A 72,089-nucleotide genomic window follows, 5' to 3' on the forward strand; every position below is an offset into this window, starting at 1 on the left:
GCAGTTTCAACAGAAAAATCCTCTCGATATAACCACCTTTTTTTGATCTCCACCTCTCGAATAATAATCTGCAAAAGATTGAAAATATCTCCTGGTTCCACTTCATTCAGGTTTTTAGAGAATTTTAAATCCCAAGCTCCTTCCTAAAAAATTATATCCTTGATAAAAACATTTTTCTTTCCAAAAATCTTAAAACACTAGGGAATGAATGTTGCAGAGAATGGTTTCTTGTCTAAACATCCTTCCAGAATTGGATACTAGGTATACTATCCACAACCAATTTTGTGTTTGTTTTAACTAAGTTTTTAGAGTTCAGAATGCTATCCCACAAACTAAATTTGACAACATAAGAAGAAATATTAAGCAAGAAGATATCACCGTCACTTATAAATATTCGTTGTATAAATTGCCACTAAATAACATTCTTCTTGGTGTCATATCCCCAAATCCATTAGAGTCTCGTCTCGTGATGAATTGTTAACTGATAGTACCACATGTATTCTTTTGGAAAATAACACTAAACCAAGCAACTCAATTTGTTTTTTTAATTTGCAGCAATGTGAACTCTACGGAAACTTGTAATGATTTTTTTTTAATTCTTTAGCAACTGAAATAAACACCGAAACATATCAAGGTAGTAAATGGGAAGACTAACTGATACACTTTCTTATAATAAGTAGCCTTCCCATCTTAGACAGACAAGTCCTCTTCCAAGTTGACAATTATTGGTCTCTAAATTATAGCTTCACAAACATATTTGCATTTTGTTGAGCCTAAAGAAATATTTGATTATTATTTGAGCTAAATCACAACAAAAATAAGCAGCATAAGACACTCCTTTATGCATATATCCAGTTCCCATTGTAGCACGTTTTCTGTAATTTAATTTTTAACCCGAGACTAATTCAAAGCCAATAATAATTAATCACTTGGTATCCATTATCATCCAAGGGAACAATTAGATCATTGAAAAATTGATAAAACCATAAGAAACTTCCTTCTTAAGCATCAAAGAGAGGACCTCGTCAACTAAAATGGATAGAAAGGGGGAAATAAGATTTCTTTGCACAAATAAGACCTCTTGTTTGTATCACGGGTACATATATGATAGGGACCCTATATGATACTACTTATCGGTGATATCGAATTAAACCGACCTATCATGAGGATTTCTGTCTAATTAAGGTATCATCATCATTTATCATATATTAGATGTTTAAATATACTTTTGAGTACACAAAATTATTCTATAAAGGTGACTGGACCTTTGGATCTGAAAAATATTATAACTAAAATAAATTAGATTTGACTAAGCATATTTCATTGTCTCTACTATTCATAGAAGTAATGTGAAAAGATATTAAATTCGAGTCAACTTTTTCAAAATTTGAATAACTAGTAGACAATTGACTTTGCTCTTTTACTTAATCAAAGTTCTAAAACATCATTTTTTTAAATACAAAATACAAATAAATCATGTTAGAGTATTACTCAGTTAAACCCACCAAGCGTTGATATATCAATATTGGTTGTCAAGTTTAGTTTCAAAACTCGTTATCGGCAGATACAGGTTGATACGTCACATATACGGTTTGTATCAGCATATACGTACCGGGTATCCGAGTATACAAATAAATTGAGGATCTTGGATCAATGTCAACAGATACATATACAATATAGCATATGCGACAAACCATATTTTTGATAGTTTATCTATCTAGTAAGTCATGCTTCTTTTACATGCTTGAGGGATTCGATAATTTTTATAGATTTTGGAGCCATTCTTGATAATCTTGCGAACAAAGTAGTATACTACTTCCGTCCCATAAAAAGTAGGTCTCTTAGTTTTTCTTTTTTTCCTGAAAATAAAAAAAGTACATCACAGGTCCCTCGGTGGCTTAAAACCTTGCAAAATTGATAATCTTGCGAACAAAGTACATCACGGGTTCAAGCTTATAGCTCAGTGGTTTTCCATCAACTCCAGTAAGGAGGAAGTGAGGGGTTCAATCCCCATCGTACATGTTTATATTAGTGTATATAGTTGTACAGTTGGGTTTGGCAGGTCAGAGATGGCAGTGGGGCCAATTTGAATGGCTTGGTTCGGGTAGGGGACTGGGTCCGGCTTTCGCATATCAAAAAATAAATATTCACAGGTCCCTCCACCTTCTCAATTTTGTTTCAAATTAGATTTGTTCTTGTTTAATTTTTCTTTTGTTGTTTCATCTTTCAGCTTATATGAATTATGAAGTCAAAGAGATGATACAACTACTTCTTTACAAGGCTAGTTCGGGGCCTACGCATATTTTATTCTCAACTACAAGAAGGATAAGAAGTGTCTAATTGTGAGAAAACTACCGATTTAACCTCCATTACATTTTAATGCTACCAATTTACCCTCATTAAATCTCAATACTAAAACCTAATTCACAACTTCATTTCATTTTCATTCCATCAACCAGTTTTTTTTTCCAATTTTCAAACAAGAACATCGTAGATTATCGACGATCCAAAAAAATTGAACTTTTTTTCTTCTTCTATATAATGTCATAACCAACAAGATTCAAACATCACAGTGGAGGTACTTACTCTAGTGAGAGTAATCCAGGAATTGTTCAAACGATTTGAAATAAACCGTAGAAGAAAATGATTGTGGAAGACGATCAAACTCTACAAGCAGAATAAATGGCTCGAATCAGGTACTTTCCATCAACCTGATTCCCTAAATTAGGTTTCAACAACATGCAATCACACAAAAATTAAAAAATTTGAAATCAAAGTTTTCTAGGTGTTCCAGAATGGATCTATGCTAATGTATTCGTAAACCGATTTCTTTAGGAATCTATCTTTATTCATACCCACAAAGACCAGTTGTCATTGATGTGTTTTCTGGTCGAAGAAAAGTCAACCGGAATCTGTTGAAGTTAATGCCCAGATAGACCGATTCCCGTGTAGAAGAGATGACTGTACTTCTGTATGTTGTTTTTGGTAGAATCGGATTATGTGAATGTATACATAAAACGAATATATGACGTTTGATTTCATAACTGTAAGACCATAATCGGTTTATGTAACTGTCGACATAAACCGATTCTTGGTGGGAAAAATGACAATTTTTCGGTATGTTTTTTAGCTTAGAATCAGATTGCATGAGCAGTTGCATGAACCTATTATTTTTGTGCAATGTTAGGAATTGGTCTTTGTGTGTGTGTCGTGCAAAACGATTCTATACTTGGAATTTATAGATACACTTTAATATGATTGTTGTTTATCATTTATCCCCATACTCTCTGGGGACAATAAGGGAAAGTAAAAGCAGGCCGAAAAGAACATGAAGAAAACATGATATCGCTTCTCCTCGGATTTTGTAACCTCGTCAAAAGGGAGGTAAGAAATTGGATGCTAAACACCATAGGGGATCGGCGAGTAAATCCAAAGGGATCCACATCAATGAAGCACCTCAAGTGGAGCTTCCACCACAAGAAGAAAATAATACACCTAGCGAAGAAGAAAGTAACGAAGAACAAACTAGTGGCAAGGAAGTTGATGAAGCATTAGGAAGGGGAGTAGAAGTTCAACAACAAAGTAAAAAATATGGTTCGGAGTAAAAGAAAAGTGGACCACATGCTCGATCCAGGGAAGAAGTTCCCTTGTGACCATATCATAGTAAATATCTTAATCGTATGCTATGTCTCAGACTTTAATTTAAGATAAAACCTTTTATTACCCGTTTAGTGTTTTGGTTATTATCTACTCCCTCCGTTCCTTTAATAGGATGGTTTCTATAAATAAATGTTTCAAAAAAATAGGGCTGGTTTCCTAATTGGGAAAGTCACTTTAATTTTTTGGGACCACTTTTATCGTAACTTCTTTTGATGACAAATGTCATGTGGACCATTTCACTTTACTTCTTTTGTTGACAAGTGTCATGGGGACCATTTCACTCCACTTCTTTTATTGACAAGTGTCATGAGGACCACTTTCAATGATTAGTTCTCTTAATTTTCTTAAATTTTTCTAAAAACAAAACCAGCCTATTAAAAAGGAACGGAGGGATTATCAGTTTTGTTTTCTTAGGACCACGCCGATGACGTGCGTCCTCTTAAGCTAGAAACGCCAGCGAGTATGATGGCCTTACGGCCACTGGAAGGACTAGAAATGGTAGGATAAGTAGAGGAAATAATCGGGCTAGTCGATGTTGTGGGGTCGTTGGTTGCGGTCGAAAATTCAGTTGTTGGATAAGAACGTCTTAATGAACTATATTTCAATGTTTTAGAAGAGAGACAAAGAGTTCTATTATGAACGCACCCCAAAAATCTAAGATGGAGAGACTTAGTATTTAGATTCGACTACATCAAGATATGTGAAAGTTCCGTAAAATTAGAAGAATGTTATCAACAATTATCCCAAAGCTTCTCGTCGGGAGAAAGTGAGTAATTCAAGATGTTTATCCCTTTCTAACCTTTTATATTTTGCGTACTAAAATGTAACTTGTTTAATTTCAGGTCGAATGATTAAATAGTCACATGAGGAAATATAGAGCGTTGAGCAAACATGCCCATAAGTTTACTAACGACGTATTGAGGTGCAAAATTCAAGAATACGCGTACTAAATTGTCCTATGCAATGCGCTAATTTTCTAAATATGTAATGTGCCGATTTCCAAAAATTATAAATGGACATTTATTTTATGAAAGTATGGCTTAATTGGTCTACATGTACATTTACATTTTCCATTTCCTAAAATCGGTCTTTGTAGTAAGTTATATGAACTGGTTCGTGGTGTTCTTTGAGAATTAAAACGTCAACCCAGAATCGGTCGACGAGTGCATTAACATCCACCGATTCTGGGTTGATTTCTTAAAAGAAAAGAAGATCAAATTCTCTTCATGTTTTGATGATGAATTAATATTAATTGATTTCTTTGACAACATAACATGATTAAACATCTCTTGATCACTCGAAATAACACTAATTAATCGAGCGTAAATTAGCCTTTAAGAAAAATAGTTGGTCAAAGAATTTTCCATTTTTCTTCAAAATGTCTTATTTTGTGTTTTAGTGATATGCCGCAAATAATTTTTGTAGGCCCCAAACTAGCCAAGCTTCTGTATGTGCAAGTGTTTTTCCTATCGTGTTATTGAGGATTGATCCCTGTTGGGGGCACTCGAATTTCAGGCAATTCTGTATGGGGGAAACTGCAAACTGCTTTAATGACATTGAATTTCCTGAATGCCTTGCTTTGTGAAAACACCAACTCAATAATACGAAGTGTACCACTTTAAAAGTAACTTGTTATAGGGGCGGCATGGTTTATTAGAGGGACGGCCGTGTAATAGTAATGTCCCTCTAGTTGGTTAAGGGATGTCCTATAAGGGGTGTAAATTAACTAGATTACCCTCCCCATTTTTTAACCTAAATCAAAGCTAAATTGAAAATTTGTTTTCTTTCTTCTTCTCTTCTCATCCTCCCATGAACCGTAACCTCCATTAAACTCAAAATTTCATCGTTTTCGATTAATCGACGACTCGAAAATTAATCAAGTGTAGTGTAATGACTTATATGAGGTATGTTTTGAAAACCCAGTTACGATTTGGTTTATTTTGTTCGATTTAAGTTTAATTTCTATCGAAAATTAGAGTTTTAGATGAAAATTGAAATTGAAATTTCTGGGTTTATGTGAGTTACGGTTGATTTTAACTCAATTATGAACTGTAATTGGATATTTTGATGTTGTTACGGTTGGTAATAGTTCAATTACCAACCGTATGTTCTTATATCTGAGAATTTTCTTCAGTTGCGGTTGGTAACCATTTTAGTTTACGAACCGTAACTCAGTTACGGTTGGTATCAAGCATTACCAACCGTAACTGGTTTTACGATTGGGTTTTCTTCAAATTTAACCAGTTACTTGGTAGTCCATCTTTTACGAACCGTAACTTCGATTTACGGTTGGTTATGAGCACAATTCCAACCGTAATTAGCTCTGAAAATGTAAAAAAAATTGAATTTTTTACGTACTTTAGATAACTTTGAGCAACAAAAAGCTAGTTGGGACTAATTTAGAAGTATACACGGTCATTTTCAGGTCCTGGTTGTTCATTTTGTTGGTTAATTTCTTCAATTGATTGAGATTGACCTTCTCCTCTAAACTTTTTTTTTAGCTCTAAAAATCTGATTTTGGTTTTGATTTTGAGTTAATATAAGTGAAATTAATCATTAACACTAAACTTGATTATCATCACTAAACTAGGTTATCAATTATGAGGGTTAATATGTCATTTCCAGTATTTTTTTTATAAGGGACACCTTAAACGATCATGTAATGACCTTTTTTGTCCTATTAGAATGCCGACCCTCTAATAAACCATGCCGCCCCTGTAACGGGTTACCTTTAAAATCAACTTTGTAATGGAGATGTGTGAATTTTGCACACTTAGTTGTCGGCGCCATGACAAATTTTAAAATTCATTAAACTAAAGAGCTGTTACCTCGTGAAAGTCCAGGAAGAAGTTTGGTAAGTTGCAGATATCAGGCTACCCTGTAAAAACTATGCCCGGTACCTTCCCCGTTAATTGTGCCATCAAGGGCGATATAAAATTAACTGGCCACAGCAATAAACATTACCGAACTTGGCAAAAAGAGTGGCCTCTTCAACTCATCTTTTACTTTACAACAACTGAGAACAAAGAAAGGCAGTTCAGCCAAAACCTAATTAACTGTTTGTTACGTGCTCTCTCCCTCAAATGTGGTCTCTAATAAACTTGTCTAGTTCTGGACATAAAAAACGAAAATCGCTTTCAAGAACAAAATTGCATTTATTTGCCATTATAAGAATAACAACTCTGGCTATTGAGAATACAAACACAGTGACTCCGGAACTAACTATCAAGAATTGACTAAAATACTACCATTGAACAGAAAGTAGTAAGTGTAGCGAGCCAGACCTGTACAACAAACAAATGAAGCAATTAGTTGATTGTGCAGCTTCATTTACGACTAGATTTCCACTTTTTGACCGGAAATAAAGTAACTTTGGTGCCAGCTTCCGTTGGTCGTAATCTGGAAATGGCAGCAGCTCGGTTCTGGTTACTGTTCTCCTTCTCCTCTACAAATGGTTTCACCTCAAACGAACCTCTAGTAAACCCTCTGGCAACCTGATGTTGGAATTCCAACCATTAGTATTATAGTTTTCATGGTTTTGTGATGTCTATAGAATTTTAGGCGCAATTGATTCTAATTGTAACTTACCTTTAAAAGGAGCCATACTTTCAGAGAACTACTCAACAATGCAAGTCTTGTTCTTTTTCCTGATGTTAAGTAGTTACACATGTAACGATCCACCATCAGAACAAATCTTGGCCAAGACTTCGGGTTTTCTAGGCTTGCCTTCACATTTGATGATGCCTATGACAAATAATATATCCAGTTATTATGATTCAAGAGAGAAACGTAGCAGAAGCTAAAGCTAAATGTCTTTTCTTTTCTTTTTTTGGAAAGTTTTAGAAGAGTAGAGGAAAAGAAGAAAAATACCAGACTAGCCTTCACCAAGTGACTATAATGAGAGAGAAAATCCTGATGCATTCAAAGATTTTAAGATTAAGAACAGAGTACTTACGAGTAGCCGACAAATTTCATGTTCAATCTTTGAAAAGGAAGTCTCCAGTGCCTCAACCCGCCCAGTACCATGGCAGCAAATGCATGGCTCACTAATCATAAACGTTACACTAGGGCGAACCTGTCCAGCATTTAAAAACATATAAAAATAGAGGAACTGCAAGGGTGGACAAAAAATAACACCGGCTGCTTCTACCACATACCCCAGCTAACACGATTACAAACACGTAGGAAAGTAAGAATGAGTAATGTACAGGTACATTCACAAGAAAGATTCTGACTTAGGCTTTAATGATGAAATATGACCAAGAAACAGCATACCCTCTTTCTCGTTATTTCCATCAGTCCATGCCTAGACAACTCTGAGACTTTCACAATTGACCGGTCTCTCTCAACGGCTTTTTTTATTTCTTCATAGACCATCCTCTTATTTGCTGGAAACATATAAGCCAAATAAAAACAAATTAACAATCGACAACTAACACAAACATTGACAAGACGATACACGCTGTAGATTAATATTCTTGATACACCTTTTTTCTCAAAATACTACCAAAAGAAAACTGGAATGGGTACAGAAATTACAGCAGTGGATGAGAGGAAAAGACTTTAGAAAGTATGAGTTAGTCATTTGAAACCATAGGTAAACTGGGTTTTAAAAAAAAGGAGCACCTGGGCTGCCAGTAACCAGATACACACCAATTAGTGATACTGACGAATTAGTGATTCAGTCCATCATCAGGTAAAATTCAGCAGATGTGTGCATTACTTACAGTCATCAACCATATCAATGAAATCCACCACGATAATGCCACCTATATCCCTGAGGCGCAGCTCCCTTGCTATCTGAACAGCAGTTGTTTTGTCAGTGAATTTCATTATTGGGAATTTCCAATATGCTACATGAGGTTTACATGAAAATATCCACAATGGCCATTACTTTCTCTGCAGATATCTGATAATATAGCACAAGTTCACATTGACATATTAGCTCAAACTGCTATGGTGAAGAGGGTTTCACTTCTACGTACTTGCTTTGCGGCTGCAAGGTTGACATCAAGAATAGCTCTTTCTTGTGAACTCTCTTGACCAAGCATTCCGTGTCCTCCATTCACATCGATGGAGACTAAAGCCTCTGTTTGTTCAATTACTAAAGAGCCGCCAGTAACGAGTGGGACTCTGCAACACAAGAAACAACCAGCATAGGGAGCAACATAAGTCATTGAACAACACTTAAGAATTTTATATACAGTATTTTCAGTCAAGAGTTAATGTTCCTGCAATCTATGAAAAATATGTACAGTTTTAATCTTTTTGTCTTTCCGTTTCTACCAGATATCAAGGTTTGAGTCGCGTAATCACTAACATTTTCGGAATAACTGAGATTATCCTGAACATGTTTATGATATTAATCAAGGTAGATAACCAAAGTCCAAAAGTCATTAGGATTACGACCAATTCGTTTTTATTCCTTACTTCCTTTTCAGCAACTTTTATCTGCTCACCTTTTACTAAGCATGTTATCAATCTCTTCTTCAATGCCATATTCATCAAAGATCGGAATTCTTTTGTTGTATAACTCCACTCTATCACAAAGATCGGGTGCAATATCCTGAAGGTAGCTGGTAACCTGACAGATGATGTACCAAACTAACGTCAAAGATATCGAGATGAGATGATAAAATTTATGACTTCAGAAATAGTTACCTTAAAAGGTTAATAAGAACAAAAGTCAGACATATATATAACATCACGGGGATACCTCATGATATGTCCTAGGAGAATCAACCACCATGTTGTCAACCTGAACATAGATTGCAGGATAAGCATAGGAAACAAAGCCAAAAGGGAAGGCGAAACAATGCAAAGTAGCAAAGATGTGTTACAGGATATAAATTTGGATGTGTTCACCTTCTCATTAAAATAGTCCTGTGCAACAGAAAGAGTTTGGCCCATTGCTCTATGCAAAATTACAGGAACTGCCCCTTCAACGCCTTCATCTGCAGCAAGAGCTGCAGATTTTGCATGCTCCATTATATCTTTCCAGGTTGATAGCAGGCCTTCCAAGTCCTTCTGCAATTCCTCCAACGAATGACCAGCAGCAACGGTTCTTACTGTAAGACCAAAACCTGGAGGTTGTAAAGTCTTTGCAATGACTCTTAATCGTGTACGCTCAACTCCTGAAACTTTCTTTGAGACACCGATTCTTTCACACCGAGTAATCAGTATCTGCAAGAAAATTAATAGTAATGAAGAGACAGAGGAACTCAAATAAGGACACCATGACTACATTTGTAACCGAATACGAGAAACCACTACAAGACATAATATCCCTTACCCAGAATCTGCTCCTTAAATTTGGATAAGCAGTAAGAGCTGGACCCTTTGTTCCTAATCCTTCTTTTACAACTTGCACAATCACTTTAGTTCCTTTACGAACACGGTTCCATTTGTCCACAGTATGGTGTGCACCTCCAGAATCTTTTATATCATGGAGCGTATGCTCTGAATGCTGAGAAGCATGGGAGCCTCTGAGTACAGGAAGAACTCCATTAGTATTTTCACTTTCGCCTTCTGGACCGGGACCATTTCCATCAAAGTCGTCCTCAAAATCAGCATCACCATCAGCGTCACCATCATCATAGTCAACTATACTACCATTGACATTGGCATCAAAGTCATCTTCAGTTTCATGTTCCTCAAAATCTTCATGACTAAATTGATCTGGATCATCCTTAAACTCAATACCTTCTATATCATCAATGACTTCAACACCATGTGAGCTACTACTGAAGATATCTGGATGCTGCTTATGCTTGTGGATTGCAGCACCATTAACTTCTTTTTCCTTACCTTTACGGCGAAATGGAGGAAATATGAACGGTTCCCTATTCTGTTTAATATCCATAAGAGATGGTCTAGAAATTCCAATATTTACAAATGCGCCACCCATATGGGGAACAAGTCTTGTGACTACGCCAAGATACACACTATCACAATGGACATTATTCTTAACAGGTTCCAGCAATAACTCAACCAACTTTCCTTCTTCCATGACAGCTATTCTTTGCATGGTACATATGGAAGAGTTAATCAGTATAACAGTGGAAACAGAATCCTCAAAATTAGTTAATTTACTCGTATCCTCTGGAATTTCTGCACCCTGGTAACTCTTATTAGGAAGCTCCTGTTGTTTTAAAACTTCTTCAGGGGACTGTATTTTAGAAGAAGAGTCTATCTCATCTTTAAAGCTAAGTGCAGATTGGAGTAGCCAGGGTTCCTCAACAGGCTGATCTCTTTCAAACAAAGATCCTCCAGAAGCTATATTGTTATTACTGAGAATAGTTAAATCATTCCTCCCGGTGGAGTAAGGCTCGTCCTCAACAAATTCAATGGGTGATAATGATGAGTCTCTAACTATTTTCTGACTCCTTAAATTCCGATGCTTACCTGTCAAAACACTGCAATCATTTAAGTAACCACAGAGAAGACCAAGTTTAATAATAATCAGGCTACCTTTTCAGAACTGTTACCTTCATTTGGACTGGGTATAACTTGATCTGCAGTAAGATTCGTCTCTTCTATCCATGATCCCCAAGAATGAACTTGAACCTTTTCAATTTGAACTTCCATCCACAAGTCTCGCACCACAACTTTCCTGTTTTGCGTGCTTGGTAGAGGTATGGAAACAGAAAATTCAGGTCCTGGTCTCCAAGTTAGATCAGAGGAAGGCCATCTATCTCCTCTTATGAAATAATTATATTTGAAATTAGCCCCACATGGTACCTGGCAATGAGTGACCATTTAAAGAACATGTAAATATGACTATTCTGATTTCACATGAAGAGTATTCTGCAAGCATAACATGTGTAACTAGATTAGACTTATGAGCTGACTAGCGCATTCCAACTGTTTCCATGTACGAAGGGACACAATGTTTCATATTTTTTGTGTGTCCCAGGGACACTGTAATGCCCAGTGTTTGTGGGAAATGCCCAGATTCAATCGCTAAGATCTTTACGCCTATCAGTTGAGAGCTCATAGTTTCATGTACCATATGTTAACTTTTTTGTATTTCGTAACCAACTCAGCCAGTACACATATTACACTGACACTTAATGATTACAGTCGAAGCCCATTACCTTTACTTCTGTCTTCCACAAGTTGGGGCCCTCAGAAGACGGTACCATGCGAATAGCCATCACAGGTTCCCAGCAGCCTAAAGTAATAGAATCCCCGGTGACGTACAAAATCTGGCCATCTGCTAAATCGGCTTCTACAGTCCAAAGCACCTCGCAAAACTCTTGTGAGGATGTATCTGTAGCGCACAAGAAAATCACTCTTCTAAATCTGTCAGCCTAATCTAAAGTGACCGCAATCTTAAGAGAACGCTGAATGTACAGTAAGTATTGAAAGCCAAATTCTTCAAGAGCTTCTAGCAGGTATTGAAAGCCTTGAGGAGACAAGTATTGACTCAAGTGTTTCTGTAACTATCACCAATTTCCAGTAATGATGTTAACTAGCATGTACCACAGGTTTCATTTCACTGTATTGAATTAAAAGTTTTTGCAAACAATGGATAAGAAAAAGCTCTAGGAAACAACATTGCCAACTCTTCTAAACATACTGAGCAACCATCTCTTATGCGGTTCCGAATGTCACACAGTATTTTAAGAAATTCAGTAATTCAATGTCAAAATTTTGTTACCTTTCCTTGCAGATACTGTAGGAGATGATTTCAGAAGAAAATTATGAACACCAAGTTGAACATTGATCTTAAATGCACTCCGTAATGGTACCGGTTGAAATATATACCTATGCCAACCCAAAAAAAATGTCAAGTAGAACTCGCTTCAGCGAAAGAAATACCCAAAACAAAAATTTCTAATGGAATTCAAAATTCAGCTAACAAGAATTCTTGAACAAATTCTACTACTTACGGTAACAGGGCCCTTTCAGAGGCGAGTAAAGAAGAACGAAATCCCCTACTTGAGCCCAGCAGGAAAGGTCTAGCTCGAGCTTCGCAGACCTCCATCACCAACACTATAGAAACTTCAAAATCCAGAAGAAGCCATTAGAGCTGGGGTTTTTAAGCTTTCCAGGGTTAAGAAAGTGTAAATTAATAAGATAATTAAAGATTGTTCGGTCATTTGAGGAAGAAGAGAGTGTGCGGAAGACTGAACCAGACTGTGAGAGGAACTGGATAATAGATAGCGAGAGAGCGGGGAAAGAAAGGGAAGAAGATAGATATAACCAGATCCGTATTGACTCGCGATCTGGTCGTGTAAAAGCGATCTAGGTAGATGCCCTTAGCATTCTACCCTGACGTGCCAGACCAGACGGGCCTCAAGACCATGTCTGCCCAGGTCCATTCCGGCGGACGCGCACTGTCAAAATGGCAAATGCATCGTGGTGGGCATTCTAAGCTGCTGAAATAATATAGGCCGGTCAACCCTTAACATCCTCGATCATGATCCGCATCCAACGTACCAACTCCAACCTATGCCCTCAATACAGTTTTAGTTCTCAAACGTTCAATTACATTTTACTTCATTGAAATATATAGACTGCTCGGATATGGGTGTGTTCTCTTTGACTTAAATCTTCTTCCTTAGGTGACTATTACATGGAATTCATGAATTGGAGATTGTATATTATCTAGGCTCAATGCAAGTATATAATTCAAGGGTAGAGTATCTTGAAGTCAGAGAACTGATTGTTATAGTGATGTAAACAGATCGTTAAAATTTATTTTGTCCCTAATATAGCAAGACTTTTTTAGTATCCGCACAATTTTTAAGGAAAATAGGAGAGATATTAATGTTTTTGTTATGAAATAAAGATGGAGACAGAAGTATAGAGAACAAGAAGGGAGAAATCTTATTAATTTGTGGAGAATTATAAGGATTTATGTATCAATTTACAGGGATAGAAGACTTGGTGTCCAAGAAATGGAAAACCTAATATTAGACACAGAGGCATCTTAATAAATAAACTAAGGTTTATAACACTTGTCATGATGACCACCAACTAAAGTGTTACCAATATACGAGGAGAACTTAAAAGGGAAAAACATGAAAATGATAGTGTTGGACACGCCTATATTGCCTCGTCAAAACCTCGCAAAGGAAAACCTAGTGGAAAAACCTCGATGGAGGAAAAAGAGTACAATGTGATAAATCAAGTACGTACACGATGCACCTTTGATGGTAGCACTATTCCTGATGAGTTAAATCTCGGCATACAAATCTTTGAGTCGAGACTTTCAATTTCGATGAAAGAGTTTCTTTAATGCAGGAGATTGCCATGATTTTGTGTAGAAATCTGCTAGGTGATGAAGTCTTATTTTGTGTTATGCAAGTAGTATTGTCTTCTAGTAATAGTGTTCTCGAGTCTTCATGCTTCTTTAGACATATTAATGACTTGTGTCATGGATTTCTAACTTCTCGGAGATGATTTTCCAAAGTAGTTAATGTAGTTTCTTCAAAAAAGTGCCAAGATACGGACACATTACCATATGTGAATTAAAACCGTATTTGTGATTAGACCTTAGTGGTTAAGAAGGAAATCCAAATCCCTAGGTGATGATTATGTTGATTTAGTCTAATCAAATGTGGGCATCCACAAAATAACCGTAATAATACAACTTACTTTTTGATGATCATCATGTTGAATAAATTGCCTCACATGATCGATGTCTAGAAAGCAAAGATACCGAACTCAATTTCCAGTAGGTTGTTTAACCATGCATAGGATTCACTTACATAAATTCAATCAAACCCGAAAATAACATCAATTTTTGGTGATTACAATTTCATTAGACGAATGAAAGTTATAAACCAACTTTTCGGCTACTTTTCTTTCTCAGTAAAGAAAACATAGAAGAAAGGAAAATGGACTTAGTCAGATAAGTTAGTCACCCACAAAAAAATATAATGAGAAAATTATATCAAACACATAATATAATTGAAAAAAATATACAAACTATTAATATTTACTTTACAAGGAGGAGTTATTAGAGAATTGCTCGGTCGAACTCACAAGTGTCAAAACTATATCTTGATTTCTAGTCTACAATTAGTTAAGTCTCGGTCTAGGATAGTGGAGTTGAGAAACGAGCCAGTCATCATCTACGTTATATTCATCATTCTATCTTTGAAGGAGAAGATCAACCGAAGTTTTCGGAGAACTTCATCGACAAAAGGTAAGTGAAGACTGAACCACCTATTTCTCAAGTTATATTCACCATTATATCTTTGAGACGATTGTCGCATAACTAATTAGACTAGCTTGCATAGACATGAATTTCCAGTCGAGAACTAATTATTTAGTTTACGAATTTCTCGAAATATAATGACTAAGCTTAATGAACATTTGTTTATACTTGATCAAATTCGGTGGAGAAAAATTTATTGTTCGGAACCAAATCACGATTCAAGTTTATCATACGAAAATAGCCTGAAACAGTGATATGTGTCATTGGCATTATTCAGGAATGTTGCGAGTTTATTTAGAGAAATATAAAACTATTATATTTGGAATACAAGATAGTGTTATCAGTCTTACAAACTGAGAAAACTGTTACATGTCTGAAGCCGTATTACATGTATTCGTACACGTAGCGGAGAAACTGTTAGAGCACTGCTCGGTCGAACTCACAAGCGTTGTTATCTCAAGCTTGTTTTTCAAGTTTAGTTGCCAAAACTATAAGTCTTGATTTCTAGTCTACTTATATCCAAGTCTCTGATTGGGATAGAATGTGTAGTTGAGCTTTAGACTTCACAGTGTTCATCGATTGAATACGAAGAACTACTAAAGGTAACTTGTGAAACTTCATCAAAAAAAGGTATGTGGAGACTTGAACTCATCTATCACTCAAAAGTCTATCTACTCTATCTCCTATTTGAGAAAAAAAGTCGTATTGCTATGTAGACTTCAATTATACACATTTGATATTTCGAGCTGAGTTTATCTCGCTTACCTATTTCTCGAAATATATGTTGGTAAGCTTTCACTTTAACCAAGTTCATCTTTTATACTTGACGAAAGTCAAAAAATGATAATGTGAAAACCTCCTTGTAACATCTTACATGATTTGTGTGAGACATTCATTTGATGTACACTCGGAATGTTTCGTATTGATCATTCGATCACTTGAAAATTGCTTTGAAGCTAATAGTTGTCTGAGACATATATTGTCGTCTTCTAAGAATGTTTCAATGATTGAAATGAGAGTTTAGAACAAATTAACCATGATTGGATATATCACAGTATGCATACTTGTATGCTAATTGTTGCAAGTTATTCCAAGTCCGGGAACCATGGTATGCGTACCCGTACGCTTACTGGCGTAAGTTTAAGTTCTGGAATTCAACTAAGTTTGGTAGTATGTGTACTCGTCCGCGAACTGGCGAATCCAAACTTAGTCCGGCCACTTAGGTATGCGTACCCGTTCGCATACTTGAGTAGGTTATGTTCTAAAATCGGTTTGTTCATGAACTAATACATTTATATATTAAGGAATGCAATCTTTTGCAAACCGTGGCTATAATTTTCATGATATTAATCGAGTTAATCAAAATCGATTTTGCTTCAATTGTGTCTTATATACTTCTATGAGAATATAAACAACTGAACAACTCTCTAACTAGTTTCATTTGAGTCATTTGAACTAGTTGACATAAAGATGAATAAGGTTGATATGAAATTATTCATATGGCTAACCTCGGTTAACGATTGTTGAACCAACTAAGTGTACCCGTTTAGGTACGTTTACTCTTATCAAAATGTTGGTGCATTTCATTTGTGTATGACAAGCTAAGTTTGATCTAACGGTGGAAAGATATTAGCTTGAATCTGATCACGTTTTCATCTAACGTTGAATATTCAATGCTTTGTTACCAAGGTAGCATTGATTGCAAACCCTGATTTGAAGACTATATAAGGGAAAACTCTAGCAACTAGGAAACCTAATCCCCACACAACTTGTGTAATACTAGTCGTGACTAGAGTCGATTCTCCTTCAACCTTAGGTTTTTCTAAAACTCAGTAGGTTAACGACTTAAAGACTTCATTGGGATTGTGAAGCCATACCCAACTATTTTCTCTGTAGTTGCATGTTCTGATCTTGCTGTTTTCTATTGTGATTGAGTATTATCTTCTTTAAGATTTGCTCGAGATATATTCTCCGATAGGAAAGATTGAAAATTAGTCACAAACATCTTCGTCTCATCGTTTGTGATTCCACAATATCTTGTTTCGTTAATCGATTAAGATTATTGTGAGGTGATTGATAATACTAGGCTGTTCTTCGGGAATATAAGTGCGGTTTATCAATTGGTTCATGTTCACCTTGATTTATCAAAAGACGGAACAAAACTCATACGTATATCTGTGGGAGACAAATGTATCTATTCAATAGACTTTTCTGTGTGATACAAATTTGTTTATCAAGTCTTCAACTTTGGGTCGTAACAACTCTTAGTTGTGGGTGAGATCAGCTAAGGGAATCAAGTGCGCAGAATCCGGTGTGGTTCTAGAGGCGTAAGGAACGAAACTTTACCTTGATTAGTGTGAGATTAATTAGGGCTCAACTACATTCCAGTCCGAAGTTAACTTGTAGTAGGCTAGTGTGTGTAGCGGCTTAATACAGTGTGGTGTTCAATCTGGATTAGATCCCGGTGTTTTTCTGCATTTGCGGTTTCCTCGTTAACAAAACTTCTGGGGTCTGTGTTATTTATTTTCCGCAATATATTTGTTTATATAATTGAAATATCACAGGTTGTGCGTAGTTCAATCAATTAGATAACCCAACCTTTGGTTGTTGATATAAATTGATTGACACTTGAACATTGGTCTTTGGTACCGTTCAAGTTATTTCACATAATAATCAGGCTCGCGGATTTCTATTTGTTTGATTTGCTGATTATATTGTAAAACAAAGATACAACTCTTGGATATATTTCCATTGATTGAGTCTGAGTGTCTAGTTGATTCTCTTGGAATTATATTGGAGTTTTTCCATACATATTGCTAAGCGAAATATTGGGTGTGGTTGTTGAAACCCCGCTTTTCAATTGGTATCAGAGCAGGCAAACACGTTTAAGACCTCATAAGTCTGTGTTTGTAGCGATATGACTCTATGGATAGTAAAGTCTCTATAAACGCTTCACCAGAATTCAACTCTGATCATATAGAACGTTCTGAAGAGTTAGTTATTTCCTATAAGAAGTTGGATGAACAAATCCGGATCAATTCTAATATTGTTGCAGAAATTGCAAAGTATAAGGATTTGAAGTATGTTAAAGTATCTTCAATGGATTTGAATAACCCATTTAATTCTTCCTTGAAAAATTGTCGGAAGTCAGGGGATAAGCGAGATTTAGGCTTTGTGAAACCTGATGTGGTTCAGAACTTCTCAGATGAGTTTAAAGATGTTGGTCTATGTATGTTCTATGATTATCACAATCATTTTCAACATACATGTACATCTTTCAAGAAAAGTTAAAAGATTGCGAGTAATCTTTATAAGAAATCCAAACAACTGTTTACTTCTCTAAAAAGGTGTACAAATCTAACAAGAAATCCCAAACGGGATATTATTGTTAGTATGGAAGCTTTTTCTCTAAAATCAACATCATCCTTTTAATGGTTTCTTGATAGTGGATGTAGCCGACATATGACTGGAGATCTTTCGTGGTTTGTGAATTCAAGCGACTTTGAAGGAGCTCCTGTAAAATTCGGAGATGGGAGTTGTTGCTACATAAGTAAGAATGGGACGATCAAACTACATGGCGTTCCTGAAATCCATGATGTAGTATACGTTAAAGGTATGACTGGAAACATTCTTTCTATTAATCAAATTTGTGACAAAGGTGATCGAATTTTTATAGTGGTAAATAGAGTTGTCGTTCACTCGGACTTTGTTGAGATTGATTTAGGATTGAATATACAAAATACTAAAAACAAAGGAAAATATACAAAATAAGGTCACAGGATGAAGAGATACTAGGACGCAGGATTTAACTACTTTTCATATTCTTGTGGTTCAATCATTAAATCTAAACAATATATCTCAAACAAAAGAAGTTGTGACTCTAATTCTTTGCCAAAAATAGATTTCATAAAACATTAGTTGTAAGTTCTGAGCATGACGCATCGAAAGTAATTAAAACCAAGCATGCGACATCAAACAAAATAACAAATAATTAGTAGAAATCATGACGCAATTAAATCTATGCAAAAAGTCATATAAAGAATTAATTCATCTACCACAATCATGAAAAGTTGCTTCCTCCGTTGTCCCAGGAATGGGTTATAGCTCCGCATGGTTAAAACACACTCAACGGAATTTTTCATTGCTCGAGAATATGTGCTTGCCCTGTTTAGTCGAGATTATGTGAAATCTTCTCGTTCAATCGAATTTAAAGCTCTTACCAATCCTGTTATGGTTAAACAGGTTGATATGAGTCCAATCCCGTGTAAACCTCCAGCTAAACTCGTCTTAATTCTTGCCAGAATTCACGCAGAATACGTTATTCCCTTGTTAAGCCAAGCTCGATGAACTTGACCTATTTGATTGGTTCTGTTGGACTTACTAACCCTGTTCAGTCTTAATAAGACCAAACCAAACAAAATCCGTGATTGAATCTCCTCCGAACTGTCCCAAAACTCGAATCAAAAGTTACACAGGTGACTGCTTAAGTTTCCCGCCATATTTGATAATTCAAAAGGTGGAAGATGGAGTGACCCGATCCAAAACAGGGGTGCCCTGGGGTGTCCCTTATCCAAAACGAGTGTGCCTTTAGTACTTTTTCGGGGGGGGGGGGTTCCCCAATCAACTTTTCGAACCGAATTTTCCAAAAATATTTACTGATAGACACATTTTTGTGTCTGAACTGTCCTCAGTGTCTCTACTGCTAGTGCTTGATTTTGTATTTATTATGGTGTTTTTATGTTTGTATAGGTGTTTTTGGAGAAATATACTTGTGTGGAAAAAGTTGCTCAAAAAGTGCTATTTGGACCCCCGGAGGACATTTTCTATACGGACCCCAGATTTGGCTAAGGGGCACCCAAGGTTATGCGTAGCCCAAATTCATCCTCAACACCCAATTTTGTCCACGACACTCGTCTTCATCCTTTGAATTCTGAAAAAGGCGGGAAAACATGGTTTTCACCTGAAAAAATTTCGTTCGAAATTGGAAGGTATTGTAGAGAGACTCAATAGCTCAGATTGATGGGGGGGACTTGATGAGTGCTAAAAAGTGCATATTTCTATATATTTTTCTTGGCATTTAACTCATCTTTTGTGCATTAATTCTACATTTTATCCCATATTCTGTATTTTCTTTGTTTTCAAGAATAAATATTTTTATTAACTAATTTTGCATTTTTAGGTAATAAATAAAGTTTGGATGAATAGCGGAGCGAAAAGAGCAGAAAAGTAGTGAAAAGCCGGGAGGAATTACACAAGGAAGCCGCGAAGAATGTTGTGCACAAGACCAAAAGGCTAGAAGTGGGCTTGAAGAGGAAGAATTGTTCTTAAAGAAGATATGGGCTTGGCATACCCAAGGACCAAAACCCTCACCCAAATCCATTTCATATATCCATACCCGTTTCCTTTTCTAGCCGTCAGATTTGATCATCTCAGCATCATATGGTCGCAGCATCGCCAGTACATCAAAGTCTGAAGCTCCTGTCTAACACTACAACACCTAACTCCATCTTGAGCCGTCAGTTTCGTTGTATCACGTATCCGACGGTCGATACCAGCCTCTTCACTTGTAGCCGTTAGATTTATCTATCATTTCCGCATCCCACGGCTCAGCTTCGCTGGACATCGAATTGGCTACACCCTCTTCACACTGTAACAACCTACACCTATACCCATCGCCAAACACTCCCCTCCTTCTTTCCATCGAACCCATCTTCTTCCTCCCACTCCCTATGCAACTACTCCACTGTCACCACCTTATCCATCATCACCACCATTCCCTGACACCACCAAACCACTCTACTCCACCCTAAAAGCGAAACCCATCATTTCCCCCATCTTTCTAGCCGCCTACTTCATCAATCTCGCACCTTTCCTATCTCTGAAACCCTAGGTTAGAGATTGATGAATTAGGTGAAGCTAAAGAAGAAATTGAGGTGTGGGAATGAAGCAGTGAAGTCAGAGGAAGATTGGGTCGACGTTGTGGGTAAGATTTGACCCATCAAATTAGGTGAAATCGAAACCCTAAATTCACTGTTTTGGGATTTTTTTTTTGGATAAACCCTAATTTTGTAAATTAGGTATTTTTGAGAATTGGGTGTAACTATAAATAGAGTTGTGATGTGTGTGAAAGGGGGTATGCCTGGACTAGCCAGTGTGTCACCCAAGAGCACTGGAATAGCCAGTGTCTCAAGGGTTGTAGTTCAATGCTCTGTTTATGTTCAATATTTGAATTCATGTTTCAATTATCTTGTATGATGTATGTTTGTGTTAGCATGTTAGTCATGAGCTAAGTCTCACTAGCTGAGGCTCAGATGAAGCTTTAGTGGACTGTTAGGTAGTGGAATGTTAGGTTAGAAGCCTTAGTTCACTGAATTGATTGAGCAATGGGAGAAATCAGTGCTCACTAGTTCTTGTGATTGATTGTACTGTCAAAAGACAGTCAATACTAGGAGCACATCAGTTGAGCAAGCTGATTATCTTGCTATTCCTTTTTTGTATGCTTAGGATCTTAAGTTGGCCTTAACTGTCACTTAGTTCCATTAGGGATTCAACCTAGAACTACATTATTTGGCTCGGTCACAAGGGTGAATTCAAAGCCGTAGCTTAGCCCACAATTTGTTTTTACAGTCACTTGCAACTCTAATTCTGTTATTCTTATTGCTCAGTTGAGTTTTCCTTGCTGTTTTATTTAGCTTTTGCACTTCACATCTTGCTGTGCACTGAAATCAGTGCACTGCCTTCCCTGCCCTTGGCTCATAGCCTTGGTTAGATGTTTTACCATCTCTGTTTCACTGTCACTGCAGCCTTGTGACCTTGCATTTAGTTTTGCATCAATTATCAGCATAGTGTAACTTCATTGCACACTCCCAAGTCCCTGTGGAATGACCCTGTTCTTGCACACAAGCTACAACTGACCCTGTGCACTTGCAGGTATCACTGTAGGCATCCATTTATTGTCTTATTTTCACATCTTTAAATGCCTACCAGGACTCTATTAAGGTTAACAGGCAGGGTATGGTTGATTTCGTCAGTTGAAATTGAAAAGATAACTCGCAAGAAGAAGACAGAGCAATACGTACACCGTAAGAGATATTCACGTGATTACAACAAGTTTTACGTGTGCTGCTCGTGTTTGGATATCACTTGGTCTCTGAAGAAGCGTGGAGATGTCAAATAAGGAAATTTCAGAGGCAGCAGACGTGTAGGAGAAGGATTTTTGGAAAGCAAATATTCCGAGAATATTACCCTTCACTGCCGAATAAAGAGAGATTAATGTGAGTTATTACAGAGATTTTTCTTCGCCTGTTGAGTATAAATATCACCCTGGGATAGCAGAGAAGGGTTACGAAGAGTTTGGGAAGGACTGGAACATCACAGAGGTGAAACACGATCACCAGAGAAACCTGCTGCTGCTGCCATTGAAGAACACGAAGAACATAGACCCACAGAAGCAATCGTTTTTGCTACAGTATTTGCGACTGCTCAGCGACAGTCTTAGAGCTACAGTAACAGTGACACATCCTCTGTATCGTTCTTTGGTTTGCAACAATTATAAGCGTTACAAACCCGGTTTTGAATTATTTCTCCCTTTTCATCATTTGTAAACACCATTTGAGCAATGAAATCAACTTTTGAGCGTGTTTCCAACATGATAATGAGCTAAATCTCCCACAACCAAGGCAATGAGGAAGCTATTTACGCATGAATACTTGGTAACTATTTTATTTTCTCTAATTTATAATTTATAATTCACTCAATCACAGCTTTTGCAGAGTTTTAAATTGTTTGCATAATTTTCTTACTTAGTTGTGATTCAATCTGATAGGTTATACTTTGTTTAGTCAATTGATAATCTATGCTTAGGGAATACAATTGATATTTGAGAATCTGCCTGATTATTTGTGAATTAAGAAATAAGGGACTTAAAAGATAATTAGAGTTTTGGATTATTTGCCATAATTTATTCATGTGTGATAGTGGAATCAGTGTCTTGGTTATTCCTAATAATCTTGAATTAAGGTTTGTCTGTTTTTAAATTTCATTAAATCTAAAATCTTTTGCTTTCACAAGTCTCAACGAACCTATTACTACTACAACAACTTGAAATCACACCAATTTTTGGCGCCGCCGACGCGGACTTGTGTTTAGGCTAGAGTTTTTAGTTTTTTATTTGTTTTTTCATTTTTATTTTGTTTGTTCTTCTTTACGTTTTTGGGTTTTTGTCTTTTCCTTACAGATTTTGGAGTTTGGAGCGAAAGAAAAATTTGCCAAAGTTTTTGGTGAAAACCTAAAGATTTGGAGTAAAAGCAAAGCGAAGGGAGCGAAAGAAAAGAAAAATAAAAATTAACTAAAAAAAAAGAGATAGAGAGACAAAAAAAATTTAGAATTTTTTTTTTTAGATTATCTTTTTCTTTTGCACTTTATTTTTGGACTTGGACTTGGACTGTGGACTTTGGGACTTTATTTTAAAAAAAAAACCTACAGAAGGGTGGTTTAAATATAAGCTGTTTGCAGAGAAGGACGACGATTACGATATCGCCTCGACCCCTCGGGTTCGTACATGACATAAGAGTCGTGGACCGAGTCGACTTCAGCGGTTCATCCCCCTTCTGGTACGGGAGGTAAGTTTGTTGAAACACTCGCGAATCCCCTGTCAGCGAGTTACTGTATTCCTTCGTTTGCATATATGCTGAGGATTTGAAAACGGCTGCTTTAATTTCCTAGTAAAGGACAAGGACTGGCCATACAAGATAAGGGTTCAGATTTCATCACCGTTCCCTTCTTTCCCACCTTAGGAAAACGAAACCAAACACGAACCTAAGCCTAAAATTTGACTAGAACGAGACCTATAGGGTAACGAGCTTAATAGGAAAGTCATTCGAAAAATATTGGTTACTCTTTTAAGCATGCTTCAAAGTTCATGATGGTTTCTGTGAGTTGAATACGCCACCTTGTAACGCCGGTGAGACCTTGGGTATCAAAGCTCCATTGAGCTTCCCTCGTCTCGATTCAACTTACTTAAACTCGGATTGATTCCAGAGGGGTTTTCTTAAATTGTAACGAATTCCCTTTCGAAGGATTAAAAGTTGGTCTAAAAACAATCTAAGTGGAGCCATCATGCTTTTTTTTTGCTAGAAATCAGTAGGTTTGTTGTGGTGGATTCATCCTTGTTTGTGTTTGCATAGAACTTCCCTTCCTTTTAGGATTTTTTTTTTGTTTTTCTAGTGTATGCCCAAGGTTATTAAAGAGCGGGCTTGGAAAAGAAACACTCTAGGTCGATTGATTAGTGAAAAACCTAGTAGTTATTCTTGTGGAAGCGGGGATCTCGAAGACTCTTCTTTTGAGAGCCCTGTTTTTGGAAACTTCAGTTTTGAGAATCTGTCTCTTCGTGAGGAAAATACCCCTAGTACTTCAGCTGTGCCAGCAATGGCAACTTTTAAAGATTACATGTCCCCAACTAGGTCCCCCCGAGCTTCGTGCATTAAATTGCCAGCTACTACGGCTAATTTCGAGATAAAACCTAGTACTCTTCAGATGATCCCTATATTCTTAGGGAAAGATGATGAGAACCCTTATTTTCATATTAGGGACTTTGAGGAAATTTGTGGGACAATTAGAATAAAAGACCTTACTGATGAAGTCTTGAAACTTAAAATGTTTCCCTTTTCCTTGAGAGATAAAGCAAGACCTGGCTGAACAACCTACCTTCTGAATCCATTGAAACATGGCAGGAACTTATTACTGCTTTCTATATGAAATTCTACCCTAAGCATAAAACTGCATCTGTTAGGCAGAAAATTAGTGCTAGTGTGCAACAAGAGGGAGAGTCTTTTTATAGGTTTTTAGAGAGATTCAATGATCTCCTATCCCAGTGTCCTCACCATGGATTTTATAAGATGAAACTCGTAGAGATTATTTATGATAGTTTAGACTATTCAACCAAAGCCATGGTTGAGTCTATGTGCGCTGGTGAGTTCACTAGTAAAAGTGTTGATGATGCTTTTACCTTCTTAGGAGCTGTCGCTGAAAAATCCCAACAGTGGGAGTCTTGTGTTGAACCCCCCAAAAGACTCTTGGTCAATAGAAGTAGCACCAATGTGGTAGATACAAGCTTCGGGTCTGATACTAAGTTTGCTGCTTTGTCTAGAAGGTTATAAGCTTTGGAATTGAATCATCCTAAACATAGGTCTCTTGTTGAACCCGACGATAGTTTTAGAGCCTCTCAAGTGTCTAGTTGTGGAGTAGAACCCAATAACTCGTTTTGGAAGGTCAGGTTAGTGAAGAGCAATCCCATGCTATCTATAACAATGCTAGGTTTGAGAACCGTCAGAAGTTTGACCCATACTCACAGACTTACAACCCTGGTTGGAGAAACCATCCTAATTTTTCTTAGTCTAAGGGTCAGACTCAAGGACAGTCTAGTAATTCTCAGCCTCCCCCAGGTTTTGGTTATGCTAAGAACTCTTCAGGTCAACCCCAGTTTCAGAATGAGAAAAAGATCTCCACCTTAGAAGAAACCCTTACTATGTGAACAAAGAACCATGAGATGTTATCAAAGAACCACTATGGTTTTCAAGAAAAAACCAGGCAGAATTTTAAGAATAATTCCCAGTCTCTTGCTAACTTAGAACTTCAAGTCGGCCAAATAGCTTAGTTTTTTAGTGAAAGAGAAGATGAAAGGTTCCCTAGTCAAACTGATCCTTACCATAAAGGAGATAAATTGTACAATCATGTGAATTCCATAACAACCCTTAGGAGTGGAAAGAAAGTTGACAATAAGGTTGCCATGCCTGATAGTGAAAATGTTGTAGTTCACCCTTATGAGCCAGAAAATGAGGAGACTGATAGAGTCTCCAAAGAGACCAGTGAGGGTCCTGCTGAGCCCGGCTTTGTTCCCAGAGCCCCGTTCCCCCAGCTGCTAGTTCCAACTAAGAGGGAGTCCAAATTTAATGATATATTGGAGGTTTTTAAGCAGGTTACTATCAACCTCCCATTGTTAGATGCGATTAAGCAGATTCCCGCTTATGCCAAGTTTCTTAAGGATATGTGTACGCGAAAGCGAAAACTTAGTGTCCAGAAGAAAGCCTTCCTAGCTAGTCATGTAAGTTCTATTATTCAGAATACCACTATTCCTAAGTATAAAGACCCAGGGTCCCCTACTATTTCTTGCACAATAGGTAAATACCGTGTCGAGAAAGCTTTGATTGACTTAGGAGCCAGTGTGAACTTACTGCCATACCATGTGTACCTTAAGCTAGGACTTGGTGAGATGAAACCTACCCAGATGACACTTCAGTTAGCTGATAGGTCTGTTAAAATTCCTCGTGGTGTGATCGAGGACGTTCTTATTGAGGTCGACAAGTTTATTTATCCAGTGATTTTGTTATCCTAGATACCCAACCTGTCCCTGACCCATAGAACCAAATACCAGTGATTTTAGGTCGCCCGTTTTTAGCTACATCAAAAGCGATCATTAACTGTCGAAATGGTATTATGAATTTGTCTTTTGGTAATATGACTATTGAGCTGAACATTTTTAATATTAGTAAGCTACCCTCTGAACTAGATAACTCGAGCGTAGAAGAGGTGAACATGATAGGAACATTAGTCGAGGAGTCATTACCGAACACTTTGTTAGAAGATCCATTAGAGAAATGCCTAGCCCACTTTGGGATTGATTTTGATGATGACGATGTGATTAATGAGGTGAATGCTTTGTTAGATTCAACCCCTTTGATAGACACTAGTAATGGATAGAAACCTAAGTTCGAACCTCTACCCGTTGCTGAGTCTACCCTAGTTCCTTCGTTAGAAAAGCCTCCTAAGTTGGACCTTAAACCATTACCAGATTCCCTGAAGTATGTGTTTTTTAGGCCCATCTGAAACTTTACCTATGATTATAGCATCCGACTTGGATAGTGATCAGGAAAGTAGGCTAGTGACCGTTCTTCAGAATAACAAGGAAGCTTTAGGGTGGACCATAACAAACATTAAGGGTATAAGTCCTACTGATTGTATGCATCAGATCTATTTAGAGAGTGACACCAAACCTTATAGGGAAATGCAACGTCGACTGAACCCTAATATGAAAGAAGTAGTTCGAACCGAGGTTCTTAAGCTGTTAGATGCATGCATTATCTACCCCATTTCAGACAGTAAGTGGGTCATCCCCGTTCAGGTTGTTCCCAAAAAATCCGGTATTACTGTAGTCCAGAATGATAACAATGAGTTAATCCCAACCACTAGTGGAAAATGAGGTTCCTAGGACCCACATCAGAGACCCTCAAAGACGGTAGTTGGACCGTTGAACAAACATAGCGGTCTCTGATGTGATAAAAACACGGAAAAAAATCCGAGAGTATTATTAGCGGTCGCCGAATAATTACTATTTTGTCCTAGATCTGCTGCGGATCCCGCGACCATTGATTATCTGTGATAGTTTTTTATTATTCGATAGAGCATATAAATACGTCTTTCTCTCTCCCATTTGTAATCTCCCTTTCTCTTTCTTCTTCTGCTCCCAGTCTTCATCTCTAACCTAAAATCTCATGGAAATGGAGATATCAGAACCCAAGATGTTATTTCAACAAAGTGAATAAACCCTTCTCTTGATTTTTCTTCTGAAATCCCTCAACTCACTAGTCTAATCGTAGATCTCAAATCTGCTGGGAACAGATTCAATCCATGTTTGTTTTTTTTCAATTTTTGGGGGTTTATCAAAATCTCTACCTAGATCTAATTAAATAATCATCTCATGAATGATTACTGCTAAAGCTGTTTGTTTTATGGTGTTCTTGGGTTTCCGAATCTGAAAGTATGAGTTTGGAATTCCCGATCTAATGGAGGGATTGTAACTGTACAAATCCAATAATCTGGTAAGTAAGTTTGATATGTTCATCTATGTACTTTAAATACGTTTTATGTGATTTGAATCTTTTGAAGCTTTAGTGCCGGTTCCCGTCTTTGTTTCTAAAATTTCCTAATGGATCCTATTAGTTTCTCAGAAATGATCGAAGAAAAGAAATTGATTTGTTAACTGGGTGTTTATTTTGTTGGAATTAGGCGTGGGTTTTGGTTTGTTTGAAGGATTCGGATGTTTGGGTATCCATCTGCAGCTGAAACTAAACTACTCTAAGAGTTTCTCTTAGATTTGACTGAATATGCTTTTCTCTGCTGACAATTGGATTCCATTTCAAGTTAGTTTTCTGACATTCCATATCTCTATTCAAAATCGCTTGTAACCTGTTAGACAAATCTACTCTATGAGTTTCTCTCAGATTTGGTTAATTCCATATTGATGAACTATTTATGTTTATGTTTCAGATGGAGTCTGGATTCTTAACGAGGTTGTTTGAAAGAGGGTAAGAAGATGAATTGGAGAATTTTATGAAGTAATAATTGCTATCTTGAGTCATTATTTAGCTAATTTATGTGGGGGTTTTCCTGCTTGGTTCATAATTTTAACCTGAATTTTAGTTCCCCACCAGAAGATTTACAGACTCAATGTACAGAATTCGTGAATTGCGGACTATACGAGTAATTTTGTGATCTGATAACTACTAATCATATTGAATTTTAGATGCATAAAGTTTTTTTTAATGTATATTCAGAATATTAATAACTACTAATTAGATTGATGTGTATTGCTTATTTTGGGTTATAGTACTTTTTATGTTAAATAGCTTCTTTTTGGGGTGTTCCTTTGGTATTTTTGTAGATCCCGTTGTCTTAGGTTTGACAGTTATCTTAAGGTTGAATCGAGGTCGATCCAGTAGTCTCTGGAAAATGAATAGTTAGTGCTCAGTTTTAAAATATATTCTTTTGTTACCTGTTTTTAACAGTAGCTCGCTAACAGCATAAGGAGCCTAACTATCGACTGACTAACACTTGGGGTTTGCTATATTCAGAAAGAGGATTACCGACCATTGATATGGCTTTGCTTAGAGTCCACTGGACAGGACAGGAGTAACTCAAACATTAGAATATGGTGTTTTGCTAAAGCAAGCTTTTGGCTTCATGACGAAATTGTTGTGTGAAACTTCTTCTGTAGTTGCATTTGATCCATCCCTGGATACAGGGCTCATCCCAGATTGTTGCATTTTTTTTTGTCTATAGGAACTCTAGGTGTTGGCGTGTTGCTGTTGTTTAGGAGTTATGCTACATTCTTGTTATTGGAAATCACTGAAATGGTGAAGTACCTCAAGCTTCCAGGGAAGTTTGCACGCCTTGGGGGAAAGCTGTTCAAGCCTCAAGGTATATTCAGAATTTTAGATGTTTAAAGTTTTTTTAATATACACCTGGATTCTCATACCATGAATTTTTACTGAATTTTCCAATTATTTATCGTTAGCATAAATTGTTGATTACAATTTGTGTAATTGTACCAGTGCGAATTCTTATTTGGAAGTGCTTTAACTACTTAAAATTCTGTAGGTATAACCTGATTGCATTGGTTTACAAGGACCTGCACTAGAACTAACCCTCAAATGTGTCACTCATTTGTTTTTGTTATTTTGTTTTATGCGAATGTAGAATCATGTGTAAGTTCATTCCATTTGTGTAAAGACAGATTGAATTTCTTATGTTTTCTTATACATGACCTAAAACGTAGATTCTCTTATGAGACATTGGATTTGAAATGGTTCAAAAATTAATGGATATCTAAGAAGCATTTTTGACCGATCGTTATATCTAAATACGGCTGAAGTGTTATTTATGTTCGTTTGAGGAAATTTATTTTCAAGTTGGTGCATGGTTACTAAGCTGATGTTGGTCAATTTGTTTTTTATTATGCACAGAGATGTGCAGTTTAGGAGAACGGCATGTCTAATATCGGAGGGTATATCGTATTATTAATTAGCAGCAATTGTATGGCGAAGACTACCATGTCGAGTTCCCATTTTGAAGCTCTGGCCAAATAACATGTCTCTTATTCCTTCTATGCTGTCACAACTCTCAATTCTGAAAACTGTGTAAGTTTCACAACTGGTAACCTGAGTAGTTTGAGAATCAACTGGTGCATGTATTTGAGCTTATGCCTACAATCTGTTTGATCAAGTGGTAAAATGAGAATCTCATTTAATGCCTGTATTGATTGGTCCGCTTTTGCTTATCTTGATTTGTAGTTAATTGAAGGCTTAAAATAGCGACACCTGCATATATATTCTCCATGTTCTTGTTGACGATAATATCCGGTACTCGTAAGGGTGTTCTTATGTCTTTATCTTTCATGCAGTGATGCCACTGGTTCAAAGACGGATCAAGGGCCCTATGTGGTTGCAATTTCTCATTGGTGTAAGTGGATTTAAAAAAAATAAAAAAAATTAGTGTATTTGACGTTAGCTCGTCCATGTTTGCAAATGTTCTCCGGCATATTGAGTCTGCTGCTTTCCTTAGCTGTATACTTGAAGTTAACAAAAAACTCTTTTCATGCCCATTTCTCCAAGTAAAGCCAAAGGAAATTATAAATACCAGAGACTTAGGAAAATGATCTTCTCCTGACCGGTCTAATGAATGTTTACAATAGTGTATGGGTTATGTCCAAAGTCCTTTGTAGTTTAACCAAGGAAATGAGTAGGAATATACTTCAGTGATAAAAATATTTAAATAAAATGTGTAGGAATATTCTGATCATCATCTTAGTTGCTTGATCATCATTCCAAAGTATTTAGAAAGTTCTGATTGTTTTTAAGCTTGTGAACTTCGTAACTGGTTTATGTGCCATTTTCCCCAAGAGGAACATTTTGGTATTAATTGAAAGTTTTGATTCGTTGAACTGAATGCACATGTGGAATTGTACTGTATAGTCTGCGTTACTTCATAGAAATTTAGCTCTTGTACCACCTGATATTTCCTTGATCATCTGGTTCCACCTGATATTTCCTTGATCATCTGGTTCCACAACTTTCTACTGACACCTTTATGAACGTGAAAAAGAAAACATGTGCTACAAGTGTTCATCTTTACCCAGCTAGAGCTTTATTTGTACTTACTTAGACTTGATCATCTTGTTAGTCAATGTAGACTTATTCAACCCACCTGGTGCTTTGAATGGCACAAGTTTGGTGTATTCTATGAAGCATATTTTATTATATTAAAGATTTGTGAGTTCATAATTCTGTTAGAATGCGAATCTTTAGTCCTTAGAGGTACCCAAGTGTTGGCATTTTTCCGATTGATAATTACTTACATGAGTTTCATTGTGTGTTTGTCTTGCAATGGTTACTTTAGTGTTCATACTTAAATTCTGAACTTCATTATGTAAATGTTTTTTGGAAAATGTATTTCGATACAACTTTTCTTGATAATGTTACGCTTAGTTTTTGATGTCATTGTGACATTCTATTTCTGTTCACAGCACTGTATTTTTAAGCTAAAGGAGTACCAAACAGCTAAAGCAGCCTTAGGAAGGAGGTGTTTACTCGTCTCCTGGTGATGCAAGATTCACCAATTTGATCAAAGAATTTTAATTATGACAAAATTGCAGGTCTGTGCTTTTATTTTGTTCAAATTTGTTCATGCAGTAGTTACGATAGAGTTATGAACTACATTTTGGAAGTACCAAAAATGTTGGAAAATTGGCTAATTGCTTAGGATACTGAAGGTGTTGGTGGCGTGCTTACTTATTTTTTGGGGGATATATGAACTGGTCCCTCTATTTTGTAAGGTGAAGTTATGTAAAAGAATTTGATGTTCAATAATGAACTTAGTGTCCAAGTTTTCATACTTTGAACTTGAATAATTTTGGTCCAGATTGTAACTTGAATTTGAGCTCCATCTGAGATAATTTTGAGTCACACTTTGACTTTAATCTGACTTGACGTTGACTTGACTTTATTTGAGTTCCATTTGACTTGACTTCAATTTGAGTTCAGTTTGACTCGACTTTAATGCAGCCAAGCTTTTTCAGATTCAGCCATTTCAGCAAATCTGAATCTATATTTTTTTTATATTATAATTCAAATCTATGACCCACGACTCAGGTCTGTACCTCGTTACCCTTAAAACCAGTCGTTATTGTGAGATCCACGGCTAAGGGTCCTATAAAAAAACTACGCTTTATCAACGACCTTATCAGAGACCGTTAGAACACGTCGTTTAACTCGTTTATATGACTTGTCCTGGCGGTCGCGGAACTTTTGTTTTCCACTAGTGAACCCGGGTAACCACGGGTTGGCGTGTCTGTATTGACTATAGTAAATTGAACAAGGTCACTAGGAAGGACCACTTTCCCCTTCCCTTCATCGACCAAATGCTAGAGAGATTAGCTGGACGTAGCCATTATTGCTTTTTAGATGGATACTGCGGTTATAATCAGGTAGTTATTGCCCAAAAGACCAAGAGAAAACCACTTTTACCTGTCCCTTTGCGTATAGACGCATGCCTTTCGGGCTATGTAATTCTCCTGCGACCTTTCAGCGTTGTATGATGAGCATATTTTCTGATATGGTAGAACGGTTCTTAGAGGTCTTTATGGATGATTTTTCAGTGTTTGGTTCGTCTTTCGATGAGAGCTTGCATCATTTGTCATTAGTTTTGACTAGGTGTAAGGAAAAGAATTTAGTGCTTAATTGGGAGAAATGTCACTTCATGGTTCGTTCAGGAATTGTTCTAGGGCATATCGTATCTTCGAAGGGTATAGAGGTAGATAGAGCCAAACTTGACCTTATTAAAACTTTACAGGTCCCAAAAACCGTAAGAGATATTAGGTCATTCTTAGGACATGCATGTTTTTATCGTCGATTCATTAAGGATTTTAGCTTAATTTCTAGACCTCTTTGCAATTTGCTTGCAAAAGACGTCAAGTTTGTCTTTGATGATGCTTGTGTAGAGGCTTTTGAGAAGCTTAAGAATTTACTCACTACCGCCCCCATAGTCCAGGCGCCCAACTGGAACCTACCCTTTGAGATCATGCGTGATGCTTCAGATTATGCTATTGGTGTTGTGCTAGGTCAGCGAGAAAATAAGTTACTTCATGTGATTTACTATGCTAGCAAAACTCTGAATGATGCCCAGTTGAACTATACCACTACAGAGAAGGAACTATTAGCTATTGTGTTTGCCTTAGACAAGTTTAGATCCTACCTCTTAGGTTCTAAGGTCATAATCTTTACTGATCATGCTGCTTTGAAGTATCTTCTTTCCAAGAACGATACTAAACCTAGATTGATTAGATGGACCCTATTGTTGCAGGAATTTTCCTTAGACATTAGAGATAAAAAAGGTGCATAAAATGTAGTAGCAGACCACTTGTATAGGCTTGTTGTGGATACCCTTAATGATTCTCCTCCTGTTAGGGATAGTTTTCCTGATGAACAACTATTCTTTGTTACCCAGGCACCTTGGTATGCGAATATAGTGAATTATCTTGTTACTGGTCGAATGCCCCAACATTGGGGTAAACAAGATCGTTCTAGGTTTTTAGCCGAGGTGAAGCACTTCTTTTGGGATGATCCTTATTTGTTTAAGTATTGTCCAGACCAGATTATTAGGAGATGTATACCTAAGAATGACCAGTCCAGTATTATTTCCTTTTGTCATGATCATGCTTGTGGGGGTCACTTTAGTGCTAAGAAGACTGCTGCTAAAATATTGTAGTGTGGATTCTATTGGCCTTCGTTGTTTAAAGACTCCCACAGTTACCGTGTTACTTGTGAACGTTGCCAGAAATTAGGAACCATTTCCCGTAGTAACATGAGGCCCTTGAACCCTATTTTAGTTGTTGAGGTCTTTGATGTGTGGGGTATTGACTTTATGGGTCCGTTTCCTAATTCTTTTGGTAACTTATACATCCTTGTCGCTGTAGACTATGTCTCTAAGTGGATTGAGGCGGTTGCGTGTAAGACTAATGACCATAGGGTTGTGATTGAATTCTTGAAAGATAATATAATTATACGTTTTGTTACACCGCGAGCTATAATTAGTGATGGAGGGATGCACTTTTGTAATGGACCTTTTAGGCTTTTGATGAAGAAATATGGTATTACACATAAGGTAGCTACCCCATATCATCCACAGACTAGTGGTCAGGTAGAGGTTTCCAATAGGGAGATAAAGCGTATATTAGAGAAAACAGTTAATCCTAATCAAAAAGACTGGTCGTCTAGGCTTACTGATGCTTTATGGGCTTACCGTACTGCGTTTAAGACCCCCATTGGAATGTCACCTTATCGACTTGTGTATGGCAAGGCATGTCACTTACCTGTTGAGTTAGAACATAGAGCATATTGGGCTGTTAAGCATCTAAATTTTTCACTAGACAAGGCAAGAGCCCATAGGAAACTCCAGCTCAATGAGTTGGAAGAGATTCGTATAGATGCTTACGATAGTGCGAAGGAGTATAAGAACAAAATGAAACATGTGCATGATAGAAATATTTTAAGGAAGTCATTTTATCTAGGTCAAAAAGTTCTTCTGTATGATATCCGCTTGCATCTTTTCCTTGGGAAGTTACGTTCTCGGTGGACGGGTCCTTTTATTGTTCGCACTGTCTTTCCTCATGGAGCTGTTGAGATCGAGACACCAGATGGTAGTAGTTCTTCGAAGGTTAATGGTTAGAGATTGAAACCCTTTTTATAGCCCTTTCCTACAGGTGATGTTGAGGAGGTCCCTCTGGAGGACCCTGTTTACCCTTGATTGACCATCGAGGCGATTGTATGTTGTATATTAGTTTTTGATTTCTCTCTTCACCCAGGTACTATCTTTCCGACTTCTCTCTTTACTGATTCCTCATGTTACTTTGCTTTTTGGTATTGCTCTTTTATTAGAAACATTGAGGACAATGTTAGATTTAAGTTTGGGGGTGGGGAAGAAACTTTTTGCTAGCTTTTAGTTGCAATAAATAAACTCCAGAGCCTAGAAATTTATTCTTATTAAGGTTGGCACTAACCAATCTAAGTGGATGGGAACATCTTGGTTGTAGGAGTTGAGGAACCAATCTGATTAAATGGAAACACCTAAAGAGTCTATTCATAAAAGCACAGAGCTCAGGTGTTAGAATTAAAAAAAAACATGGTAGTTTCGCCATAACTCGTTGAATCCTAATCCCTTCTATTTTTATTTCTTAAGTGATTTGGTGGGGCACACGACTCAAGTTGTTACCATTGCTAGGGTGAAATAGGGTGATTGAGATACCAATAAAAAGAAAAATATTTGAGACCATACCATCAGACCAACCGCAATAAATTCAAATAAAGTCGACCACTGGTGCCCGTGTATATACCAGTTGTGTTGACCTAGAGTTAGGTTTATCGACCACTGGTCCCATTGTATATGCCAGTTGTGTTGATATTAGTCAGGCCGATATCTCAGTCCATTAGGATAGGTTCATCTTGGCAGAGGCCTTCAGACAGATATGGGAAACACTGTTCACTTTGAACCATCTATTTTTTCTCTTTATCCATCTTCTTAATCTTTCCATGTGATTGGTTGACTCCGGTTATGATGTCTAGAAACTATCTGAGTAGAGCTCTGTCACTTATATATGAATTATGCTGAGTGCAAACTCGTGTACATCAATTGGAATTTCGCATCAGGGTACTTCCTCCTATAGTCAATGATTGTATGCCAACCAAGTATATTCTTTAGTGCCTTACAAGGTTCTGCGTAGATAGCTACGGTTTGGAGTAAAGGTTTTGTGGGTACACCTCTGGTAAACCCTCCGGAGACAACACTCCGCTGCAAGGCCACCTAGAGGTTTAACGGCTTGCTGCACATGCTAAGTGTAGTCATTTTATATTAGATTTGCTCGAGGACTAGCAAATAATAAGTTTGGGGGTATTTTATAGACACATTTTTGTGTCTGAATTGTCCTCAGTGTCTCTATTGCTAGTGATTGATTTTGTACTTATTATGGTGTTTTTATGTCTGTGTAGGTGTTTTTGGAGAAATACACTTGTGTGGAAAAAGTTGCTCAAAAAGTGCTATTTGGACCCCCGGAGGACATTTGTTATACAGACCCCAGATTTGGCTAAGGGGCACTCAAGGTTATGCGTAGCCCAAATTCATGCTCAACACCCAATTTTGTACATGACACCCATCTTCATCCTTTGAAATCTGAAAAAGGCGGGAAAACATGGTTTTCACCTGAAGAAATTTTGTTCGAAATTGGAAGGCACTGTAGAGAGACTCAATGGCTCAGATTGATGGGGGGGACTCTATTAAGGTTAACAGGCAGGTTATGGTTGATTTCGTCAGTTGAAATTGACAAGATAACTCGCAAGAAGAAGACAGAGCAATACATACATCGTAAGAGATATTCACGTGATTACAACAAGTTTTACGTGTGCTGCTCGTGTTTGGATATCACTTGGTCTCTGAAGAAGCGTGGAGAAGTTAAATAAGGAAATTTCAGAGGCAACAGACGTGTAGGAAAAAGATTTTTGGAAAGAAAATATTCCGTGAATATTACCCTTCACTGCCGAATAAAGAGAGATTACTGTGAGTTATTACGGAGATTTTTCTTCGCCTGTTGAGTATAAATATCACCCTGGGGTAGCAGAGAAGGGTTACAAAGAGTTTGAGAAGGATTTGGAACATCACAGAGGTGAAACACGATCACCAGAGAAACCTGCTGCTACTATTGAAGAACACGAAGAACATAGACCCACAGAAGCAGTCATTTTTGCTACAGTATTTGCGACTGCTCAGCGACAGTCTTAGAGCTACAGTAACAGTGACACATCCTCTGTATCGTTCTTTGGTTTGCAACAATTATAAGCGTTACAAACCCGGTTTTGAATTATTTCTCCCTTTTCATCATTTGTAAACACCATTTGAGCAATGAAATCAACTTTTGAGCATGTTTCCAACATAATAATGAGCTAAATCTCCCACAACCAAGGCAATGAGGAAGCTATTTACGCATGAATAATTGGTAACTATTTTATTTTATCTAATTTATAATTTATAATTCACTAAATCACTGCTTTTGCAGAGTTTTAAATTGTTTGCATAATTTTCTTAATTATTTATGATTCAATCTGGTAGGTTATACTTTGTTTAGTCAATTGATAATCTATGCTTAGGGAATACAATTGATATTCGAGAATATGCCTGATTATTTGTGAACTAAGAAATAAGGGACTTAAAAGACAATTAGAGTTTTGGATTATTTGCCATAATTTATTCATGTGTGATAGTGGAATCAGTGTCTTGGTTATTCCTAATAATATTGAATTAAGTTTTGTTTGTTTTTAAATTTCATTAAATCTAAAATCTTTTGCTTTCACAAGTCTCAACGAACCTATTACTAGTACAACAACTTGAAATCACACCATTTATTTCCCAAAAATACCTACAAACACATAAAACACCATAATAAGTACGAAATCGAGTACCAAAAATACAAAACATTGAGGACAAATTAGACACAAAAATATGTCTATCAAAAGGCCATAAAGTTTTTTTCAATGCAAATGGATGTGACATTGTAGACAAAACTGGAAAAGTAATTTTTCAGGGAACTCTTGGTAAAACTAACTATTATCTTCTTGATATTCAGTTTATTAATTTTTGCAATTTGATTAAGGTGGACTCTACACATCTTTGGCATGAGCGTTTTGGTCACATCAATCATCGTCTTCTAACTAAGATCATTAAAAAAGAACTTGTTAGAAGCGTTCCCAAAATCAATGCAAAGATTGATGGTGTCTGTGGTGCCTGTCAAAAGGGTAAACAAACAAAAGTGCCACATAAATCATCTCGAGATATTGTCACTAAAGCTCCACTTAATTTAATTCATATGGATCTCTTCAGTCCTATTCAACAACCTACGGTTGTTGGGAAGAAGTATGCTTTAGTTATGGTAGATGATTACACCAGATTCACTTGGGTGGCATTTTTAGCTCATAAAAATGAAACCTCTGGTGAATTCAAGATTATTGTTAATAGAATCCAGAATGAACAAGGTCGCAAGCTAAAGAAAATTAAAAGTGACCGTGGAACTGAATTCAATGACACTAAGGTGTTTGAATTTTGTGACAAACTGGGGAATTATTCAACAATACTCACCATCCATTATTCCTCATGCTAATGGAGTTGCAGAAAGGAAGAATAGGAACATTCAGGAAATGGCCAGGGTAATGCTCCATAAAAAAAACTTACCGTTAAGGTTTTGGGGAGAAGCTGTTTTCACAGCTTGTTATTTGATCAACCGTGTGTACCTACGATCAAAAACCCTGAACACTCCTTATGAGTTGTGGTACAGTAGGAATCCCAACTTACAATATCTCAGAGTGTTTGGAAGTAAGTGCTACATTCTGAAAGATCGAGAACAGAAAGGGAAATTTGACTTTAAAAGCGATGAAGGTATCTTTCTATGCTATGCATCTGATAGTCGTGGTTTTCGAGTATTTAATCTCATAACCCAAGTTGTGATGGAATCTGCAAATGTCATCATTGATGATCTAAGCAATTTTCGTCATGATAGCCCTCCTGCTGAATTGCCTCCAACTGAGATGATTAAGAAAGTCAAGGAAATCCCAGAATCAGTTGAAGTTGTTCCAACTGTCGATGATCCTGATATTTCCACCGACGAGGAGAAGAGCACCAATCAGGTTATTTCTGTTGAACAAGAACGTGTTCCTCCAAGACACCTCTGGGTTCAAAGGAATCATGATACTAACAATATTATTGGAGAAAAAGATTTTGCAGCGAAGACAAGAGGACAAGTTCAAAATATTTGCAATTTTGGCTGTTATCTTTCACAAGTAGATATCGGAAATATTGATGAAGCTCTTAGTGATCCCTTTGGGTGAATGAAATGCATGAAGAGTTAAATAAATTTCAAAGACAAGATGTACGGTAGATCGTACCTTGCCCCTCCAATATCAATATTGTTGGTACCAAGTAGATATTCAAGAACAAGTCTGATGAATTTGGCACCATTGTCAAAAACAAAACCAGACTTGTCGCTCAAGGATATTCATAGATTGAAGGAATCAACTTTGACGAAACCTTTGCTCCTGTGGCACGCCTTGATTCCATTCTGTTATTATTATCTCATGCTTGTTTTCTTAAGGTTAAGCTGTTTCAAATGGACATTAATTACGCGTTCCTCAACGAAATTTTAAAGGAAGAGGTCTATGTTGCTCAACCAAGGGGGTTTGAAAATACTGACTTCCCAAATCATGTCCTTAAGCTCAAAAAGGCATTATATGGGTTAAAACAAGCACCTCGTGCCTGGTTCGAAAAACTAACTACTTCTCTTCTAAGGAAAGGTTTTTCGAGAGGTGGAGCTGATAAGACTTTGTTTACCAAGTGGAGTGGGAAAGATGTTGTCACTTCTCAGGTTTATATAGATGATATCATCTATGGATCAACTTCTGAAAAACTTGCAAAAGATTTTCAAGTCTCTCTTGGTAAGGAGTTTGAAATGAGCAATGTTGGTGAATTAAGTTTCTTTTTAGGATTACAGATTCAACAACATAAGGATGGAATTTACTTATCTCAAGAAAGATATGCTAAGGATCTTGTGACAAGGTTCGGTCTTGATAAGTCAACTCCAAAACTGACACCTATGCCCACTACTAGTAAACTACATCGATATGAGAAAGGAGTAAATGTGGATCAAAAGCTTTATCGATCTATCATTGTAAGTGTTAGAGCACTGCTCGGTTGAACTCGAAAGCGTTACTATCTCAAGCTTGTTTGTCAAGTTTAGTTGCCAAAACTATAAGTCTTGATTTCTAGTCTACTTATAGCTAAGTCTCAGATTAGGATAGAAAGTATAGTTGAGCTTTATACTTCACGGCGTTCATCGAATGAAGACGAAAAACTACTCAAGGGAACTTGTGGAACTTCATCAACAAAAGGTATGGGGAGACTTGAACTCATCAATCACTCAAAAGTATATCTACTCAATCTCCTATTTGAGACAAAAGTCGTATTGCTATGTAGACTTCAACTATACACATTTGATATTTCGAGCCGAAATTATCTCGCTTATCTATTTATCGAAACATGTGTTGGTAAGCTTTCGCTTTAACCACGTTCATATTTTATTCTTGACGAAAGTCAAAAGATGATCATGGGAAAATATCCTTGTAACATCTTACATGATTTGTGTGATGCAATCATTTGGGTAGACTCGGAATGTTTCGTATTGATCATTCGATCACTTGAAAATTGCTTTGGAGCTAATAGTTGCGTGAGACATCTATTGTCGTCTTCTAATAATGTTTCAATGATTGAAATGAGATTTTACAACATGTAACCATGATTGGATATAAACATAGTGTGTGTATTCATATTTGTGTAAGGTCCAAGTCTAGGAACCATGGTATGCGTACCCGTACGCGTACTGGTTGGTTAATGAAAGTACGAAAACTTATTATACATACCCGTACGCTTACTGGCGTAAGTTTAAGTTCCGGAATTCAACTAAGTTTGGTAGTACGCGTACCCGTTCACATACTGGCGAAACCAAATTCAGTCCGGCCATTTAAGTATGCGTACCCGTTCGCATACTTGAGTAGGTTATGTTCTAAAATCGGTTTTTTCATGAACTAATACATTTATATATTAAGGAATGCAAACCGTGGCTATAATTTTCATGACATGAATCGAGTGAATCAAAATCGATTTTGCTTCAATTATGTCTTGTATACTTCTATGAGAATATAAACAATTGAAGAACTCTCTAACTAGTTTCATTTGAGTCATTTGAACTAGTTGTCATAGAGATGAATAAGGTTGATATGAAATTATTCATATGACTAACCTCGGTTAACTATTGTTGAACCAACTAAGAGTACCCGTTTAGGTACGGTTACTCTTATCAAAATGTTGGTGCATTCCATTTGTGTATGACAAGCTAAGTTCGATCTAACAGTGGAAAGATATTAGCTTGAATCTAATCAGGTTTTCATCTAACAGTGAATATTGAATGCTTTGTTACCAAGGTAGCATTGATTTCAAAGCCTGATTTGGAAACTATATAAGGGAAAACTTTAGCAACTGGGAAACCTAAACCCCATACCTCATGTGTAATACTAGTCGAGACTAGAGTCGATTCTCCTTTAACCTTAGGTTTTTCTAAAACCCAGTAGGTTAACGACTTCATTGGGATTGTGAAGACAGACCCAACTATTTTCTCTGTAGTTGTGTGTTCTGATCTTGCTGTTTTCTATTGTGATTGAGTATTATCTTCTTTAAGATTTGCTCGAGATTTATTCTCCGATAGGGAAGATTGAAAATTAGTCACAAACATCTTCGTCTCATCGTTTGTGATTCCACAATATCTTGTTTCGTTAATCGATTAAGATTATTGTGAGGTGATTGATAATACTAGGCTGTTCTTCGGGAGTGTAAGTCCGGTTTATCAATTGGTTCATGTTCACCTTGATTTATCAAAAGACGGAACAAAACTCATAGGTATATCTGTGGGAGACAGATTTATCTATTCAATATACTTTTGTGTGTGATACAGATTTGTTTATCAAGTCTTTGACTTTGGGTCGTAGAAACTCTTAGTTGTGGGTGAGATCATCTAAGGGAATCAAGTGCGCAGAATCTGGCGTGGTTCTAGAGGCGTAAGGAACACAACTGTACCTTGATCAGTGTGAGATTAATTAGGGCTCTACTACATTCCAGTCCGAAGTTAACTTGTAGTAGGCTAGTGTGTGTAGTGGCTTAACACAGTGTGGTGTTCAATCTGGACTAGGTCCCGGTGTTTTTCTACATTTGCGGTTTCCTCGTTAACAAAACTTCTGGTGTCCGTGTTATTTATTTTCCACAATATATTTGTTTATATAATTGAAATATCACAGGTTGTGCGTAGTTCAATTAATTAGATAATCCAACCTTTGGTTGTTGATGTAAATTGATTGTCACTTGAACATTGGTCTTTGGTAGCGTTCAAGGTTTTTCACATAATAATCAGGCTCACAGAGTTCTATCTATTTGATTTGCTGATTACATTGTGAAACAAAGATATAACTCTTTGATATATTTCTTGATTTGAGCTCGCTTTATTAGTTGGTGCTCTCAAAATTACATTTTAGTTAGTCCATACAGATTGCTAAGAAAAATATTTCGTGTGGTTGTTAGACCCCTGCTTTTTCAATTGGTATCAGAGCAGGCAAACACGTTTAAGACTTTATAGGTCCTGTGTTTGTAGCGATCTGACTATATAGACAGAATTGTTATCTCTATAAAAGTACCACCAGTCTTCGATGACTCGAATTACCCATGGTGGAAAATTGCTATGCGTGCTTTTCTTCAAGCTCGTGATTTTCAAACATGTGTACGTGTAGTTTATGGATATGATCCTCCGGTTGTTGCAGAAGGCGATGTAACTGTTCCAAAGGATATTGGTAGATATGAACCAGACAAAATTCTTGCTGCAAAGCAAAATTCTGACGGGTTAAATGCTATCATACATGCCATTACCTTGTAGGACTAGAAAGTTACCTACAATTATACTGCAAGTGCACAACGTCTATAGTAGACAGGGAAAATACAGGTTGATCCCACAGAGACTAGGGCGATGTAGAGTTGATTATAAGGTCTAACCAGATTAAGTGATTATTGTCGATACGACGAAACAGTTGATATGAAGTACGAACTAAAATGCAGAAAGCAAATGAAATACAGGATTTAAACACACAAACAAGAAGTGCTAGGGCATTTGAATCCAGTACTTAACCTAGGCTAGATAATTTAGCTAACAGTGTTATCCCTTGAATCGGCTGTAGAGATACAAGTCTCCCGTTCTTCCAATATTGTAAAGGTTTTTAAGTAGAAGGTTTATTGTCAACTAAAGGATTAATCCCTAGAATTAGGTGCCTTTTTATAGCACAACTAATCACATACCAACCATATCAAATGAAGCACAAGTTGGAGTAACAACAATGTTCTAACAACTACGGATGCAAGACATTCGAAGTGAAAGTTATATGCTGGCACACAAATACTAAACCATTCCATATGCAATATATTTCAATTTGAACAACAAGATCAGCCAAAATAATCTAACTAGATTAAGACCTTCATCTCAACCCTAGCTGCAGATTTAGAACATGGCTTTAATAGAAACAGCTGAAATATGAAGTTTTGATATTGATAAACTCATTGATGCGAGTTCTTCTCTTTTCAACTGAGTTCTACTAAGTCACTCAACAACAAAAGCAAAAGATAGAAACAAGGAATGGGAACTGATTTTCTACTCTTTCTCCTCACTCACTGTGTACCCAAATACATCATAACAGCCCCTATTTATACAAAGATTTCTCCCCCAATTTTCAATCCCTATTCTGATCAACATAAACAATATTAAATTTTGAGGATTTTGTTATCGAAACTCACCACTTTGTAAGACTTATCATTCATGCACCGCCACTGCACTTATCTTAATCCTTTGACTGCTATTGTCGCTCTTTGAACTCAGACCTAACTGCCATTTTCTTAATCATCACCGTACCCTATTTCCATCGATTGCGCGCTGCTGTTGCTGATGTTTGCAGAGAGTAACAAAATAAAATCCCTAGCTTGTCTTATTTGTATGAGTCAAAGCCTAGGGTTATGACTTAAAATATAATAGAAAAGATAAGCAACTAGTCTTGACAGGGTAAAAGTGGTGATAGAGGTATGGGTTTGATAGATTTGACATGAAGCTTGTTATCGATGAGATTGGCAGAGTTAGGGTTGATGATTGAAGGCGGGGTTGTCGGGTGTGTAGGAAAAAGTGAAATTGAAGATGGATTAAGGGTATGTTTGGGTGTTGTTTGGATTAAGGGTCTGTGTTTGGTATATGAGAATGGAATTTGGGCTAGGCTTCTTTTCTTTAACTCCCAAAATGGGTATAACTTGGATTATGGCCCATTACTTCATTTCATGCTCAGATAATCCTTCTTCTTGAGCTTCTCATCCACTAGTAGATTCATTAGCTTCACAAGTCTACTGGCACCCTGGTTTCCTTCTCCACTACACGCGTCTGCCTAACATCGACTTGGCATCTAGCTCGACAGGGCATTGTAGCTCTACTTCCTTCATAGCACATGTTCAGACCATTCTTTTCATTCCCCTAGTATTAGAAAACAAAAGTTAGGACAATTGCCACACATTTTACTCGCAATGAATAAGATGTACATAGTATATAGTTTGGCATAATTACAAGCAATTAGTGCAACAAAATACCCTAAACACCTATAAAACGATAAGAATGTATGCAATATTAGGTGCCCATCAAATACCCCCAAACCTGCCTTTTGCTCGTCCTCGAGTAAAACACTAAACCAAAACAAAGGTCTACCTACTCCACTGGCGCTGGACAAAATATACCCAAAAATTTCTAGGACAAAATGTAAGCTCGGGTTCCATAAAAGTGATAACTGCATTCATTTTTTAGCTCATAGCAAATGGATATGTCAATCTAGCTTTGAAAGGCACAATTCTAGCACTGAAACGACTAAGGACATGTGATAAGAGTGTAAAGTGTATCTCCCTGGGACATGCATAGACAATGATTTACTCTAGAAAGTTATGACTGCCAATCGCTAAGAGATATTTTTTAGGCTAAGAACTGAATTCAAAGCCAAGCTAGCTGTCCGGCTTTACGAGAATTGTGAATGTTCACCTAAGAGTTGGTGATTTTTCAGCTTACCCGCGTTGTACATCGATGGATACACCCTCCTTGCATATTACAAGACCATTTACAACAAAAAATCAACAAAGAACATTGACTGCATATTTACATTGACTACTCTCATTTTGAGGCAAGAGAGATACTTTAACATTTTTACTGAAATAGAAATAATAAACATTGAGTACTTCTTTTTTCTTTCTTTTTCTTTTCATTTTTCATTTTTTTTTTGATTTTCTTTTCTTTCTGATAACTGACTTTTTAGTTGAATTTTTATCTGACTTTGCAATAACAAGAGATACAAACACAGAATGACATAACAACTTTACACAAAAGCTCAAAAATACATTACATGACACTTTTAGCAAGATGCATCCCTTTTCGATGCACCCGGTCAAATTCAATGGTTGCTTTTATTAACATATCCTCCAACTTCTATCTCAGCCAACCAGAGAACAAGCTAGTCGAGTCTCATTAAGTATTCCAGATGATTGGAAGCCTACTTAACCTACGAAACACCGACGCTGTACACGTTTGGTTGATCGTGCATGTGCAAATTTCTACATCACATGTGAGTTTTGCTAGAATCAGGGGTGCCTCATCATCTAGACTAGAATCCTAGATATCATACATGCACAGGTATCACAGATCAAGGTAAATGAGCTCCATTTGTCATTCATTTTTTTTTAAAGATGTTATCTATTCACAAGATTCAAACATATAAAATCCCTACAAAATTCATGTGATATCTACTTGTACCCCCAAACCTATGTTAAACAGTGTCCTCAATGTTTCTAAGGATTCACAAAACATGCCATGAAGTTCATGAAGATAAAAAAAGGTTAGAGAGTACCAGATCCAAAAGTGTTGCCAAACCAGATAGTTGAGCAACAAGGTGGATATCACAAGAACAAAGATTACATACAGCAAGAGCTAATCTAGCAAACTGAAACCAAAAGAAAGCAAGGAGTGATAATTGTAATTCTATACCTGTGGTATGTACAAGGGGTGAAGCATTTCAGTCCACATGGATGGGATCTGCAAGATCAGTTGTTTCAATTTCAGAAAGAATTGGTTCAAGGAACGGCTTCAGTCTTTGTCCATTGACCTTGAAGACGTTCTTAGTTGCCACATCTTCGAGTTCTACATCTCCATGAGGGAATATTGTTCGCACCATGAACGGGCCTGTCCATCTAGAACGTAATTTACCTGGAAAAAGATGCAAACATGAGTTGTACAATAACACTTTCTGGCCAGGCGTGAATGACTTGCGCAAAATGCGCTTGTCATGGAACACCTTCATTCTATCTTTGTACATCTTTGCACTGTCATAAGCATCATTCCTCAGTTCTTCCAACTCGTTGAGTTGGAGTTTCCGTTGAGTACCTACCTGCCTTATCAAGAGAAAATTTAAGTTTCTTAATTGCCCAATATGCTCGATGTTCTAGTTCAACAGGTAAATGACAAGGTTTGCCATACACAAGTCTGTACGGAGACATGCCAATAGGGGTTTTATATGTTGTTCTATAGGCCCATAAAGCATCATTAAATCGTAATGACCAATCTTTCCTAGACGGGTTAACAGTCTTTTCTAGAATGTGCTTAATTTCCCTATTAGAAACCTCTACTTGGCCACTGGTCTGTGGATGGTATGGGATTGCGACTTTATGAGTTATACCATACTTGCGTCCTAATGACTCAAAAGATCTATTACAAAAATGTGAACCACCATCACTGATTATAGCTCTAGGGGTGCCAAAATGAGAAAATATGTTTTCTTTTAAGAACGAAAGTACCACCTTGTGGTCATTTGTTTTGGTTGCAATTGCTTCTACCCACTTAGAAACATAATCAACTGCGACAAGGATATACAATTTACCTTCAGAATTAGGAAATGGTCCCATGAAGGAAATTCCACAAACATCAAACAGTTCAACAATCAGAATAAGGTGCAATAGCATCATGTTTCTCTTGGATATACTTCCTAGTTTCTGACAACATTCACAAGCAATACAATAGGCATGAGTCTTTGAATAAAGATGGCCAATAAAACCCACTCTGCAAGACTTTTGCAGCAGTCTTCTTGGCACTGAAATGACCACCACATGCTTGGTTGTGACAAAAAGATATCACATATTTTTGTTCACTGTTGGGGACACGTTTCCTAATGATTTGGTCCGGGCAGTAATTAAACAGGTATGGGTCATCCCAAAAGAAGTATTTAACTTCAGCCAAGAACTTAGAACGGTCTTGTCTAGACCAATGCGAAGGCATTCTTCCCGTGGAAAGATAGTTCACAATGTTAGCAAACCAAGGATACTCAGACACAAGCATTAATTGTTCATCAAGAAAAGACTCTCTAATCTGCACTGACTCATCTAAAGACTCAACATTTAATCTAGATAAGTGGATCAGCAACCACATTCTAAGAACCTTTCTTATCTCGAATTTCGAGATCGAATTCCTGCAATAACAATATCCATCAGATGAGACGAGCTTTAGCGTCCTTCTTAGAAAGAAGGAATTTCAGGGCAGCATGATCAGTGTATATGATGACCGTAGACCCTATCAAGTATGACCTGAACTTGTCCAATGCAAAAACAACTGCAAGCAACTCTTTCTCAGTAGTTGTATAGTTAATTTGAGCATCATTAAGAGTCTTGCTAGCATAGTATATCACATATGGAAGTCTATCGACGCGCTGTCCTAAAACAACACCAGCAGCAAAATCATATGCGTCACACATAATTTCAAATGGAAATTTCCAGTCAGGTGGTCGGACTATAGGGGCTGAAATTAGAAGAGTTTTGAGTTCTTCCCATGCACGCACACAAGCATCATCAAACACAAATGCAACATCTTTACCAAGTAGATTACACAATGGCCTTGAGATCTTACTGAAATCCTTAATGAATCTACGGTAGAAACCAACATGGCCTAAAAATGATCTAACCTCCCTCACAGAGCGAGTTTGCGGCAAGTGTTGAATGAGGTCAACTTTAGCTTTATCTACTTCTATGCCTTTTTTAGATATGATGTGTCCTAGAACTATACCTGAGTTCACCATAAAATGACACTTTTCCCAATTCAAAACCAATTTTTTTTCTTTACATCTAATCAGCACACGAGTGAGATGGTTCAAACATTCACCAAAAGAAGATTCAAACACAAAGAAATCATCCATAAATATCTCAAGGAAATTATCTATCATGTCAGAAAAAATGCTCATCATACAACGTTTAAATGTGGCGGGTGCATTACAAAACCCAAAGGGCATGCGACGATAAGCAAACGTTCCAAAAGGACATGTAAATGTAGTCTTTTCCTGATCTTCAGGTGCAATATGAATCTGGTTGTAACCAGAAAAACCATCTAAGAAACAATAGTAACGGTGCCTAGACAACCGTTCTAGCATTTGGTCTATGAATGGAAGAGGGAAGTGGTATTTCCTTGTTACTATGTTCAACTTCCTATAATCAATGCAAACTCGCCACCCTGTGGTTACTCGAGTAGGGACTAACTCATCTTTATCATTTTGAACTACAGTAACACCTGATTTTTTCGGTACAACCTGAATGGGACTAACCCATTTGCTACCTGAGATCGGGTATATGATACCTGCATCAAGTAGTTTTAGAATCTCACCCTTAACAACCTCTTTCATGTTAGGATTGATTCTACTCTGCATTTACCTAGATGGTTTAGCATTTTCTTCAAGATTTATATGATGCATGCACAAAGTGGGACTTATGCCTTTAATATTTGATATTGTCCATCCTAATGCTTCTTTATGCTTCTTAAGTACTTCTAAAAGCTTACTCTCATGTTCTATGTCTAAGGCAGATGAAATAGTTACATGCAAAGTATTACAAGATCCCAAAAATGCATATTTAAGAGTGTCAGGCAATGTTTTCAGTTCGAGCTTTGGTGGCTCAATAAGAGACGGGACAGACTTGGATTCAGAGAGTGGAAGTGGCTCCACTCTAGATTTCCATTTGGTGGTGTCCATGAGAGGTGCAGATTCAAGCAAAGAATTTACTTCACTTATGTATTCATCATCAAACAAATCTAAGTTAAAATTATTCAAACAAGCATGCAAAGGGTCAACAGACATGCTACTGGACAACGAATCCTGAATCAAACTTTCAATCATGTTGATTTCATGCACATCATCATCATCATCAAGATCTAAATGTTGTTGGCTAGCATTGAAAATATTCAACTCCACAGTCATGTTACCAAACGATAATTTCAACACTCCATTACGACAGTTAATGATTGCATTGGACGTCGCCAAGAAAGGACGTCCTAAAATGACAGGAATGTGACAGTCTGGGTTCTGCACAGACTGGGTATCTAATACAATGAAGTCCAAGGGAAAATAGAACTTAACCTTGATTAGAACATCTTCTACCACACCACGAGGAACTTTGACGGATCTGTCCGCCAATTTATGAGTTATAGGTGTTGGTTTTAACTCTCCAAGACCCAACTGCACATACACCGAATATGGCAGTAGGTTAACACTTTCCCCTAAGTCCAGTAATGCCTTATTGACCATATGGTCACCTATCATGCATGTGATTGTGGGACAACCTGGGTCTCTAAATTTAGGTGGAGTCTTATTTTGAATGATAGAACTCGCCTGTTCAGCAAGAAAGTCACACTTATGCACATTAAGATTTCGCTTTTGTGTGCGCAGATCTTTCAAGAACTTAGCATAAGCAGGGATCTTCTTTATTGCTTCAAGAAATGGGATGTTGATGTTAACTCGTTTGAACATCTTTAACATCCCATTGTAATGGGTACCTTTCTTCTGTTGCACAAACCTTTGAGGAAATGGAGCAACAGGAACATTAGCTGGCAAAGAAACATTAACATCAGTAGATTTTTTAGATTTACAAACATGCTCAGAGTCATTTTCTACAATGGATGTTTTCTGTGGCGTTGTATGCAATGATGAATCTGACTCAGACTCACTAGTCTGTGGTACGCCTACATTGTTATCAATAATTTTACCACTACGAAGAGTGGTGACAGCATGTGCAGTCTCATTACAATTAGATGTACTTTCCTGAAATGTACCTTTCGGATTTTGCTGAGGTTGACTACGGAGTTTACCCTTTTCCCTCTCATTTAGAGCATCACAAATTTGTCCCAACTTAAGTTCTAGACTAGAAAACCTTTGGTCATTCATCTTCTGATATTGCAAAATATTTTGATTCATTTGGTTTACACCATCATCAAATCTAGGCCTTTTCTCTACAGGGTACTGTGTGTGCGATTGTACTTGGGGGTTTCTAGGATATGAATATACCTGTGTATTTCCTGATGTACCCCCTTGTACAGGGCCCTTGGACCATGAAAAGTTAGGGTGGTTTCTCCACCCTGGGTTATGTGTCTGAGAATAGGGGTTATTCTCATGCTTTTGATACAAAACATTAGCTTGTTCAGGTCTGGACTCTTGAAATGCATGCAATTGTGGGCAGTTATCAACAAGATGATCAGAACTATTACAAGCAACACAAATAGAAACCTCAACTTGGTTGCAAGAAGTAGTTGCAGCAGATTTCACACTTTTCTCTAGTTCTAAAGCCTCAACTCTCCTAACCAATGATGCTATTTTAGCATTACCCTCAAAGTCAGACTCTATTTTATGAACATTACCCCTGATGGTCGACTTCCTAGGTGCTCTATCAGACTCCCATTGCTGAATTTTCTCGGCAACTTCATGCAAGAAGACCCACGACTCGTCGGCACTTTTATCTGTGAACTCACCATTGCACATAGATTCAACCAAGGTTCGAGTGGCGAAATCCAACCCTTCATATAGAATTGTTGATAGTATCCACTGTTCGAAACCATGGTGAGGAAATTGTAGTAACAAATCGTTAAACCTTTCTAAATACTTGGACAATGTCTCACCATCTAGTTGAACAAAACTATTGATATCCTGACGAATGGTGGCTGTTTTGTGATTTGGGAAGAACTTTTTGAAAAATTATTTCATAAGTTCATCCCAAGTTCTAATGGACCAAGGCCGCAAAGCATATAGCCAAGATTTGGCTTTTTCCTTCAAAGAGAAAGGAAACAAACGCAATTTCAGGGACTCTTCTGTCAACTGATTGAATCTGAGAGTCCAACAAATCTCCTCAAAGTCTCTCACGTGATGGTAAGGGTTTTCAGCATCAACCCCTCGAAACACAGGGAGCATGTATCGTGCTCGCCTTTAACTCAAAATGACCAGCAGTTTCTGGTGGAACAATGCAAGAGGGCTGGCTTGTCCTCGTGGGGTACAAGTAATCTTTGAGACTGCGGGGTTGGACTATCTCGTCATCCATTGTCTCAGGTTGGTTAGGTCTTTCCTCGACAGACACAGGAATCTCAACTTACGTCCTCTCGCTGAATTCTAACTAGACGATTTGTTTGATCTCTAAAAGACACAATCATATCCCAGCAAACATACCAGTTAACCAGGCAGAAATTCAACTCAATTCAGAAACCAAGCACAACACAATTCCGAGTCTCAATTCAGGTTTTATGTGAATGAATGTCTAGACTATGCAAGAATACATACAGACATAATGTTATGCAAAAATTGATAATGCACAGTGAAATAGCAACTTCAGCTAGAAAGTAAATTACCCAAATGTCACAGGATCATACACAAAGATGTTATAAGTGACAGGGATTTGACAATGCTTAACAACTAGTTTAGTTTGCATGCAAGATGGTGTATCATTCAAGACAAGGATATTAAAGTTGAGGCACGATACCGCCGGTATAAGACCGGGTTTAGGCACAACCAACAGGTTGTCTCGCAATCTTTTTCTCCTCACCTTTGGTTTGAAAAGCAGCACCACAGGTACCTGTTGAGCTCAAAAGACGAAGTTCAGTAACCAGATATACGCTGGTAAAGCAAAATCACGACAGTACATACACTGATTATGAATAACTGAGAAATGACTCTACAACATGACTATGATTTTGATTTACACTGATTTGCTAATCAGGACAGATTAAGCTATCAGTAACAAGGCAGTCACGATATAACAAGATGAAGTTAACACAAACTGCAAAGAGTTACAGAGTCTCAGACAAATTTCAAAAATGACAGATGAAATGTGAAACAACTATTTGAATTGATATTTTACAGGGTGATATTGAACTATTTTATACAACTACATGATTAGGTGCATGAACTGACTGATACGCAAAGATTGAAACTACAAGAATAATATGAACTGTAAATGCAAATAACTAAGACTACCTTTGGCAATGATACAACTAACTGAAACAAGGTGCAGATATGCGATGAAACTGAAAATCAAAAACCACAGCTAAACTAACACTAAGATGCAGACTTAACACTACCGAATGCAACAGACTCAAACTGGTTTAGACTTGCAGGAATGATGAACTAGTTCTCAATATGTAACCAGCTATGGATGATTTTTACTTACATAAATTGCTACAATACAAGACAGATGCAAGGACAGTTTCAACAAAGCAAGATATATGAACAAGTGAATTAACTAAACTACAATACAACAACAACGTTACAGACGGTAGTATGCTTTAAACTATGAAACCAAGAAATTAAACACTTGTGCATACTAAGTTACAAGACACAATTTAGCTATGACGTACAAAATAAGATTGGATTTAACACAAACAACACTACAGAAAATGGTATTACTAAAATGCCTAACTGAAATGATATGCAAGATTGGTATATTACAGGTGATGAAAAGCTAAATGATATAAATGCTTAAATCTACAGCTAAAACTAGTACTGAGATGAAGATTATGAGAACAACTAACTGACGCAACTAACAAGCCACAACAATACAAATACAGGCAGTTTTTAAGTGAAGCAATATGTATGTGCTAATGAACTTACTACTACAATGATGCTTGTATGAGAATGCATGAATGAATCAGGTGGATTTAAACTAAAAAGATGATGCAAAGGTGCAGATATATGACTGAATGAAGTTTACAAACCAGAAAGAGACTAGTAGCAGATGCAGATAACTTTAAACTAGATATGGGATAAGATGGAATGCAGATGACTAAAAATGAAAGAAATTTAAATAGATGCAGGTGACTATGACTGAAATCTAACTTATGCTAATGATGCAGTTTATACAAGATGGATTATAGATGAACAGTGAAACTACAATGGAAGGCTACATATTTCCTAAACTAATAAGCACAGTACAACAAGAATTATTTTATTTTTATTTCTTTACAATGATGCTGAAATGAGAGTGCAAGCTAAAAAAAATAGTTGAAGTTAAAAGAAAAGTTGCAGCTACTACTGCAGCTAATATGCAATAGAACAAGCTACAACTTACGATGAAGGATGAGATGCAATATGAACAGGCAACACAGTTGAGTTATTCTAACAACAACAGAAAAACAAAAAACAATCTAACACATATTTACAACACTAACTGAAAATCAGTAAAGCTACACTGAAGAGATATGACAGGACGTACTTTCAATATGCACTGCAGCAAATCAAACAAGACGCGATATATATAAGATGGATTTAACAGCTAAGTTATACTTTAACAGTAAAATCTAAACACTTATATATACATCCTACAAATGCAGAAACTTGAAAAATTAAAACTACAACTAAACACTTATATACAAAACTTGAGATGAAATCAGTAAGATTAAACCAAAGAAACAATTACACCGCTACCGAGTCCCCGGCAGCGGCGCCAAAAACTTGGTAGGACTAGAAAGTTACCTACAATTATACTGCAAGTGCACATCGTCTATAGTAGATAGGGCAAATACAGGTCGATCCCACAGAGACTAGGGCGATGTAGAGTTGATTATAAGGTCTAACCAGATTAAGAGATTATTGTCGGTATGACGAAACAGTTGATATGAAGTACAAACTAAAATGCAGAAAGAAAATGAAATACATGATTTAAACACACAAACAAGAAGTACTAGGGCATTTGAATCCAGTACTTAACCAAGTCTAGATAATTTAGCTAACAATGTTGTCCCTTGAATCAGCGGTAGAGATACAAGTCTCCCGTTCTTCCAATATTGTAAAGATTCTTAAGTAGAAGGTTTATTGTCAACTAAAGGATTAATCCCTAGAATTAGGTGTCTTTTTGTAGCACAACTAATCACAGACCAACCATATCAAATGAAGCACAAGTTGGAGTAACAACAATGTTCTAACGACTACGGATGCAAGACATTCGAAGTGAAAGTTATATGCTGGAATACAAATACTAAACCATTCCATATGCAATAGATTTCAATTTGAACAACAAGATCAGCCAAAAATAATCTAACTAGATTAAGACCTTCATCTCAACCCTAGCCGTAGATTTAGAACATGGCTTTAATAGAAACAGCTGAAATATGAAGTTTTGATATTGATAAACTCATTGATACAAGTTCTTCTCTTTTCAACTGAGTTCTACTAAGTCACTCAATAATAAAAGCAAAAGATAGAAACAAGGAATGGGAACTGATTTTCTACTCTTTCTCCCCACACACTGCGTACCCAAATACATCATAACAGCCTCTATTTATACAAAGAATTGAGCATACGTGAATCCTCTTAGTTTGTATAACGTAACTGATGATATTTTTGATAGTGGTAAATAAGGTTGTCGTTCACTCGGACTTGATGAGATTATTTTTAAGAATTAATAAACTAAAATAAAAGAAAAATGTATACAAAATATTATCACGGGATGAAGAGAGATACTGGGACTAGGATTTCGTCGAATTCATAACATAGGGTTCAATTTATTTATTCTCAACAATTAAAGCTTTATAAAATTAACATGGACTCTAATTTTGCCAAGGTAGATTCTCTAAAGATTAGTTGTAAATCCTAAGCATGATGTATCAAAACATTTAAGCTAAGCATACTTCATCAAATTAAATGACAACCTTTAATTCAAATCATATTTCAATTAAAATTAATGCAAAAATCTTAAAAAGAATTAAATAATTTTACCCATGTATGAAATTCGTCTTCCTCCGTCGTCTCAGTGTTGGGCATTAGCTCATCACGTCGAAAACACACTTAAAATATTTATTCATGGCTCAAAAAGTGGTTTACAAATGATGAAAATGTGAGAAAATTATTAAAGCAGTGATTTTCTTTTCTCTCCCAAAAACTCCCCTCCAAATGTGCTCTCTAGCTCTCTATTTATACACACAAATACACATCACTCAAATATATTCTTCCAAAACTCCAAAATCTTCTAATTTTTAATTAAAAATATCTTCTGGAATTTTTCCTTCTCTTTATTCTATATATGTCTTTACTAAACCCATATCTTCTTTAATTCGTAGAATAAAATCCAAGATAAAATCTTCTAAGGATATCTTTCTTGTTTAATACAAGATAACTTCCTTTCTCTTCAAAACTTCATGCTTGTAAGGTAAGAAGATATTCTTATCTTAAAGATAATAAATCCTTTACCCTTGAAACCAAATTTCCAGCCAATTTTTGTTTTCAAATCAAGGAAGAAGATGGAGCCCCTTTAACCAGTAATGGGGTGCGATTAGCAGTTGGCTCCATGGGGTGCCCCTTATCAGTTAGGTGCCCCTTATCCAAAACTGAGAGTCCAAATAACATGTGTCCTCCGGGTGCCTATACCAACTTTTCGAGCCGAATTTTCCAAAAATGTTTATTTTCCAAAAATACCTACAAACACATAAAACACCATAATAGGTAGAAAATCGAGTACCAACAATACAGAAAATTGAGGACAACTTAGACACAAAAATGTGTCTATCAAATACCCCCAAACTTATTATTTGCTAGTCCTCGAGCAAAACTAATCTAGAAAATAAAATGACTACACTTAGCACGTGCAGCAAGCCGTTAAACCGATAGGTGGCCTTAGCGGAGGAGTGTTGTCTCCGGAGGGTTTACTAGAGGTGTACCCACAAAACCTTTACTCCAGACCCTAGATATCTACGCAGAACCTTGGAAGGAACTAAAGAATCTCATTGGTTGGCATACTCTCATTGACTATAGGAGGAAGTACCCTGATGCGAAATTCCAATTGTTGTACACGAGTTTGCACTCATCATACTGAAATTCATATATAAGTGACAGAGCTCTACTCAGATAGTTTATAGACATCATAACCGGAGTCAACCAATCACATGGAAAGATTAAAAAGATGGATAAATAGAAAAGTAGATGGTTTAAAGTGATCGATGTTTCCCATATCTGTCTGAAGGCCTCTGCCAAGATGAACCTATCCTAATGGACTGAGATATCGGTCTGACTAATATCAACACAACTGGCATATACAAGGGGACTAGTGGTCGATAAACCTAACTCTAGGTCAACACAACTGGCATATACAAGGGCACCAGTGGTCGACTTTATTGAATTTATTCCAGTTGGTCTGATGGTCTGGTCTCAATTATTATTTTTTTTGGTATCTCAATCATCCTAATTCACTCTAGCAAAGGTAACAACTTGAACCGTGTGCCCCACCAAGTCACTTATAAAAATTAAAGCAAAAGGATTAGGATTCAACGAGATATGGCGAAACTACCATGTTTTTTTTTTATTTAATTCTAAAACCTGAACTCTGTGCTTTTATGAATAGATTCTTTAGATGTTTCCATCTAATCAGATTGGTTCCTCAACTCCTACAACCAAGATGTCCCCATCCACTTAGATTGGTTAGTGCCAACATTAATAAGCATAAATTTCTAGGCTTTGGAGTTTATTTATTGCAACTAAAAAGTTTCTCCCATACCCCCAAACTTAAATCTAACATTGTCCTCAATATTCTAAAGATAAAATTAAAAGCATGAACAAGGAGAAACTGTTACCATTCGAAGCAAAAGAGTTAAGGAAAGATATTACCGTGTTGCATGAGTTGGGTTACCTCCCAAGAAGTGCTAAGTTTAAAGTCTTCGGCCAGACATCGTAAGGAATTAATCACCTCATAGAATCATAAATTAATAGCCGGAATAATTGTGGATCACCAAAACCAAATAGAGCTATCAAAAGTAAAAGGAATCTGCAACATGCCAAGAAAATTAACAAATAAAGCACAAACTTGCCTAGTTTTCTGTTTAAGACAACTACATCTAGACGTGGTTCAGGTTCAGGTTCTATAACAAGGTCTAGATAAAATATTTCCATGGGTTGCATTTCCTCATAAGTTAGATCCGAATGTTCAGGTTCTAGAGTATGGAAAAACTCAAATACAAACTTAGAAGCACATAATAATAACCTGAATAACTGGGGATCCTCTAAGTCAATCAGATTTGATTCACACATCTGACCACAATGAGAGTGGTGGTGTTCCTTAAACAAATGTGTCGACCCTAATCTCCTAAAATAATTAGGTTTAGTCTCAAAACTCATTAACTGACACATTTCAAATTCAAACGTTCCCACAATTGGAATAAAAGTTTTTGGTGGGAAAACAAAATCAATCCGGGTATCATCGCCTGGGTAAACCACATCAACCAGAGGATGGGTTTCTAACAACTGAACTTCTTCCTGGACATTATTAGGTTCAAGAAAACGCGTATGAAGATAATCTTATAAAATGGTTGAGGAACATATGTCAAGTCCCAAGTGAGGGACCTTTCTAAGAGTTAAAGCACATGGAGAATGATGATCACCCCCAAACTTAGAGTTTTCAGTGTCTCTAGAAAGACTAGTCACAACTTCCCTAATTTATAGGTCATCAGATTCCTGGAAATGGTCAATTGATTCTTCTAAGTCAGGTTCATCCTCACTCTTCTCTACGAGTTCATTTTCTTCTAAGAGTAGAGTTTCTAAATTTATAGACTCGAAAACAATATTCTCAGGATAAACTAGTTCCTCTAAACCATCATTGGGTTTGTAATCAAAAGGAAGTACAACTTCGTCTAAAACGATATTATCTCTAGTCAAATCCCCGTCCTTTTGAATAGGTGGATAATAATTAAAATTATCGGGATTTGAACCAAAAATATCATTATCATTATCAAGCTCAATAGGAGTAACAAATTCCTGATGACCATGCCTAAATACTTCAGATTCTTCATCAGCATTGTCCACATCATACTCATCATTATCATAACATGGAAATGGCTGAACCTCATCTATACAAGGAGTGTCACCAATTCTAACCTCGATATCTTGATTATGCAAATAACTATCCTCATTTTCAAGAGTATTATTGGATACACTATATTGGAAATTCAAGTCATTTCGAGCAATACTTTCGTTCGTCTCTAACTCAAGTCTACGTGTCGACTCAACTATCCTCTCAAGGGTATCTTCTAAAGAAAGCTCCCTAAGTGTTGGATCTAAGTTTTCACTTAACCTATTGAGGATATCTTCCAAAGAAGATTCAGTCGTTGTTGCAGTTCTTTCGTCCATAACTACGTCGTTCACCTCATCTAACTTGTATGTCGATTCAGCTAACTTACGTGATGACTCAGCTAAATTCCTGAGAGACTCTTCTAGAGAAGGAATAGGAACTGAAAGATCATAAAAAGGACTACTTTTCAATAGTTTGATTGTATCCTCTAAAGACGAAGAACTAGTATTATAATCTTCTTTCCCATATGACCGATTCGCGTGTGGATAGTAATTGGGCTCACCGTGGTATGACCCAAAACCTTGAAAAGGTTGGCGTGCCCAACCACTATTCACATTATGATCATAAAAAGATTAATGTTCATGTTGTTCAGTTGGATAATCATTGTATTGGCTATACCAGTTCGACATCCTAACTGCAAGGGAATTCTAAACAAGCACAAACAAGGATGACTCGACCACAACAAGCCTATTTTATCTAGCAAACAAAAAGCATGATGGCTCCACTTAGATTGTCTCTAGACTATCTTATATTCTTTCAAAAAGGAATTCGTTACAATATGTGCAAACCTCTCTGGAATCAATCCGAGTTAAAGTAAATTAAATAGAGACGAGGGAAGCTCGGTGGAGCTTTGATACCCAAGGCCTCACCGACGTTACAAGACGGCGTATTCAACTCACAAAAACCATCATGAACTTCAAAGTATGCTCAAAAGAGTAACCAATATTTTTCGAACGACTTTTCTAATAAGCTCGTTACCATATCGATCTCGTTCTAGTCCAAATTTTAAGGCTTAGGTTCGCGTAGGTTACGTGTTCCTAAGGAGGGTAAGAACGAAACGATGATGAAATCCGAGTCCTTATCTTGATTTGGCCAGGCCTTGCCCTTTACTAGAAAATTAAATCCGATTTCAGGTCCTCAATATATATGCATACAAAATCATCCAGTAAACCCGCTGACAGGGGATTCGCGGGTGTTTAGAATTCTTACCTCCCATTCCAGACGGGGGTTGAACCGTTGAATTCGACTCGGTCCACCGACTCCAATGTCAGTGTACGAACCCGAGGGGCCGAGACGATATCGTAATCGCCATCCTTCCCTGTGCAGTTTATATTTAAACTAACCCTTCCTTAGGATTTTAAAAATAAAGCCCAATGTTCAATGTCGAAAAGAAAAGAAAAAAAATGCCCAAAAATAAAATATTACAAAAATAAAAACCTTAATTACAGTTTCTAAAAAAATAGAAATAAAATTATTTACAAAATCTTCTTCTTCACTCCTTTTGGATTTCTCTTTTCTTTCCTTGTTGGGATTTTCCTTTCTTTTCAGCACTTTCTCTTTTTCCTTTAGCTTAGCTCCAAATCTGAAAGTAAACAAAAATACCAAAACGCGTAGAAAAGAACAAATAAAATAAAACCTAAAAACAAATCTATAAACAAATCCGCGTCGGCGGCGCCAAAATGATGATATTTTTGATAGTGGTAAATAAGGTTGTCGTTCACTCGGACTTGATGAGATTGTTTTTAAAAATTCATAAACTAAAATAAAATAAAAATGTATACAAAATATTGTCACGAGATGAAGAGAGATACTGGGACTAAGATTTCTTCGAATTCATATCATAGGGTTCAATTTATTTATTCTCAACAATTAAAGCTTTATAAAATTAACATGGACTCTGATTTTTCCAAGGTAGATTCTCAAAAGATTAATTGTAAATCCTAAGCATGATGTATCAAAACATTTAAGCTAAGCATACTTCATCAAATTAAATGACAACCATTAATTCAAATCATATTTCAATTAAAATTAATGCAAAAGAATTAAAAAGAATTAAATAATTTTATCCATGTATGAAATTCGTCTTCCTCCGTCGTCCCAGTGTTGGGCATTATCTCATCACGTCGAAAACACACTTAAAATATTTATTCATGGCTCAAAAAGTGGTTTGCAAATGATGAAAATGTGAGAAAATTATTAAAGCAGTGATTTTCTTTTCTCTCCCAAAAACTCCCCTCTAAATGTGCTCTCTAGCTCTCTATTTATACACACAAATACACATCACTCAAATATATTCTTCCATAACTCCAAAATCTTCTACTTTTTAATTAAAAATATCTTCAGGAATTTTTCCTTCTCTTTATTTATATATGTCTTTATTAAACCCATATCTTCTTTAATTCGTAGAATAAAATCCAAGATAAAATCTTCTAAGGATATCTTTCTTGTTTAATACAAGATAACTTCTTTTTTCTTCAAAACTTCATGTTTGTAAGGCAAGAAGATATTCTTATCTTAAAGATACTAAATCCTTTACCTTTGAAACCAAATTTCCCGTCAATTTTTCTTTTCAAATCAAGGAAGAAGATGGAGCCCATTTAACCAGTAATGGGGTGCGATTAGCAGTTGGCTCCATGGGGGCCCCTTATCAGTTAGGTGCCCCTTATCCAAAACTGAGAGTCCGAATAACATGTGTCCTTCGGGTGCCTATACCAACTTTTCGAGCCGAATTTTCCAAAAATGTTTATTTTCCAAAAATACCTACAAACACATAAAACATCATAATAAGTAGAAAATCGAGTACCAACAATACAGAAAATTGAGGACAACTTAGACACAAAAATGTGTCTATCAGTAACCCTACGTTCTTTTTACTTCTCTATAAACTCTTTTCATCACAAGTTTGCTTGTAGAACTTGTTCAGTGAATTTCTCTCACAAACCCATATTTTTATGGAGACTCCAAGCATCATGACTTCTGATGGAAAAGATGTTAATATGATTTTTAAGTCGTCTATCATGAAGGAAAAAGATAAATCTCCTTGACCCTCAAATTTTTTTAAAAAAAAGAGGAATATGAGAAAACCAAGGGTTGTCCCTTCAAATCTTCAGAAGTTTTCTGGTGTTCTTGAAGAGTTGAAGGAAATAAGAAAGGACATGCAGCAAATAAAAGCTTTTGTGTTTATGACTCTTGAAATTCAGAAGGCCATGGTTCGGCATCAGTCAAGAAGGTTTGTTGAAATTGACTCCTATCTTCATGAACCTTATATTCCAATGGCTGTTGACGACAAGGAGTTCAGGGATGATAAATAAATTTTCAAAGGTCTTAATGTCCAGGAAACTTCTTATGAGAATTTATTCTGGTGTTTTAAGAAGGATAACTAGGGTTTGGAATAGCCATTATTGTGAGTACACGTAACTATTGCCAACGATTTTCATCTTGCAATGTTTTTAGATTTATTTATTTAAATTCTAAAGATTATTTGAAAGATGATTTTGCAGTATTAATCTTAAATGGTTTTGTATATTGCAACTTGTTACGGGATACGTGTGTTTGCGTCTGTGAACTATGACTATCCTATATATGCTCAAAAGTTAAGTCTTCATATGTCTTTATTGATAAAATATATGACGAACTTTTGACAACAACAGTTAAGCCTATTATGTCATTATGCAAATATTGATGGAAGATAGGATGAACTTTTGTTTGCAAAGATTAAATTTATTATATGTCTCTGTGCAAATATTGATGAAAAATAGAATGAATCTTTGAATATTCCGCAGTATTGGTCTTTCCCTGATCCACTTCTTGTGTAAATACTGTGAGTCTCCATAAGTTTTCTTGTGTTGAGCATTTCTGATTAAATTAATCACGGGTCTTCTTGTGGTTAATTGAATATTTTGGATACAAATTCATGTTTCATGTGATTTGTTAATGTCCAAAGAAATACTTATTTTCTTGTAAAAGTAAGGTCGCTCTTGTTGTTCCTTTGGGAATGACATTTTATGGGGGAGAGTTCTTAATTGAACTTGTGCTTAATTGCCAAATCTTTGTGGGGAGTGCGACTGTGGAATATTGTAGGAGTTATCTTGAATCTTTATTAACTCCTTGATGAATACACTAAGTTTCGACTATGTGAAATCATCGAAACAAAGTTGATATGTTCTCTTTTAGTCATGAAGTATCTTTATAAGAATTTAATTATGATCCCACTAGTTTTCATACTTTTCCAATTTATATTGACAAAAAGAGGGAGAATTAATGTGTAGTTCACACTACAAATACATATGGTTTACGAATCATTATGTAAGAGGGAGTGGTTTTCATGTGAGATGAAGTATTGACAAAGGGGGAGTGACACATATCACCATAGTATTGTTGTCAAAGTTGTGATACAATAAGACTTTGTTGATGTAAGTTTTCCATCTATAACTGTTTCCAAATTTAATCTCCATCATTCACATTCCTTGATCCATCTGAAACTCTCCACCCTCTTCACTATTTGCAACCATGCTCTGAGTATGTAACTAGTAAGTTCTCTGTTCACATGATAGCAAGTATTGTGAGAATTTCCCAACATAGCACAGAGAGGAGTGATAGAGAGATTGAAACTCTCAAAATAAAATAAGATCCACATTTTTGATCAAACTTTTGCAAATTTTCAGTAATACAAACTAGCCTTAAATAGAGTTTACATGAAACAAAAACATTAACCCACTTACTAAATGATAGACGCATTTATGTGTCTAATATGTCTCAATTCTTTGTATTGTTAGTGCTCAATTTTGTATTTATTTTGTTATTTTATGTATTTGTAGGTATTTATAGAGAAATAAGCTCTTGCGGAAAAATTGGCTCGAAAAGTAGTGTTTTACACCCCAGGATAAAGTACTAAAGGCACCCAAGAATTGCACTGGAAGCACCCCAAAAATGTGCCTGAGAAACCCCATAAAAATTACTATTTACGCCCAATAATTACTATTTGCACCCCATAAGGAAAGTGCTAAAGGGAAACCAGTTCAGGATAGGGGGACACCCCTTCTTCTTCAGTTTGAAAACGTGTTTTGGCGGGAAAATTTGGCAGTGAAGAACATAATTTTGATTCGATTTCTAGACATCTTAGGAAGAGATTCAATGGATGTTATTCATGTGGATGACTTTATGGAGCGTAGTAGACATGATATCATTGATATTTTCGGTTAGAATTGGCTACAATCTCGTGTGGAAGAAAACAGAGGAGTGAACAAAACACGATTTTTCTGGTGGATGTGGCGTGAAGATATCAGCCCTGCACGGGTATACAGCCTTGTAAACATATTTTGGAGCGTGTAAGGAGTGCGTTTGGTTCAAATCAAGGCTCGGAAGTTAAAAAAAAAAAGTAAGAAAATATTCCCGAGAATATTTTCCTTAATGCCGAGTAATGAAGAATCATTCGCAGTTATGAAGGAGATTTCTTGTGCATGACAGGATATAAAAGGTGTAGAGGATCAGTAGAGCGAGTCTAGGGAGTTTGGGATAGTTTAGAACGCTACAGAGACGTAAATAATCGAGTTTCAGGAAACTGCCATTTTTGCTGCTGAAGCTGAAAAACACGAAGAACATCGACCCACAGAGGCAGTCGTTTAGCTACAGTGAAAACGACAGTTAGGTTATATCGTTCCCTGTAACAGTTCGGTTTGTAACACTTATAACTGTTACAAACCCGGTTTTAATTGATTTTCATCATTTTCTCCATTTCATCATTTGTACACCTACTTTGAGCAATGAAATCAACTTTTGAGCATATTTCCAACATCATGATGAGCTAAACCCAATCCTCTGGGGCGACGGAGGAAGCTATTTCGCCAATAAAATGTGGTAATCTCTATTTTATTTAATTTATGTAATTATTATATGATTATTTGCCTTGATAAATAAATAGGAAAAAATGGTTTTTGTTAAACAATTGTTATTTCAATTGATGGAGCATGCTAGCCTAGGGTTTTGATGTCCCATACTTTCTATTTACAATTGTTATTACTAAAAAAATCAACTTTTGCAATATTTAGAATCAATTTGAATGAAGGATTTGCATAATTATAATTAGAGAATATAAAATCACTTTGATATTGGTAATTAGTGAAATCCATAGCCCCAGTCTTCTCCATATTTTTCATATCACTTTTATTTAAGTTTCCTATATTTTTATTTAAAATTAAGTCTAAAATCTGCTTTCACAAGTCTTGAACGAATCTTATTACTACAACAACTTTGAAAACACATCACTAAACCACCAACAATAAATTCCTAAATAATAGCCATTACTCTCCAATTAAAACGTGTAACTCTATTCCTAATTAATAGGAATTAATCCCACATTACATAAACACGTTTAACTCCTCCTTCGTATTAGGATCAGGCCCATATACCACCAGTTCCACTTTTCGCACGTTCTTTGTGTAACACGTACAACATTACCTGAATACTAGATTAGTTCCGGTATTTTCTAAAGACCAAATCAATGAACATATTTAATACAAAATATTTTGAATTAATATCTGCAACATCCTCCCATGATTCAAAATATTTTCCTAACGATCATCTTCAAAATCTGCAACACCTTTAATTATTTATCACCATCATTATCATCATCATAAATCAACAACATCTTCGGTTTGTTGTTGCCATCATTATCATCATCAAAATAACCATCATCATCATCATCATCATAAAATCATCTTCGTCACTATGTTCATCAATATTAGCTAATCAGCAACTGCATCATCTCAATTAACCTAACACATTATGCAAATTAAATATTTACACCTTCATAGATTTTGTTTTTTCAAACAAAATATTAAACACCTGCAAGACAAAAAATTATCAAACCTATTTTTTTGAACAAAAATTTAGAATCTATCTACATATTTTTGAACACAAAATCTTTTCTTCACAACCATTTGCATTATCAAAATCTTGTTTTTCTTCACCAAAAATTTCTTCACCATAACAAATTTCCTTCACTCATAAACTAAACAAACATCAAATAAATCAAAACAATTTTATTTTTGTTTAAAACTCTTTTTCTTGGTAGCTCTCTCTCAAATCACCTCTCTGTCCCAGCTCTGATACCATGTGGGAATTTTCCATCATAGCACAGAGAGGAGTGAGATAGAGATTCAAACTCTCAAAAGAAAATAAGATCTACATTTTTTTTAAAACTTCTGCAAATTTTCATTTATACAAACTATCCTTAAATGGAGTTTACATGAAACAAAACACTAACCCACTCACTAATCCACTAACAATGAATTCCTAAATAATAGCCATTACTCTCCAATTCAAACGTGTAACTCTATTCCTAATTAGAAGGAATTAATCCCACATTCCATAAAGACGGTTAACTCCTCCTTAGTATTAGGATCAGACCCCTATACCACCAGTTCCACTTTTCACATGTCTTTTGTGTAGCACGTCCAACATTATCTAAATACTAGACTAGTTCCAGTATTTTCTAAAGACCAAATCAATGAACAGATTTAAAACAAAATATTTTGAATTAATATCTCCAACAAGTATAAAAGTTTTCCATCTATAAATGTTTTCAAATATAATCTCCATCATTTACATTCCTTGCTTCATCTGAAACTCTCTACCCTCTTTACTATTTGCAACCATGCTCTGAGTATCTGATGCTGAAAATTATGTCAATGAAAAAAATACATAAGTACCAGTTTTTCATAGACTTTCTCTATTAATAGTTGTTGACATTGGAGAGCAAAAAACACAAAGGAAAAAAGAAAATCTCAAGGAAATTCATTATTTCACGGAAAGGTACGCTCACAGTCCAACTCTGCAACAAGGTAACAACCATGTACGAGTTGGACTCAGCTTGACCCGTGAGTTAACTAAACTTGTTTATCTCTAACCTACCCTCCCTGGTCGAGTTAGTTTAACTACCCTGTGTAGGTTAGGTTAGTTTAACATCTACAAAAATAATATTTTATTCAATTGTACCAGGTGGAAGTGGAGTGATAAGAAAGTACAAGGGATTGGATTTGCAAACTCCAGTGTTTGTATATAGGGCACTTTGTGGGAATTAATTGCTACAGATGATGGGTTATTTTTGCTGCCTTATTTGGCTTACATTAGCAACTCTATATATCTTAAACTGTTGTTTTGCTTCATTGTTGTTCATGTTTTTATTTCTAAGTTGTTTTTAATTTTTTGTGCAGCTTTCGGAGATATCCATACTGTATTTCTTAGCAGCATCTATATTTTCAGCACAAAAGGGTGAGACGATGGTGTTTTACAAGAATCATATGCAGTGTTTTACTTCAGGAATTTACGGGCCAAATATCGTATGTTCCTTTCTTTTTCAATAGTGAATTTCAAGATTAAAACATTTACCCATATAATGTAATTGAAATCTTATGAATTGCTTTCCGTTCATATCTCCTAAGTGTTAGGCTCTAAGTTCACTTTCTTATTGCTTGATAAATGTAATTGAAACATGTGTTTTGGTCCTTCATATGGTCAAGCTATCGTACTTCCATTTATGGGTTCAGTATCAATTTTGTAGGCTTAAAAATTTGAAAAAATAAGTTATTTGCATGGATGATGTGAAGCGAAGGAAGACTGAGAGTGTAGCATGTTTGTTTAAATACACTGGTTTGAGGAGTTGTTGTTTCAATAATGCAACTATGATCTTGGTGAGTCCCGTACAATCTCACTCTATATGTATAAAACAACAAGTGGTTTGCACGATGTCTAAGTTATTTAATGTGTCAGTAATTTGTGGAAAAATTTAGTGTAAGAAACAATCTACCATTTTGATTATCGACTTGCCAAGTAAGAAACGTCATCTTTCAAGTTAAGCGTATGAGGGAAATGCTATATTCAGCTAAACTTTAAAGAAACTTTCCGTCTCCATGCCAAGTGTGTATTTAACATTCGGTTTATAGGATATATGATATAATACTTTTTTTGATGATGAAGCAGTCAATCGTTTAACAAGTGGACTGGTGCCGTGTCTTTTATCATTGGACATGATCTTAATATGATACTACGGATGTTCTTCAAGTTGGATATCTTGTTCACCATATTAATATCTTATCTGCATATGTGTAGCTTTGCCTTTGCAGGGGACAATTGCTTATATCTACTTGTTTATTTTGTCATGTCCCATGAATCTAGTCCACTTGTTTTTAGCTGTGTTCATGCTGATTTATGACTAGGAAAAGATTCTGAAATCTCCAGTCTTGATTTTCTTATTCCCTGAGGTCGAAACTAACAGACGACCCGAACTATTTATTATTCGTCTATCGTAAACTAGATTATACAAAATTTAGAGCATTAAAACCCCAAAAGTAACGCTGGTTGAATATAGCAGACATTCAATCTCCAGACTTAAGTTATGTTGGACAACGCATTATGCTGGAAGTATTGGTTGCATTGTCTTCTTTTGGAGGGTGACGCTCGATTTTGAATTAAGGGTTATGGAGAAGCCGAAGTCATAACTCTCAAGGGTTTACCTTTTGGCAACCATTTATCCCAATTCATACTGGAACATAACAATACAATATGTATTTTACGGTCTTTACCTTTATCTTTACCAATTAGTACCGGTCATTTATATTTGATGTGAGAACAAGACTAAAATAGTCACACTGATCTTTGGTTGATCTGACTAAATTAGTTGTACTGTGATCTGCTCAGTCAGGCTAAAATAGTCCGGCTGATCTTAGGCTGGTCTGACTAAATTAATCCTACTGTTATCTGCTAGTCAGGCTAAATTAGTCATACTGATATCTTTTGATTCTTTCCTGAATACAAATAGGCTGAACCCTGCACAGGTTAGTATGATTAAAATTGTCTCACTGATTTAATTTAAATTCAAGAATGTTATCTGAACCACCGGTTGATAACTGACTAACAGTTGATCACACATGGCACGTATAGGCGGGGATGATAAAGGTCAATTAAAAATCTCAGATTGAAATTCATATTGCATTTCAGTGCGACCAAAAATTCAGTGCGACCCCGAAGTACATGGTGTACAACTGAGGAATTCAGATGGCTTTAAACAATGATGATACGTGGTTTACAGCTGAGGAATTCAGATAGCTATTGACAATGATGATAATGTGGTTATATATGTGGTAGTTCATCAGATGCACTTTTTTGCTACACCCTCTTGATTCTCCAAACTGTACCTTAGTTTCTTATGTGGTGCTTTTTGAGTTTTCAGTATCAATGTAACTAAACTTTCGGAGCAACTAGTGGTGCTTCGAAGACGCATTATGTTATGCCTCCTCTCTTATTTTGCTTCACTTCTGCTGAAATTTACTTGTCTCAAGATGTACAAAAGCTGAAGTTTTAGGTTTCCTTTTATGCACTGGGCTTGTCTGAACAACCAGGAATGAAGCCACTTTATAGACTTGCAGTGTGCTTGTTTTAGATAATTTTTCATTTGATCTACATCATGTCATCTATATCTTTATATCCTTACATTTAGTTAGTATCTTGTTTGGATTGATCGAATTGCATCCGACTTATGATTTCGGAAAAAGAACCAAAACTATCCGATTATGGAGATGTCTAGGGGAAATATCATTGATGTTGCAGCCTTGCAGGTTGCTACTTGCAATTTTCGATTGAACAAGCCTGATCCTTCCTTTCGTTACTGTTATCTAATATCTCATATTCATATGGAACAGATCAGAGTTAAAAAAGAGAAGAACCTTCATTGTAACAAACATCCAAAGGTTTTTCGCTTTTGTCGAAGAAAGTAAAACAGAAAACAAATGATACAACACAATATCTCTCCAGTAGATGAACACTCCCCCTCCCCCTTTGTATAAATTCAAAAAAAATGAAAATGAGTATCAACAAAAAAATTCAAATCCTATAAAAAAGAATATTGCAAAAGGCAATTCTCTAGTACATGTCATCCTTCACATCTGGGTCTTCTGATCGCCGATCTTCTCCGATATTTCTTTTGCTCATGTTAGCTCGTTGCACTAGTCGTACTAGTGCATGTACAACCTCTGACATTGGTGGTCGAGACTCTGGCTCAGACTGCACAATTAAATTGAACTAGCATTAGAGATCCATTCATGTAACTAAGATTTGACGTGCTAATAGTAGACCTGCAAATTAGGCTACTCTATAAATAGTGGCTTGTTACCTGAACACGGAGAGAAACCACGTCGGCGAATCGTGAGACGGATTTAGGAGGGTAGTGTCCTTTGAGTGACGCGTCAACCATCTTATCTAATGCATCAATATCATGGAGCTGAGATGTTGCCCACCGAGCCAAAGATTGTTCGGATCTCGACCTTGAGCTGTTCAGGAACATCTACAAAAATAATGGTAAAAACATGATCCATCTGAAAAGAAATAACCTTCGTTTCTTCTTTCAATTGCTGAGAATAACATACTAGAAAAGCCCAAAGGAAAATACACAGTATCCCTGGTCGTTGAATTATCAACACCACAGGGAAGAAAACCAGAAACCTAACACTAGACACCTTTCGCCAAGATAGGAAGGCCACCCACATACCAGAACAGGACGTGACACCAAAGTGAGAAAAATAACCCAGAGACTTAAGCAAAGAGCAGTTTGTTCAAAACACAAGGGACCCAATTTCCCTCTCCATGAGACCTAGGCTTATACACGTTTAAGCACACTGTGTTAGCTTGTACAAAGCATACAAGCCTCAACAAAGGGGTGACACCACAAACAAAGATAACAAGAAAAACACAAAAGAGCTAAAGCTGACTGTAGTACTGCCCCCCCAATTAATCCAGAAATTTTTATCCCCATAACTAACTATTTGAGGTTGCCAAAGAAACAAGTGCATCTTAAATTTCAAAAAAAAAAAATAATATTACAAGCACTAAATAAACAAGTTTCAAATTTCAGATTCAGGGAAAGATAAACTGAACCATTTCTAGTTCACTCTTTATACTAACAAGTTAAAATCTAATTTCTTACACCATGGTAACCAACTTATATTATACGAACGCGGTAACAATTACCCGACTTATATTATGCAACCAAGATGAAAAAAATTGAAACTTATATTATGCGACCTTTTAAGAGAGGTACCCAATTTATATTATGGGAAACACTATTTGGGTGGGTCTCTTAAGTCTCAACACAAAAGAAACAATATTCATATGCAACAGAATTTCAGTTTAAAATACGAATTAATTTACAGAACACAACTATTGCGTACAACCTCCACTAGTACATAGCAGAATACCTGTTGCAACTGCAATCCTAACTACACACATACCAGAAAAAAAACAATGAAGGACGGGCTTCATTAACTCTTCCATTTACATTGCACACATTAAAAAAAATCAAAATCAATTTCATGGAACTGATCAAAACCTAACTTCAACATACGATTCATCAATAAAAATAAATTTTCCGGATGAGATGTGTAATCCTTAAAATCAAGACTAACTCCTAAATCGATGGTAATACCCCTTGGTTTGAACCAGAATCAGATAACCAACTACATACAAATCCGATATGATTCCATTCAATTCCCTGACCTCCAACTATTATGAGGATATGAACCTGACGAAATCTAAAGGAGAAGCATGGGGATTAGGGATTTAAACAGTAAAAAGAGGGTTAGGGTTTCAAAAAGGGAAAAATGGCCATCACAATCACTTTTTTATCTGATGTAAATGAAAAATTAAATAGAAGTACGTACCTATGCCATCCGGATCTGATGGATTCATATCCATCGGTCTCTAACTCTGCAAACTTGCGTATGAAGATGGTGAAACAGAAAATTAAGATGAAGATGATGGACACTCAAACGCCGAAACTCATATAACCTAACCTAACATAACCAGGGTATTTGAACTAACTCGACCAGGGAGGGTAGGTTAGAGATAAACGGTTTTAGTTAACTCAATGGGTCAAGCTGAGTCCAACTTGCACATGGTTGTTACCTTGTTGCAGAGTTGGACTGTGAGCGTACCTTTCCGTGAAATAATGAATGTCCTTGATGTTTGCTCTTTTTTCTTTGTGTTTTTTTCTCTCCAATGTCAATAACTATTAATAGAGAAAGGCTATGAAAAACTGGTACTTATGTATTTTTTTCTTCGACATAATTTTCAGCATCAGATACTCAGAGCATGGTTGCAAACAGTGAAGAGGGTGGAGAGTTTCAGATGGAGCAAAGAATGTAAATGATGGAGATTAAATTTCGAAACATTTATAGATGGAAAACTTTTATACTTGTTGCAGATATTAATTCAAAATATTTTGTATTAAATATGTTCATTGATTTGGTGTTTAGAAAATACCAGAACTAATCTAGTATTTAGGTAATGTTGGACGTGCTACACAAAGGACGTGCAAAAAGTGGAACTGGTGGTATATGGGTCTGATCCTAATACTAAGGTTGAGTTAAACGTGTTTGTGGAATATGAGATTAATTCCTAATAATTAGGAATAGAATTACACGTTTGAATTGGAGAGTAATGGCTATTATTTAGGAATTTATTGTTAGTGGATTGGTGAGTGGGTTAGTGTTTTTGTTTCATGTAAACTCTATTTAAGTCTAGTTTGTATTAATGAAAATTTGAAGAAATTAATCAAAAATTTAGATCTTATTTTATTTTGAGAGTTTCAATCTATATCTCACTCCTCTCTGTGCTATGTTGGGAAATTCCCACATGGTATCAGAGCTGGGACAGAGAGGTGATTTGAGAGAGAGCTACCAAGAAAAAGAGTTTTAAACAAAAATAAAACTGTTTTGATTTATTTGATGTTTGTTTAGTTTATGAGTGAAGGAAATTTGTTATGATGAAGAAATTTTTGGTGAAGAAAAACAAGATTTTGATAATGCAAATGGTTATGAAGAAAAGATTTTGTGTTCAAAAATATGTAGATGGATTTTAAATTTTTGTTCAAACAAATGGGTTTGATAATTTTTTGTCTTGCATGTGTTTAATATTTTGTTTGACAAAACAAAATCTATGAAGGTGCAAATATTTAATTTGCATAATGTGTTAGGTTAATTGAAATGATGCGGTTGTTGGTTAGCTAATATTGATGAAGATCGTGACAACGATGATTTTATGATGATGATGATGATGATGATGATGATGATGGTTATGTTGATGATGATAATGATTGCAACAACAAACCGAAGATGTTGTTGATTTATGATGATGATAGTGATGGTGATAAATAATTAAAGGTGTTGCAGATTTTGGAGATGACGGTTAGGAAAATATTTTGAATCATGGGAGGATGTGGGAGATATTAATTCAAAATATTTTGTATTAAATATGTTCATTGATTTGGTCTTTAGAAAATACCAGAACTAATCTAGCATTTAGGTAATAGTGGACGTGCTACACAAAGGACATGCGAAAAATGGAACTGGTGGTATATTGGTCTGATCCTAATACTAAGGAGGAGTTAAACGTGTTCATGAGTAATGGCTATTATTTAGGAATTTATTGTTAGTGGTTTAATGTTTTTGTTTCATGTAAACTCTATTTAAAAATGCTATTCTGAGTCTGTCTTTCTGCCCTACTC

General features: G+C 36.3%; 3 protein-coding genes and 1 long non-coding RNA gene across 6 annotated transcripts; 1 reads left to right on the forward strand and 3 right to left on the reverse strand.

Annotated features, from left to right (window-relative positions):
• Positions 1 to 6,642: 6,642 nt before the first annotated feature.
• On the reverse strand, positions 6,643 to 12,851 carry LOC113288216 (ribonuclease E/G-like protein, chloroplastic). The gene is made up of 14 exons (XM_026537182.1): positions 12,555 to 12,851; positions 12,323 to 12,429; positions 11,757 to 11,932; positions 11,148 to 11,400; positions 9,953 to 11,064; positions 9,526 to 9,843; positions 9,377 to 9,418; positions 9,120 to 9,244; positions 8,646 to 8,793; positions 8,388 to 8,460; positions 7,936 to 8,048; positions 7,616 to 7,735; positions 7,249 to 7,404; positions 6,643 to 7,154 (listed from the first exon to the last, which is right to left on the reverse strand). Exons 1-14 carry the CDS (start codon positions 12,647 to 12,649, stop codon positions 6,987 to 6,989), a joined length of 3,006 nt encoding a protein of 1,001 aa, XP_026392967.1. The 5' UTR covers positions 12,650 to 12,851; the 3' UTR covers positions 6,643 to 6,986.
• A 14,478-nt stretch (positions 12,852 to 27,329) lies between these two features.
• LOC113288217 lies at positions 27,330 to 31,645 on the forward strand. 2 transcript variants are annotated; one of them, XR_003330528.1, is made up of 7 exons: positions 27,330 to 27,705; positions 27,893 to 28,026; positions 28,154 to 28,221; positions 28,946 to 29,083; positions 29,629 to 29,802; positions 30,066 to 30,124; positions 31,188 to 31,645. It is a non-coding gene; the product is annotated as an uncharacterized LOC113288217 (long non-coding RNA). The 2 variants fall into 2 exon arrangements; XR_003330527.1 differs by having other exon boundaries at positions 28,154 to 28,191.
• Positions 31,646 to 48,099: 16,454 nt separating this feature from the next.
• On the reverse strand, positions 48,100 to 50,199 carry LOC113290999. The gene is made up of 2 exons (XM_026540581.1): positions 48,761 to 50,199; positions 48,100 to 48,613 (listed from the first exon to the last, which is right to left on the reverse strand). Exons 1-2 carry the CDS (start codon positions 50,197 to 50,199, stop codon positions 48,100 to 48,102), a joined length of 1,953 nt encoding a protein of 650 aa, XP_026396366.1.
• Positions 50,200 to 68,282: 18,083 nt separating this feature from the next.
• LOC113285817 (protein STRUBBELIG-RECEPTOR FAMILY 6-like) lies at positions 68,283 to 70,331 on the reverse strand. 2 transcript variants are annotated; one of them, XM_026534568.1, is made up of 3 exons: positions 70,246 to 70,331; positions 68,703 to 68,873; positions 68,283 to 68,593 (listed from the first exon to the last, which is right to left on the reverse strand). In XM_026534568.1, exons 2-3 carry the CDS (start codon positions 68,871 to 68,873, stop codon positions 68,453 to 68,455), a joined length of 312 nt encoding a protein of 103 aa, XP_026390353.1. In that variant the 5' UTR covers positions 70,246 to 70,331; the 3' UTR covers positions 68,283 to 68,452. The 2 variants fall into 2 exon arrangements, with proteins under 2 accessions (XP_026390353.1, XP_026390354.1); XM_026534569.1 differs by lacking the exon at positions 70,246 to 70,331 and adding an exon at positions 70,011 to 70,184.
• Positions 70,332 to 72,089: the final 1,758 nt, after the last annotated feature.

The sequence above is a fragment of the Papaver somniferum genome, chromosome 6 (assembly GCF_003573695.1).
Source record: "Papaver somniferum cultivar HN1 chromosome 6, ASM357369v1, whole genome shotgun sequence".
Classification (NCBI taxonomy): Eukaryota; Viridiplantae; Streptophyta; class Magnoliopsida; order Ranunculales; family Papaveraceae; genus Papaver; species Papaver somniferum.

Excerpts from the sequence above, each read along its gene's own strand:
- LOC113288216 (XM_026537182.1), bottom strand. The coding sequence starts at position 12,649 with ATGGAGGTCTGCGAAGCTCGAGCTAGACCTTTCCTGCTGGGCTCAAGT. Across the intron at positions 12,430-12,554 it reads TCTGAAAGGGCCCTGTTACC|GTATATATTTCAACCGGTAC; the intron begins GTAAGTAGTAGA and ends GGGTTGGCATAG. Across the intron at positions 9,419-9,525 it reads AGGACTATTTTAATGAGAAG|GTTGACAACATGGTGGTTGA; the intron begins GTGAACACATCC and ends ATCTATGTTCAG.
- LOC113290999 (XM_026540581.1), bottom strand. The coding sequence starts at position 50,199 with ATGTGCAATGGTGAGTTCACAGATAAAAGTGCCGACGAGTCGTGGGTC. Across the intron at positions 48,614-48,760 it reads TTCATTGTATTAGATACCCA|CCAACAACATTTAGATCTTG; the intron begins GTCTGTGCAGAA and ends TTTCAATGCTAG.
- LOC113285817 (XM_026534568.1), bottom strand. The coding sequence starts at position 68,873 with ATGTTCCTGAACAGCTCAAGGTCGAGATCCGAACAATCTTTGGCTCGG. Across the intron at positions 68,594-68,702 it reads TGGTTTCTCTCCGTGTTCAG|TCTGAGCCAGAGTCTCGACC; the intron begins GTAACAAGCCAC and ends TTAATTGTGCAG.